Source organism: Cupressus sempervirens, chromosome 6 (assembly GCF_028749045.1).
Source record: "Cupressus sempervirens isolate cs-2001-9-10 chromosome 6, ASM2874904v1, whole genome shotgun sequence".
In the NCBI taxonomy this organism is placed as follows: Eukaryota; Viridiplantae; Streptophyta; class Pinopsida; order Cupressales; family Cupressaceae; genus Cupressus; species Cupressus sempervirens.
This window is the reverse complement of record NC_143123.1, coordinates 311757516-311829604: the sequence shown is the minus strand read 5'-3', so window position 1 is coordinate 311829604 and position 72089 is coordinate 311757516.

Genomic DNA, 72089 nt, shown 5'->3' with positions numbered 1-72089 from the left:
TTGGAAGGAAGAGAAGTCTTGAGGTGAAGGAAGTGATAGTCCATTGAGTGCAAAGTCTCTCTTCTAAGAAGAGATGGAGATGTAATGATTATGGGATCCGTGTTGCTAATTATACATTCAAGGGTCATAAGGGGAGCTTTGGTATGTGGCCATTTGAGGATCATAAGGAGTTTTATAGTTTTTGAGAAAGTATGTGATGAGAAGGGTGTTATAAATAGCTAATACTGAGAAGTAGGAGGATGGGGCGGGGGAGGTGAAATAGTATTCCACAAACTTTTGCCCACAACTAAATATTGTTAATTAATTTATTACCAACAATGCTAAACAATAAATATAACCATACAAATAAAGAACTCATAACACCATAATTTGTTAACACTAGTCATTATTACACATGAATACTAAGTCCTTGTGAATCTCCTCATCACCTATACTCTCAATTTTGTAATGTATATAACTCATATCTTCTACATGTAACAAAACTTGTGAAAATGTGCCTATAGGATCATCTAATATAGAAACAAATGTATGTTTCTTGAAATTGCACCTTGGCTTGTCACTATAATCATGTACCATTTGAGTAGCCATTTCTTTATAATTATAAATACTTCAACAACTAGATACAATACTCTATAAAATACCTCAAATTTATAATTTTAGGGCTTCTACAAGTTTCTTCTTCACAAGCTTGCTTCACACTTCAATTGTTGTTAAATTTCTCTTCAATTCACTCAAGACACTTAGCATGAACAAATGGTACATCAAATATTGTTTGCAATCCTTAAATTAGTTCAAATTGCACTATGCAATAAATGCATAACTACCACAAACTTAGAATACTGTCTCTATTTACCAGTGACCTTGATCTTACAATTCTCACTTACTACGATCACATCAAGACTTGCACACTGAACTATTGCTTTCTCTCTATGTCTTCTACCTTCTATTAATTTCAAAATCTCTAACTTACTCTCTAAAATTAGTTTTGACTATTGATGCCCTACTACTTCTACAATAGCTTAATTCAGACAAGTTTTGTCACAAACAATCTATGACTTCAACTTTCAATTAGGTGCATCAAAGAATAGCTCTTCCAATACTGTACATGAACTCTCTATATTACAAGCCTTCACAAATGCTTCTTTGAATTCCTCAACATGTTCCTTGATTGCTTCTTTCTGACTATTGTTACCTCCATTTTTATTCCTTCTATCATTCCTATTATTGTTCCTTCTATAATCAGGGTTCCTATTAAAATATCCTCTATCCATTCTACAAAATCTTGTCATGTGTCCAAAGTTATTGCATATCTAACATATTGGTGCATTTCTCCTCTGATTTTTTCCATTCTAATTTTTAATTGCTTTGTAATTTCTTGCAATGAGTCTAGGATTTTTATATTTTTAATACACAAACTACTTTCACTCACCATCATATTTCTCTCTATCATTAGATCTTGTTGAGATCTACTTCTTCCATTACCTATAGGGTTAGTATTCCTATACATTCTACTATCCTCATAATTACTATCAAACTTAGGCTTCTTACAATCTATTGCTTTATGCCCATAACCATGACAATTATAACAATAGAAATTAGTAATAGGTTTAAAAGACTTACTAGTGCAATATTTCTTCATATGTCCAACTTCATTACATATATAACATCTACCTTTTAATTCATGTCTTACCTCTTTAGATAAATCATTTTGTTCAGGTTCTTCAACTTGCTCTATTGTTCTAGGTTCATCAAATTTCTCTATAAATTTAACTCTCTCAACTTCATCAGACCACTTGAAATTTTCTTTAGGGATTTCTGCTATAAAATCTGGTTCTATCCTAATCTCATCTTTATTTGCTGACTTCTTTCCAAGAAGATATCCAAGGCCTGTCTTGTCATAGGAAGGTCTTTGATGAAATATATATTCATCAATTTTCTCAAAACTTGTGTAAAGTTTCTCTAACTACTATTTAGCTTGTGTCAACTCTCCTTTCATGATGATGTTATATTTTTCCAACTCTATATGCTCTATCTTAATAGAATCTAATTCATATGTCACTTGACTTAACTAGGATCTAAGGTTTGCATTCTCATATTTTAGATCAGGTTCACTATTATTGCCACTAGCCTTAAGACTCAACTTTAGTTCAACAATTTCCAACTCATGTTTCAAGATTTTATTCTCTTTCTTGAGATTTTTTGTATCATCATTAACACTAATCTACACTTCCTTTCTAGATTTAAGATCATCAATTCATCTTTTAGTTTGCCAATATAAACTTTATCATCTTTCTATCTATCTTTCAAATTATCTCTCTATTTAGTAAGAAGGTTAATCTATTTTAGAGCTTCTTCAAGATTCTTCTTCAATTGTTCCACATTCACTAGGATCTTACTTAAGCTATTAAGCCTCTTCAAAGTACCTATGCTCTGATAAATTGTTAGAAATAGATAATATTGAGAGTGGGGGGGGGGGGGGGGGGAGGGGTGGGTTAGGGGGGTGAATCAGTATTCTATAAGCTTTTTCCCAAAACTAAATATTGTTAATTACTTTATAACTTGCATATGAAAGTAAAATAACAATTCGAAACAATAAATATAAGCATACACATAGAGAACTCATACCACCATTATTGGCTAACTAGGGAAACCTTGGCCAAAGGAAAACCCTAGTGGGGATGATACCCACTAGATGGTTCACTAAAAATAGGATCTAGTTAAGGAAATTGACCCTATTAGAAGTCTATTAAGTACATGAAGTCCTATGAGGAGTTTCTAAAACCTTTTTAGGAGTTGGTAGATCAATTACAATGTATTCAAGAAGAGCCTATTGCCCTAACATGCAATTATATAATTTAGTTACTTCACAAACTAGATATACATACAATACTTTCTTGTTTCTATAACTCTCACTTGCTCTAATCTAACATTAGGTTTCACATCAAATAAGGCTTATATATGGTTCTCACAATAGTTCTCATGTCACATCTAATCATGCAACTTCTACAATATCTGCACATCACATACATTCATTGTGCAATTCAAACTTTATCTACACAATATAAGATCTTTACTTATATCTTGCACATTCACAAATTGTTGCTTAGTTAGCTTCCATGTCTTCACACACTTGACATAATATAGAATACTATCCACATAGTCAACTTAACATGACTTAGTAATTATTTTGAAACCAAAATAATTCTTAAAGCCATACAACTCTATTTTCTACTACGCTCTATTTTGCACTGTTAAATACCAACATAATTAAACTTACTGTAACTTGCACCGTATTGACCATACACATATGCACACTAGTGTACATCATCATGATAATGTCACAAATATTTCTTCAACTTTGCATAAGCAAACTCTTTGCATATTGAAAACTATCTAATACTTGAAAAAAAATTGTCTCTAAATGCATAAATAATATGTTGAGTATGTGTTGTTGTAAATGAAAACCATAAAGATATCTAATTGACCATATTTCCAAAAATATTCCCCTTTGACATTGATGGAAACATTTGGGAAAATTGTCTATATCCCAATATGATGTATACATAACAAAAAGAAATTAACTACACAAAAATTGCCTTCAAAACATAACAATTGTATTCATGTGTAGATGGATCATTACATTCCTTATCACTCCTTTATATTGATACATACATAAGACCACCCTTACATATACATTTACATCTATACAATTTTTTTCTATGTAATAACACAATACTCCCCCTTGAATATCAAGGGAAAAGGTGTCAAAAAAATGAATCACGAAATCTTGTTGCTTGCTATTGATTGGCTCATCATTCTGGATATGCAATCTTTAAAATCAATATTTAGTTTTTCAAAGTCCTTATTCTAGTTTCCTTTCACTATATCTAATATATTGATGAGTGCTCAAAGTGAATAGGATGCCACTTCAATTTTTCTCAAGCCAGTATAGGTGAATTTTTCATAGAAATTCTTTGTTGAAAGACATTCCTCCAATTTCCTTTGCAAAATTACAAATTTAGGTGCTAGATATTATCTAAGAATAGAGAATCTTCATATTACCTTCTCCTTTTCACATTCAATTCTTCTAACAACATTATGTATCTTCTCAATCTCATTCTTAGAATCTTCATTTCTGATCTCAGGTTGTTGCAATCTTATAGTGAGTGACTGAAGCTCACTCATATGGCCTTTGATATTTTCATCAAAATTAGATAAATAAGTGTAAGACATTTCACACTATCCATATAAATTCTTACCTTAAGCAATATACTATCTCAATTCCTTGATTTTTCCATCAAGTTCCTTCAAAATCATTGTGCACATTAGTGCACACTATGTTGAATAGGGCTACATCATGATTATTATCTACTTGTGTTGCTACTACTTAAACTAAGGTTGCAAATTTCCCATCAAAGGTCTTCACCAACTCTTTTGCCTTAGCTTTCAAGTCTAGATTAGCTACAATTGTAGAAACTATCTTATGCATGCACTCCAAGATGCAAGGGTCTTCTCCAAAGACTTTACAAATTTGTTTTTCTCAAACAATTTTCTCAAAGTGCCCATTAGCTCTTTCGGATCTTCATCATCAGATGGAATAGGTACTATTGCTGATGTTCCAACTGCTAATAGTACTGAAGATACAGTAGTCTTTATCTTTTGTTTCACTACATTCTTCTTTTCCTTAGCCTCTTTCTTCTTCTTCTCCTCTTCTTCTATCTTTTTGTTTTCCTCTTCTTCTTTCTTTATTTTCTCTTCTTCTTCTTTCTACTTCTTCTCCTTTTCTCCTTTCTTCTTCTTCTCTTCCTCTTCATCATCAAAATTGGTGTAGGCAAGTAATATTGCCAACAATATTTTCCCCATATGCTCCAAATGGATTCTCCTTTGTATCCATAGTTATGTGCATACTATCCACTTGCATGGATTCAGTACCGATAACAATGTGAGGTGGAGATAGTGCTTTCTTTGTCCCTCTTGCCTCTTCCTCTTCACTAGAATGTGTATTTTCCTATACATATACTGGACTATTAGCATTTTCTTGTGCACTCTCCTTAGGTACTAAGGACATATATTTCACTATAGCCTCCTCTATTTCTTACCTTACCTCCTCATAACTACCTCCCATCAAAAGAATTGATCTTCTTTTGTTCCTCAAAAATGCCTCAATACCCTTCAAAATTTTGTTACATTTTTTCTTTTGATCCAACGTCACATAAGTTATTTATGGATGTGATCCTTATATTCAAATCTTCTTCTACTACTCTTCTCTTCCTATTGATCAACCTATTGTATAGGTCTTCAAGAATTTTATTCTAAATGCTATCAAATCTTTTATTTCTTAGAATCAAGTTTCTTATTATAGAATTCTCTAATTGCCTCCTATTCATACTACTATAAATTCTATAAAATATATTCAACTGAACAAAATTGTCATCATTTATAATATGCATTTTAAGATTATCTACCTTTGGTTTTCATGCCTTCTTGTATGTGGCTATCTTGGCTTCTTGCGCATCTTTCTCAATAAATCTATCTTCATCATCATCATTTGAGCTTGCAAAACTTCTTACTTGCATAGTTTTCCTCCTTTTTCTAGGGCTACTACTAGACTACTTTACTCTTTTCTTCACTTGAGGTGTAGGTTCTTGTTTAACCTTGACCATTCTCCCTAACTTCCTTTGTGTAATAAGTTCTTCCACCTCTAATTTCCTTCATGCTTGCTCATAGCTTTCTCTTATAGGTTGTACTTTTGCAGCTGCTTCATATGGTGCAATAGGAGCTTGCACACATGGTTGTGCCATTGTTACTACTTTTAAAGGTCCTACTACTACAATAGGTGTTGCTGCTAACAATTTAGACTACCCACTAGCCTTAATTTCTAGTACAATTCCCTACAACTCATTGAATTTGTGCCTTGACATGCTAGATTCCTTAAGGATGGAATCTATCTCCTTCTCGAATTTCTTCATTCTCTCCTTGTTGTGGAGCTTAGATTCTAATATGCTTAATTTTTCATCATATGTTCCCCATCTAGGACATTTTGTGTCCTTCTTAGACTTGAGTATGATCTGAGCATACCCTTCAATTAGTTCTGTGCTCATCTCACAGCCTATAGGCTCAATGAACTTCACTCTAGGTATCACTACTTCCATGCAGGTGTTGTTAGTTTCCACCATGAAGAATAAATCATCCTTATATTTCTCTACCATAAAGGGAGGTATCCCATACCTTAATTTCATCTTAGACTTAAATTTATCATCTTGTCAATATCAATGTCTCTAATATTCTCAGGTTTAGATCTATAGCTTTGAGTTACAATCTTCATTGTGCACTCACTGCTATCCCAATTTATCACTCTAGAAAACTTCTTTCTAACATAGAAGAACAAATTAGTCAATAGGGACTCAAATCTAAATATTGCACTCTTTTTTTTCTTTATCTTTGCAACATTATCCAATAGCTACACTCTAATAATGTCACGCAAATTTACTTTCTCCCTTTAACAACCATCACATATGCTATAAGAAGCAATCCAGCCAGTACAGAGTTTACCCTTGATCCATGGTTCAACTTGTACCCTAAGATTTTGATCAACAATTTGATTCCTTTATCTTGAATAGGATCAACAATCATATTCCTTCCATCAAACTTGGTTTTTTGGTTTGTCTCCACTATTTTCTTGATATTTTTCTCATTAATGGGATTACAACCTTCATTTCTAAATCCTATGACCTTACGGATTAGGTTATTATCAATGATAATTTGTGCATCACCTAACCAGAACATATCATCATGTACTCTACTCAATATAATTTGGGTCCACTTGTGATTGTCAAATTCTGTGTAGAAAATATAATTCACTAAATTCAAATCTTCAAGGTGTGCATACTTATACTTTAGGGATAAGTCGTTATTAAACATGACTCCTAAGTCCTTGTGAATTTCCTCATCACTTATTCTCCCAATTTTTCAATGTATATAACTCCTTATATCTTCTACATGTAACACATTTTCCAAAACTTGCAAAAATTCACCTATAGGATCATCTAATAAAGAAAAAAATGGATGTTTCTTTAACTCATAGCTTGGCCTATCAGTAACATCATGCACTCTTTGACTAGCCATTCCTTTATAACTATGTATACTTCAAGAAACAAGATTGAATACTCCATAAAATACCTCAAATTCATAGTTTTAGGGCTTCTACAAATTTCATCTTTACAAGATTGCTTTGCACTTTGATTGTTGTCAAATTGCTCCTCAATTTTCTCAAGACACTTCACATGAACAAATGGTACATAAAATATTTTTTGCGATCCTTGAATCATTTCAAATTGTACTACACAATAAATAGATATCTACCACAAACTTGGAATACTGTCTCTATTTACTAGTGACCTTAATCTTATAATTCCCACTTACAACAATCACATCAAGACTTGTACATTGAACCATAGCTTTCTCTCTATGCCTTCTACCTTCTATTAACTGCACAATCTCTAACTTACTATCTAACATCAATTCTAACCATTGATGCTTAGTTACTTCTATAATAGCTTAATTCAAATAGGCTAGGTCACAAATAATATGTGATTTCAACTTTTCATCAAGTGCATCAAAGAATTTCTCTTCCAATACTATATGTGAACTCTCTAGATTACAAGCCTTTACAAATGCTTCTTTAAATTCCTCAACATGTTCTTAAACTACTTCTTTCTTACTGTTGTTACCTCCATTTTCATTCCTTCTATCATTCTTCTTGTTGTTCCTTTTGTGATTAGGGTTCCAATTAAAGTTCCCTCTATCCATTCTAAAAAATCTTGTTGTGTGTCTAAAGTTATTACATAACTAACATACAAGTGCATTTCTCCTCTGATTGTCTCCATTTTGATTTTCATGTGCTCTGTAATTTCTTGCAATGTGTCTAGGATTGTTACATTTGTAACAACCAAACTAGTTTCTCTCACTATCATGTTTCTCTCCATCATTAGATATACTCTAAGATATACTTCTTCCATTACCTATAGGGTTAGTATTCCTAAACATTCTACTATTCTCATTATTACTATCAAACTTAGGCTTCATACAATCTACTGCTTTATGTCCATAACCATGACAATTATAACAATAGAAACTAGTTATAGGTGTAAAAGACTTACCTATGAAATATTTCTTCATATGTCTAACTTCATTTCATATATAACATCTTCCTCTAAATTCATGTCTTACCTCTTTAGATAAATCATCTTGTTTAGGTACTTCAACTTTCTTTGTTGTTCTAGGTTCATCAAAATTCTCTATCAATTTTACTCTCTCAACATCATCATACCACTTGAACTTTTCTTCAAGGATTTATGCTATAGAATCTAGTTCTATCCTAATCTCATCTTTTTTTTGTGACTTCTATCCAAGAAGATATCCAAGATCTATCTTTTCATAAGAAGGTCTTTGATGAAGTATCCATTCATCAATTTTCTTAGAACTTGAGTAAAGTTTCTCTATCTATTGCTTACTTGTGCCAACTCCTCTTTCATGATGATTTTGTATTTTTCCAACTCTATATGCCCTATCTTAATAGAATCTAATTAAGATGTCACTTGATTTAACTGGGATCTAAGGTTTGCATTATCAAATTTTAGATCAGGTTCACACTTATTGCCACTAGTCTTAAGATTCAATTTTAGTTCAACAATTTTCAACTAATGTTTCAAGATCTCATTCTCTTTCTTGAGATTTTCTATATCATCATTAACACTAATCTATGCAAAAGGTCATTCTATTCAAGAGCTTCTTCAATATTCTTCTTCAACTATTCCTATTCATTGGGATCTTAATTAAGCTATTAAGCCTCTTCAAAGTAACTATGCATGATACCAATTGTTAGAAATAGATAATACTAAAAGCAGGAGGGGAATCAATATTCTACAAAATTTTGTCCACAATTGAATATTGTTAATTACTTTATAACTTGCATATGAAAGTAAACCAACAACACTAAACAATAAATATAAATATACACATAGAGAACTCATAACACCATTATTTGTTAACTAGGGAAACCCTGGCCAAGGGAAACCCCTGTGGGGATGATACCCACTAGATGATTCACTAAACAATAGGATCCAGTTAAGGATATTGACCTTGTTAGAAGTCTATGAAGTACATATAGTGTCTTGAGTCCTTGTTAGAGGAATAGGCCTTGTTAGAAGCCTCAAACTTGTTAAGAGTTGCTACAACCCTATTAGGAGTTGGTAGATGAATTAAAATGTATGCAAGAAGAGCCCACTACCCTAACATGCAATTATATATTTTACTTCCTTTACAAAATAGATATACATATAATACTTGCTTATTGCTGCAACTCACATTTTCTTTGATCTAACATTAGATTTTGCATCACACAAGGCTTGTAGATGGTTCTCACAATAGTTCACATATCATATCTAATCATGTAACTTCCACAATATCTGTGCATCACATACATTCACTACACAACTCACACTTTATCTGCGCAACATAAAAATCTTTACTTATATCTTGCACATTCACAAATTATTTCTTAGTCAGCTTCCATGTCTTCACGTGCTTGACATAATATAAAATAATATAGACATAGTTGGCTTAACATGACTTAGTAATTATTTTGAAACCAAAATAATTCCTAAAGCCGTAGAACTCTATTTTTTGCTATGCTCTGTTCTGCACTATTAAATACTGACACAATTAAAATTATTGTGACTTGTGTTGTAATGATGGTACACATATGTGCATTTGTACACATCATCATGATAATGTCACAAAGATTTCCTCAACTACACATAAAATAACTCTTTGTATGACATCCATACTGTTAAGATCTATTCATTGTATTATTGTAATCTATCTAAAACTTAGATAATTTTATGTCTTTGAATGCATAAATGAGATGTTGAGTATATATTTCCATAAATGACAACCATCAAGACATCTAACTAACCATATTTCCAACAAAGGGTTGTGTAGAAGTATTTTTAATTCATATGTTTTCATATTTATTACAATCTTCTCCTTTTGGAGATGAGGTCCACCTTCACTCAATGAAGGGAATTTTTGGATTGCCCATAGAGTGTAGAGTCTCTCTTTTGGGAAGAGAGGGATACACATAGATTGTGGAGTCCATATGGCTATAATTTGGTTTATGGGGAATATAAGGGAAACATTTGATTGTATCCATTTGGGGGACATAAGGGTTGGTGTTGTGGTCTTGAGATATATGCCTTGAGAAAGAAAGTGTTACTTTGTTAATCAACATTCTCCTCATCAATACTTAGTCCAAATTCACCCCATTATTTGAGTCAGTTATTAACTTTGTGAAAACCTTGGGTTGGGAGCTATTATTGTATGTAATATTATAAATGTTCTTGACTTCTGCATATGGAACCATTATATTTTATGTGGTAGATATCATCTCATAAGACATGCTATTATGATTATATGGCTACTCAACTATGATTCTGATTTTGCAGATAGAGAAGATTCTTGCATCACTTTTATTTTTCTATAAAGTTATTAGCTCTCATATGTCTCATGCATTTAATATATTATTCTGAATGGTGTTGTATAGTGTTTTAGTGTTCTTGTAGCTTTTACTATTTTTTTCTTTTTGATTTCCTATGGGTGTACGAGTGTTACTATAGATGCTAAAAAATGATTCACGTCTACTATTTAATCATATTTTTATACTAACATGTCTCATTTTCTTATTTTACTAATTTTGATATATTTGCCAACTTGATTACCATTCAAGCATATTTTGATAATATTCTTCATCACTCATACCCCCTTTTAAATTAGTTGCAAATCATTTTAGAATTGGTTCCTATTTTATCCAAAATTTATGGAACCGACTCCAAATCATTTCAATATCATCAAAATCCTTTGTAATCAACCCAAAATCATCCCAAATCAATCCAAAACCATCTCAAATCAATCATAATCCACCAAAATCATGTCAAATATCTCAAATTAATAATCACATATCCAACCCTAGGCATTATCATGTCCCTCAGTGCCTTAAAAACATATCAAACCTATCAAATCTTCCCTTAACACTATCATGTCCCTAATCACTATGTAAAAACTATCATTTTCATTATCTAATTGTTGATACAATCGAGCCCCTATGTGTCAAATCATGGTATTATCTGATCAATTTAATAACATTGACAATGTCCATTGATGCTATTATGATCAAAGTTATTTATCAATTCTAATATTGTGGCATTTACAATGTCCATTGAATGTCACACATCCTTAATCCATGCCATGTGTCCTTCGCATATTATCGATCCTAATCACTCAATCAAGTTGATCATGGATTTGATCTACTCACTAGCATCATAATTGATCTACATAATCATCAAATTTCATCAAAATGATAACCTCACATTTATTTCATCAAATTGGCCAATCATTTACTAATTTACCCTCTAGGATTAGATAACCCATAATCTATTCCTACATCATTTTAATTTTTTTTATCCCAAATTATTAATTATTTTGACTAACCAACATTCTCAATTAATTAATAATTATTAATTAATTGATTCACCTCCACAAATTATGGGAATTCTTAATTTCATAAGTCTTGTTTTCCACCTCTAATTTCCTTTCTACTAATTTCCATTTGTGTAGAATTATGAATTTTTAATTCAAATATTCCACCTAGCCTTGACAAATGGACATCATATGTCATATATTATCTCCCTAAACTTGGCTAATTTGTGTCATATTTGACATATATTATTCCTTACACATGACTATAATAAGCCACCTTCATCATAAGATTCTTGTTTACAAGTGGCTTTGGTGTGTCATATGCATGTCATAAATTATCTTCCACGTTTAGCCATGCTGACTTTTATGTGTCATAGAATCCTACATTTGGCATATTGCATCATGTTTATCATATATATTCTAAGGAATATCATGCCAAGTTGCACATTCGAATTAACAATTTTCCATCTCCTCATTCATGTCTCATCTCTTACATTTTGGCTATAAATTGAGCCTTCTTGAACTCATTGAACATTCTTAGAACCCATTAGGATTGAACCACACTTCTAGTATTCTCAATAGCATCATCATATCATTAGTCTTTTTCTTTCAAATGTGTGCACTATAGGCAATTGGAGCTTCATCAAAATGGAGAAGAGAGAAGGACATAAGAGCTACAAATGAAGAGGGGTTTTTACTTATGTTGATTCTCTTTATTTTAATTGGTTTTCCTTGTAGACTAGAAGGGTTTAATATATGTTGATTTATCTTGTGGTTTCTCATAGTGTGCTAGGTTCTCATAGTGTGCTAGGTTCTAACCTATTTTCTACTCCTACAATTGGGAAACTCAACATGAATACCATGCTTATTAGTGTGGGTTTTCTTTGTTTTGTGCTTGTAGGTACAAGGAAGGAGCTTATTTGAAGGAGTATAATGCTTGTCTAATCATTTTTATTACATCTAGTCTAATTAGGAGGCCTAGTAACAAGTTCTTGTCTCTTATTTATGTATTTCTATAGCTCTTTGTCCCAAGTGTGCACTTGGTACTATCAGTGCACACTTGAGGGGCCTTTGAAAGTTATTCTAGGGGCCTAGGATTTAGTATAACCCTTATCTACTATTCTCACATAACCAATTGGACTCCAAGACTACCAACTATGCCTTTCTAGGTCCTAAGTACACCAAGGGCACACTTGGCACTGTCAAAGTGGACTTAGTAGTTTGGATTTCAATTTGCATGTTGTGGGTGCCATTTTGACCCTATTTTATCCTAGTTTACTCCTAGCTTCCCAACTACACTATGAAACTACCAATTACACTCTAACTAGTGCCAACTAAACCATAAGCATAGTTGATACTATCTGATAACATTTGGGAACCTCTTCAGTGTTTCTGGCCTTCTCTGGCATAGTTTGCATTATTAGGGCATAATTGGTTCTTAAAAAGGTCAAACTTTAGCCATAATCTAAACCTAGGGTTTCATTTTGATTCTAGGACCTAGAGAAGAGGTTTTTGTGTTACTAATGATTCTTTTAAAAAATGTGGAATTCATTAGGAGAATACTTATCCATTGAAAACTACTAATCATTTGTATGTAGGACATTGGCAAAGACTTGTGTGTTTTTTCAAACTATGTGCATGGTTTGTCTTAGATACTTAATTTTCTATTTGGCATCTCTACATTGTTTAGAAATCAAACAGTTACATGGACATATCCTCTCCCCTCACCATTCATGGATCTTGGGTGTAAGAGAAATATGTGCAAGTTCTTTTAGAGAGGCCTTCCTTGGAACTAAGAGTCACCACTTGGTGAGTCCCAAGGGTCGACCTTGAAGAGGTAACAAGCTAATGACAAGTCGACACTCTAGCTACTATAACAAACTCAATACTATTAATGCCCTATCAATGGTATTTTTGAATGATAGCTCTACTCTAGTACCATTATGGTGCATCAAACCTCTATTCTTAGGGCCAAGAGACCTTTTGAGGAAGTTTATCATTCACTTGCTGAATGGAGTGCCCAAACTGAACACCATATCTTAATGGCCAAAATCCTTTCTATCCATTAGCTCAAGGGGTCACCCATGCCCTTGAAGACATCCCACATTCTCCCAACCCTTAGTAGAGGCAATAATCCCTTTGGAATCTAATCTTGGTAGCCTCAAGAGGTGAGTGCACTATAAAGGTGAGCCTATGGTGCCAAGATCCTAGGTTTTCCACTCTAGATAGGAACAACTAAACTTTAGTTCCAATGGGAATTCAATAGATATAGTCTTAAATTTTTAGGTTATGATGTGCCTTTTAAGTTTAACAAAAAATATTCTTGTCTATTGTGTCTTGTATGTGTGAATAACCTTAATCAAGATAAATGCCAAATTTACAAGTTCATACCAAACACATTTGAACCTTGGTCACTTTGAAACATTGTCAAAACATTAAAACTCTTCTTAGAATATTGTAAACCTTTTGTCAAACACTTGAAACCATTGAGAACTTTGTAAACATTAGGACTTGTAGCCTTAGGAGTCCTTGGCATGATTTAGACCTCATTTTTACATGGTATACTCTTACATTTGTCATCTTTTTATCCTAATACTCAATTACTTTAGTCCTCATAGAACATCCCTTAGCTTTCATAGTGCATCCCTTAGGCTTCATTTTGCATCTCCTAGTCTTTACCTTTTAGCCCTTAATCTTCATCTTGCATCCCTAAAATTGTAATCTTGCATGACCTAACCCTCATTTTGCACATCTTAGTCCTCATTTCTCATGCACTTACCATCATTTTTCACCCTCATTATAATCATAGAATCATTCACTATCAACTCGCTCTTTGGTATACCAGTCTGAAAGTCACTAAGTCTAGAATCAACAAAATTTTAGCCCACTTTAGCAATTATGATATGAAATTACCAACTACACTCTAATTGGCCCCAAATTAACCCTAGGCACTATTGGCTCTATTAGAACACACTTGGTTGCCAAAATAACCAATTTTGACTTCTAGATAGCATTTTGGGACCCTAGAATTGCCACCAAATGCATGTATATGTCCTCAGTTTGATCGTGTTCTAAACATCATTCTTGTAAGTCCTAACCCTCATTTTTCACATCTTAGGCTCCATTTCTCATTTTCTAACCCTCATTTTACATCTCTATTATGATCATAATATCATCCCTTATCAACTAGCTCTCTGGCTTAATAATCTAAAAGTCACCAAGTCCAGGATCAACAAAATTTTAGCCTACTTTCTCAATTGCACCATGAATCTACCAATTGCACTCTACCAGGCCCCAACTACACCCTAGGCATAGTTGGCTCTATTAGAGAATACTTGGTGCTTTCTGAGTGCACTTGGTTGCCATATTTTGGCTTCTAGACTTCATTTTGAGACCCTAAGCCAAATTTTGGCTTGTAGACTTCATTTTGAGACCCTAGAACTACCTTCAAATTCCTATATAGATCCTCAATCATAACCTTGAACATCATTTTCACCCTAAACATCATTTTTCTTCCTAGGATCATTGCATCTTACATATTCAATTCACATAACCCTCATTTTGATCCCCTCTAAACCTCATTTTTAACCTAAAACATCTTTGAACTTAATAAAAAATCATAACAAAGTACAAGTCCTATAGTATCTCCTTATGTTGATGGATGATGGATCTTGATCTTAGTCTTTGTATCATTTTCTTAGGTCAAATTCTATCTATGTCTTGACGGATTTGACCTTGTCCTTTTTATCAACTTGATCTTTTCATTTTTTTCTCTTTTGGTCAAGATCCAAAGTCCATATTTATAAGGTTAAACTCTTAGATTAGTATTTTCTAAATATTTATGCTAAGTTCAAAACCTTGTATACACTTGTCATAGAATTATCACACCCTTAGTCTCCCTAAATGCCATTTTTCCTAACCCTAGTTACATAATCACCTCACCTTGCATAGTCCCAAACCCTAACATTCTCTCCAAATATCAAAATTCCATGAACATCTCCAACAATCAACTTGTCCAAACCATTTTTCAAACCCAAAACTTTAATTGATCTCAGGTCCCAATCTTGCATTTCCTAAATTTCATTATCAACCCTAGCATAACCCTTTACATAATCAAATCTCAAGCTACATACATCAACCTTTAACATCATTTCCAATTCTAAGATCCAACACAATTTTCATTTTACATACCTTAGAATCATTTTCATATCCTTTAGTCAAATTCTAAAATGTCTATCACATTTTCATTATACTTCATCCCCTTAGGTCATTTTCACCTTGCATACCATAATCCTAGATCATTTTTCACTTCCTTAGGTTTCATAATACACCTACACCCTTAAAAATCTAAAAAATATTCATATCATGCATACCGTCTTCCAAATTATCAAGTTTAACCTATTTTACCAACTAGACACCTCAAGTGCATAGTTGGTAGTTTTAGAGTGCAATTGGTAACTAGGAAGTTCACCTTGGCTTTCAGAACCTTGAACTACATTCTCACAACTTATATTTCATCCCTAAACCCTAAAATAATCCTAAAAACACTTAGATCATTCACACTCTACATTTTGGTCACCCAAACACCTCATTTACCAATTGCACCCTTCTAGATACCAAGTACACACATCAAGGGCACACTTGGTACTATCAAAGCATAGTTGGTAGTTTAGGTACACACTTGGAAGGTAGAGAGTTCATTTCAAACTTTCTCCATTGCATTTGCATCCTTAGGTATTATGCCAACACTCACAAGGACAAAATCAACTCAGAAACCAGAAGAGCTATATCAACCCTTTTTTTTTTAAGTACAAACACAACCAAAATCTCATCCAAGATGAAATAACACTAAGAAACCTTGAAAAACATTTGACATGGATCAAACCACTTTATTAAAATCCTTACTTGTGGACCCACTAAGAATGTATCTACCAAACACTAACCATCAAGAAATGAGACAACCAACCCTCAACAACATCTCTATGATGAGGTCCCCTCTTAACACTTCCCCTATACACATAATCATTCAATGGAGTCCCAATATTTCAAACCCATATTTATATCTATACCACTTGGATGTGGAAGTGTATCTACAAAACCCAACGATGAACAAACCACTAATTTGAATTCAACAAACATAAAAAAAGCATCTTGGATCCTTCAAACATGCAACAAGGTACTTTGCACCTAAGTGATGATTCTAACATAACTTGTCAAGATGATTTTTTTTGAAATAAATTCAAACTCTTGGTGGCCCAAGAGATAGTCAAGTTTAATCCCAATTTAGAAGGACCTAAGTCTAAACATCAAGAAAACCTCATGTTTGAAAATATACAACCTATGATTAACTTAGACTTGGACAAGGGGAAACAACCTTTGGAATTTTCAATACAAAGATAATACCTATGATATCTCATGAAGAATCAACCATTGTGATTCTCCAAGGTAACTTTGAACACATTAATATTTACCCCTTATTTGTTGAACCTCCATTTATCAATGACAATAAGACTCTTCAAAATTATCCCTAAAGGATATCAAGGATTGACCTCAATCAAATAATGTAACAACAAGAAGTGCCTAAGGGGACTTTCACCATAGGGATGCCTAACATACCTCCTTTGGAGGAAAATCAACAAAGTGCACCCTTTCTCCTAACTCTACCAACTACTATGACATCAAATACTACAGAGCCCCCTATAAGTACATCATGTGAAGCATCAACACTTATTGTAAAAACACCTATCGAACCACAAAGGAAATGTTTTATCAAGATTTCACCAATTTCATAAAGGAATATGGCCAATTTCCAAATCAATATGATGTCCCAATGTGAAGCATCAAACCCCCAAACGTATAAAAACAAGGATCCTAACATAATGCTCACCTCTAAAGGACATAGCCAACTTCCAAGACAACAACAACATCGAGTGGTGCAAGGAACCAACATTCCTAATGGACAACCAAAGAAAAATCCACTTAACATGCATGTGACATATCAACATCCACAACACACAACCTAGTATAAATCCACTTGACTTACACAATATATCAACAATAATTCAAACAACAAGAAGAATTTTTTTCTAAGCAACAAGAGAAACTAAAAAATAATTAGAATATAAAAAATGATTAGAGTAACAAATATCCTATCAAAAACAATTGTTGCAACAAAAATATGTGCCACAAAAACTCAACAGATACCTCTACAACAACAGTCACATACATGACCTTACATTCAACCAATAGAGGTAGCTCAAAAAAAACCATAAAAAATGGCACAACAACAACCACAACCTATTGTACAAAAATCACAACCAATTCCACAAAAAGTACCACAACAAGGACCTTTATCCCTTCAAGGTGTCAACATACCTCCACCTCCTAGCGATACATTATTTGACTTCAAATACAAAAATATTAGAACTGAGTAGATTTAGTTCTCACCATAGAAAAAGATCTACTTAGAGACATAAAATATTTGAAGAAAGGACTAACATTCAAAACCCTAATGAGTATTTGCTACACCAGTTCAATCAATTGGCCAAATAAGTTGAGGCATTGGGAGTCCAGAAGAAACAAGTTTTGTACATAGAAAGGGATTTATATCCTAATCCCTTTGACAAAAGTCTATATATGCCTCCATATTTTGAGGCACCAAGATGTGAAAAATATTGAGGAAAAGGCAACCCAATTGACCATATAAGTGAATTTTTCACCTCTTGTACTAAACTTGGTGATGAGCCCACATACCTTTTGAGACTATTCCCTCATTCTCATAGTGGGCCAACACTTAAATGGTACTCAAAACTACTTGGTAATATAAAATATTGGCCAAGATTAGTAGACTAGTTCATATCCCACTTTGCCTTCAACATAAAAATGAGATAACACTGTCTAATTTGTGCTCAACAAAGAAAAAATAGGAGAACTATTCATAACATTCCTATTACATTGAAGAAACCTTGTTAGTCAATGCTCATTGGATATTCTCGAAGAACAATAAGTCAATTTATGCAGTGAAAATATAGTTCTTGATCTAATGTATCAACTTAAGATCAAAAAGTCCAAGCACCATTGTTTGGTCAATAAAAAAGGGAACTAGTATTGAAGATGCCCTCATTCAAATGGCATCCTAAAAAAAAATAAGGAAAATACAATTACAAGCTCATCTAATGACAAGGCAAATTTTTTTTCCAAGAATAAGAATGTAACCAATGATGGTATTGTGGATGCATGAATGATCAATACATGAGAACTTGAGATGAATCTCAAAGGTGAAAAATCCACAAACTCATAAAATCCTAACCAAATTCCACCTCAACCAAAGATAACAGATGCCTCTACATAGGAAAGACTTCGAAGATGCCCCATAACTAAAGATAGAATATTTACACCCCTATGGATACCCCTTGAGACTACACTTCAACAATTACTTGGAATAAACTTCTTGTAGCTAACCCCAGTTAAGGACAAACCAACCACTAAATCCTCTTAGTGGGATGGCAACAAATTTTATGACTACCATCGTACCAAAGGATACAAGACCACCTCATGTTTCCAACTCAAACATGAAATCCAAGATCTTATTGATGACGATGTGATTAGTGTAGATCCTTCACTACTAGCATCCAATTCTAATCATACTATTTTTAAAGATCCTTTGGGAATCCATGACAAAGGGAAAGCCTCTAGTTCAAACCTAAACTTGTAGGCTAATGTAAATTACACATGCAATGGATATGACTAACCCATCAATTTTTTCAATGAGTATGACTCCTACATATCCACCTTGGCCTTAAAGTCCAAAGATCCTCATTTTTTTTTCACCACACATCTTACTAGGATCACCTTACCTAGAGCCCTAGCTAAACCCATAACCTCTACTAGACCTATGACCCCTTGTAGACCTATTGAACCCACCTCTTCTAATTACAACCTTGTTGACCAGCTTAGTAAAATGCCTATGCAAATATCTATCCTAGATTTACTGTGTGCATCCCCCTAGAATTAGAAGATCCTTGGCCAAGCCCTAAAAAAGTTAATAGTGCCTGATAACATTGATGTTTCCTAGTTCTAGGCCATGGTTGGGAACTTATCCACATCACAACATATTACCTTTTCACCTCGAGATGTTCTTAAGGATAGACCTAACCATAATGATACTCTTCACCTTGAGGTCTTTATCCATAATGGTAAGGTTAGATGTGCCTTGATAGATGGTGGAGTAGGACTAAGCATATGTACCCTTAAAGTTCTTAAGGGTCTTGGTTACTTTGAAGAAGATGCAGATGGATCTTGCATAATTGCAATAATGACCTATGATGATGGTGAATGCTTCTCCAAGGGTGTTATCATATTACCTATTAGAGTTGGCAAAACTACTAAGAGTACATTATTCTAGGTCCTAGATATCAAAATGAGTTGTAACATGATATGAGGACATCCTTGGATTCATGCTATGAAGGAAGTTCCTTCTACATATCATCAATATATGAAGTTTTCCTACAACAATGTTGAGGTTACCATCCATGGTGATCTAGATCCTTTCAAATTTTATGCTAATCTAAGAGATTCTACTACATACCAAGTCCTAAAAATATATTAAAGCATGACTCACATATTCCTCTAAATATGTGGACTCTAATATACTCCTTAGTAAGACCAAGGAAAAATTGAAGATTGAAGACAAAGGCTATGAAGAATACTTTATGTCTCAAATACTCCACATTAGGGAGTCACCACCTTCTCCCCAATCTTATGAAAAATCACAACTATTACAAGAAAAACATCCCAAGATCAGTATACAAAAGGCCACTTCTATCAATTTTATTAGCAATAGAGGCATACATGAGGAACATGTCAATTAGAATACATCCATATATATTGAGAAAGAAAAAGTAGAACAAGAATGCACTTTGTTTTCTCCTAACAAGTATGGACTTGGGTTTAATATCATGTAAAAACAAGGATATGGTGGATATAATGGTCTTGGATCTCATAAGAAAGGAATAATTGAATCTATCCCTATAAAAGGATGACCTCCTAGTTTGGGGCTTGAATTCAAACCATTACAAATAGTTCCTCCTAGTACTATGGTACCCACATGAGAGACTATGAGGATACCCAACCCAAAATTGATGGCCTTGATATCCCTTATGCACTTGACAATGTATTTACTAACCCTAATAGCCTAGCTCTAGAGGAAAACATATTACCCTAACTCCACTTATCACTCAAACCAAATCTACACCTTGGATTGAAAAATTATGGGATCCAAGTCCTCTAACTTCTAAACATGACCCCAATGATACCACTAAATCATATATCCATATATATACCTTTGACAAGAGCCAATTCAATATTGATGATGACATACCCTCACCTTATTCTGAATTACTAGATTGGGACTAGCATGGACCACTGATCTTTGACTAATTTGACAATGATGATGCTCCTATATAAGCCTTTGAACTATATGAAGCCATTACAATTGATGACCATAAAGAAGAAATTTATGCCAAATTGAACGCATTGGCATATTTTTGGGAGTCAACTCTATCTTCTAGTTGCAAAAATGGAAACAAAGGAGAAAATAACAAGAATAGGTATTTTGGTGAAAACTAAAAGGCACCCTTAAACCATGAAAACAAAAAATCTAAGTAGCTCCCAAGGATGCAAAATGAACAAGCTAATTCCATAAATACAAGTGTTTCAATTTTGAACATGCCACAAAGTGTTTTTCAGCTCTCTTGATCAGCCTTCATGTGGGAAGTTTTTGGTCTCAATCCTCATAGCTCTTCCTTGTATCCAACTACTTATACCCAAATCCTACTACCTAAGTTGTCTGATAACCAAAATTAAACCTCTATCCACCTAGCCTTTGAGAACATCATCAACAGTAACATCTTATACCATGGAACAGTTAATCCAACTATCCTCAGATGCCTTGATTTGCAAGAAGCAAACGTTATCTTACATATGCTACATGATGGTATATCTTAAGACCATTCTAGTGGTTTGATTTTAGCTATAGATTGGGAACAAGTCATGCGTAGTTATAGTAACTTGTGGGTCCAAAGGATATCAACCAAAAGCATTAATAAAAAATTCATGTTAGCATTTTTTTAGCAACATTCATGATTCTATCTAAAAGTCTCGAAAAAATATCAAAAAAATGGCAAAAAGTCATGAGAAAAGTATTTTTTAAAAAGAAAAAATTCATGAAAAAAGGTCACAAAAAAAATGGACACCTTGATGAAAACCTACCAAACAGGCATCTTGGCATGAAAATTTGAGTCAAGAGAAAAATTATGTCAAAAAGTGAAAACATGGCAAATAGGCACTTTGGGCAAATACCATGGCAAAAAACTGGCAAATAGGTGCCATGTGTAATCAGTTGTTGCTCCTCCATCTAATAGGATTCTATTTGTCCCCCCTCCTTGTCATTCCCTAATCAAATCCTTTATCGAATCCTTTATACCACTAGACATCCTTATCCTTGATCTTGGCCTATGAACTAGTTAATATCTATTGTTATCCTACCCAAGCACTACCAGTCTGTACATACTCTATCCTTGGGTCTTTCTATATAGTTGTGTCTTGTCTAGGAGCATGTTACCTATGCAGTGCACAAGTTTAAAATTAAACCAAGGGCATGCCCCTAAGCACACATTGTCCATTATACTTATCACATATCAAATTGGAGCTAACCCTTGTGAATCCTTTATGATAGTGAAAAAACCCTAAAAATTTAGATATGATCCTTAAAAAATCCTAAAAATTCAAATATGATCTTAAAAAAAGACCCAAGAATCATAAAATGTTATGAAAAAATCCATAAACATCATAAAATATCCTTAAAAAATCCATAAAAATCTTAGAACTATTGGAATTATTCAATACTAAGCTAAGTTACTGATAGGGGAGGGGTGAATCAGTAGCTTCTAAAACTTCAACAATTTCAACCTTTAATCCAACAATTCAATTAGCATTTATCCATCATATAAATTTTGACCTAATTGTATGCATAAGAAACTATAAGCATTCATAACACTAAGACACAAAGATTTGGTGACCTAGAAACCTTCCAAATAGAAAGTAAAACTAGAGTGGAGATGATACCCACAACTTTAGTACTACAGTATAAAATTAGCCTGTTAAAGCTTACATTGAACACTTTTGATGATCTAGCCTATTAGGAGCAATAAGGACTACTAGGTTCGCCTTGTGAAAGGATTTACAAACATACAATCAAGTATGCACTTGGTAAATAGATTTACAAAAGACTACTAGGTCTTCCTTGTGAAAGGATTTGACTAATCCACCTATTAGGATGAAGCAGTAGTAGATATCTGATCTACAACTTAGTTTGTTGAATGAGATTCCTTTGTGTACTGATCACCTTTCTATGATAGATATGTCTCTGATGCTCCTTATGCTATTATGGCCTTTACAATTCACTCCTACTTTTCTCTAATGTAATTCACATTCATATTTCCATATATTACATACATACATCATACATTGGATATGATACAATGCATTATGTATGTATCAATCCAATTATATAAATTACAAAGTTGACCATAATAAAAGTTACCACAAATGTTACAAAGTTGACCCACATGAATACATTTGGTGAGGTTCTAATACTCAACATCCACTGTCAATACTTGGCATCATCATGCACTTGGTAGATGTAGAAGCTTGATCCATACTGACCACTTCTAAGTAGTCCTAAACTCAATCTACACTAGTGACTTAGTAGACATTGTGAAACTCATCATATAAATTGAGTCTCTTGATTTACATTATATGACTTGGTAAACATTCTCACCTCAAGCTCAGTATAAACTGAGTCTCTTGGTTAACATTGGAAAGCTTAGTTAACACTAGACTCTCATCACATACACTGTGAACTTGGTGAACACTACACTACTCGATAACCATTGATAAAATTGAAATAAACTAAAATGCATGGTTTACATTGTTGGTCTTCACATTAACTGAATCTTCTTGGTAGCTATATACTATACGTATGAATTGTGGGCCTTTGAACTTCATAGACACTTCAACATAGTCATTACCTGTAGAATCATCCTGAGATAAACATTGAGTTGTTTACCCAAGTCACCTAACAGTGCAACCCGTTGCCTCCTATCTAAAGGGTTTTTTTCTTATTAAATATCCTCATATTTGAGGTGTAAGCAACCAGACCCTCTAAGAATGAAGGGTTTGATGAATGCAAATTTACTCTAAATAAAATGCAAGCAATTAATCTAAGAAATAAAAGACATTAAGCTAAATGTATGCATTATTAATCTAGATGAGAATCTAAAAATGATAGCAATGTGAAAATTTAGAAAATAAGGTGAGTGCTCAATTCAACAGCAATTCACTACTATGAAAATTCCAACCTCTGTAATGAGGAAATGAGGGTGTCTTAAATAGACTTTCCTAGAATTCATCAACAGTTGAGATCAACTCGGATCAATGGTCAAGACTGAAAATGAAGTTTAGTCATAAACAAAGATTCCCAAATCAAAGGGAGTTAACTGGCTCAGATCTGAGTGTAAGAGTCAGTCAAGTCAGATAGACTTCAGTGTAAGAGCAAGTGATCTGGGTCACTTCTAACTTGATCAGCAGTGAACTGGGAATATTTTTTTTGAATTGAAGAGAGATTTTGGAGAGATATTTAATTTAATAAAATGAGATATGACCTCATAAATACCTTTTCCTATTTAATTAAATAATTTCATTCAATTAATTAGAATAGGCATATTTATTAAATTAAATAAATTTAATTCCATAGTACATTAGCCTTAGGATATAATTTAATTTAATTAAAATATAAATACTTAATAATTAAATTAAATATTAATCAATAGGTTTAATGTGACTAATATGAGTAAATACTATAGGAATTAAATAATAAGCATGATGAATGCAGATTAGGGTTTTCTACATCTAACAATTAAGTCAAGTAGCGAGTAGCAGAATAAGAATTTGCCTAGTGAAATAGGACTTAGAATTGATCAGAATAGATCAGAATTGGTGGTCATGGCAATGAGCCAATTTTGGGGTATTAAATTTTGCCCCTCTTTGAATTAATGTGCAAATAGCATGTTCAATTCAAAGAAAAATTAGAAAGCGTGATGCAAAGATGAGATTGGTTCTGAAGGTGATGACACAGAGACCAATTGATAAGCTTTTAAGGACTATCTCTAGAATAGAGCTTAGTCCAAAAGAATCCAAGTAGAGTACTTAGATACCTAAGATTGATAGCATTTAAAAGACTATCTCCAAAACTGAGTGTAATCTTTAAGGATCTAGACAGAATGTCTAGATACCTAAAATTGATAAGCATTTAAAAGGTTTCTTCAAATCAAAGTTTGACCTTTAAGGATCCAGATAGAACACCTAGATACTTGAGATTGAAAGCATTTAGAAGATTATCTCTAGAATGGAGTGTAACCTTCAAGGATCTAGATAGAACACCTAAATACCCAAGAGATTGAAAAAAAGATAACAAGGTCCAATCATGAGTCATAGAATCATCCCCAGAATGAGGCTTGATCCTCAGGAGTCAGGGTTTAGACTATCATAATACCTGTCCATCAAACTTTGAGAAGATTTGTTATAAGGTTGATCAATTGATGAATTGATAAGATAGATAGCAAAGATGCCAGATAGAAGGGAACAAGGTGCCCCGAGTGATGAGATGCCCCAAGTGACAAGGACATAAGATGGGAACAAGATGCCCCGAGCAATAAGTATTCAATGATGTAATCATCCTACCCCCTCAAGAGCGAAATTGAAAGATGACACACCAGAAATATGATGTGAAGTAGTATATCAAATTTGAGATTCAACAGACTATAGAAGAGATCAGAATGATCTAAAGAAAAGATGAAGAGATTAGAATGATCAGAAGAAATTGAAGAGATCAGAATGATCTAAGGAAATATAAAGAGATCAAAATGATCTGAAGAAATATAAAGGGATCAGAACAATCTGAGGAAATATGAAGAGATCAGAAATGATTTGAAGAAATCTGGAAGTTGATCCAAACTAATTTTGAGGTCCAAAAGTCCAAGTTTGAGTTGAAAAGATTCCAAGAATCGCAAAGTATCAAAAGAATTTGGATTGCACAAAAATTTTTAAATGCCATTTTGAGCCACTTAATTGTGTCAGATTTTGAATTTGATCTCAAAAAATGGGTTCTGAACAGCCAAAGTAGCCAAGAGGGTGATTAATCAATCATTTATCCAGTTCATGAAAGAACATGATTCTTTGAAGAGATTAGCAATCCCTCATCAGAGAAGGTGAAAGTAGATTTGTAGTTGAATTGCATGCTTATGCAAGTGAAGTATGTAATGCAAGATTATGTTAAATGCAACCCTAGGTCTAGTTACCAAGCCTCGACAACTTATCACCACTGGACATAGAACAAAGCCCGTATATTATACAATTCCCACTAACATTGCAATCATGGGAATATGAATAGAACATATGTTATAGGTTTTTCAAGATTAAATGTAAGCATTTGAGGCACAAGAAGCCAAAATGAATAGAACATTTGTCCCTTTTAATATAGCAAGTTAACATAAGCATCAAAGAATAAATGATAGGATGACCAAAATGTTGCTTGCATGATAGACACACCAAACACATGGGAGATCTCTCTTATGCTAAGTATTCAGTATTGATTATGTCTGCAACAACCCTTGCATTCTTAACCTAAGACAGTAGTGTGTTAGATATACTCGTAGTGACCCATATGCTCACTTAGCAAGATGAGTATCAGTATTTACTATAGCATGAAGATTTCACTCCAACAAAGAAGGATAAGAACCAACGATATCGATGTATTCGTATAAAAAGATTCAAGGTACACATGGCCATCCAATATGAGATGGAGGCTCTTATAGTGGACACCCCTTTTATAGGAATATACCAACTTATTGGAACCAAACCACAGACAGAAAGAAAAGAAAAGATCATGCCCCCAGTCATTACTTCTCTAATCAGAAATGACATCATCAAGTTGCTCAAAGGGACATGATAAAGCAAAACAAAGAAAAAAAAAGAAAAAGCTCAGCATATCTAAACAAGTATATCATTTTTGAGTTCAATTTTTTGGGATTGATGTCAAGTGTCAATGTCCAGAATATATTTGAAATAAATCTCTTCAGTAAGGTGACAATAGTAGGCAGACGCAATTAGAATGACTAGTGACTAAGGTCAAAGAGGAATATTCATGATGAAGAACCTAAGAAGGACTAAGTGATAGTAGACAGACATGGCCAAGATGACTAGTGACCGATGCAAGAGAGATTTTCCATAAAGGAATCTGGAGACATGACCATAGCAACAGTAGGTAGAAATAGCTGAAACAACTGGTGACTATTGCGAAAGAGATTCTATGAGGAGAATCTTGAAAAGAGTGACACTATGATAGTAGGAAGATGTAGTGAGGACCAGTGGTGACTATCGTGAAGGAGATTCTATGAGGAGAATAAAAAATGGTGACACTAGCGACAGTAGGCAGACGAAGTGAGGACCACTAGTGACTATCGCGAAGGAGATTCTATGAGGAGAATCTTGAAAAGAGTAACAGTAAAGGGGGAATGCCCCTGAGCTATGAGAAGACTCAATCCATCGATACATGAGTAGAAAGCAAGAAAAGCAAGAAAGCGAAAGCATGAAAGCAACTGTACAGAAAGCTAGAAGATGAGCTACAAGATGGAGCATTGGGAACAAGACATTCCTGTTTACCAAGTTTTCACCTTCTCAGCAAGATTCTCTTTTTTGCTACCATGATGCCTATTTCCAAGTTTTCACTAATGACACTTTTCTTATTTTTCAATTTTTTTGTATTTTTCTTTTCTTTTGAATTTTTTTTGTATTTCTGAAATTTTTCACTTTTTTTGGTGTTACCAAGGCACCTATTGCTAGGTTTTCACCAGGGTAACAAGTTTTTTAGGACTTTTTCTGATTTTTATGATTTTTTTTAGGACATTTAGATATGTACAAAGAGCTTGCTAAGATTAAATCAACTGTAAAACTGCTTTAGATGGAGAGTGTTGATAGGTTCTTTAAGAATGTCTCCTTCAGTTGTGGAAAGCTGATAGGTGCTAGATCCATATACTGTAGTAATGATGTATGGAGCAAGCCAGTTTGGTTCAAACTTTCCTTTTTGTACTCATTGTTGTTGATTCTTAGGGTTCTCTCTCAGGACGAGATCACCCAGCTAGAAGTCACATGGCCTAACCCTCTGATTGTAGCTTCTTTCCATTCGTTGTTGATATGCTCATAGATGATCACATGCCACTTGTCATCATTCATCCAGTAACACAAGATCTTGAAGCTAAACTATCCTATAGTCATAATAAGTGATAAGGCCTTTCATAGAGATTCTCAAGGTAGGAATCTCGACCTCTATTGGAAGCACAACATTTGCCCCATACACCAACACAAAGGGAGTTGTGCCCATTGGAGTTCTAATGCTTGTCCTATATGCCCACAGAGCTAGATTGATCTGAAGATGCCAATCTCTACTTGATTTTCTGACTATGTGATGAAGAATTTTGAGGATCACCTTATTAGATGCCTCAGCTTGGCCATTACCCTGGGGGTAATAAATGGAAGACCAATGTTGTGTGATCTTGAATTTCTTGCATAGTTCCTTGAGGTCTTTATTCTTGAATTGTCCTCCATTGTTAGTAATGATTGATGATGGTACACCATATCTACAAATGATGTAGTTTGTGATGAAAAGTGCTACAATTTTGCCATCAGCAACTGTGAGAGGTACGGCCTCTACCCATTTTATGAAATAATCTATAGCCGTGATAATGAACTTATGTCCATTAGAGGAGGTTGGGTGAATCTGCCCCACCAAGTCAAAGGCCCATTGTTGAAATGGCCATGTTGTAGTAGAGGGAATCAGCTTTCTGGCTAGAGCATGAATGAGATCCCATGTAGCTGACACTACTTGCAGGACCTAGCATACTTGATAACTTCTTGCTCCATTTTGGGCCAGTAGTAACCAACACGAAGGAGTTTGTGAGCTAGTGTCAGGCCATTGGAATGAGATCTGCAAATGCCTTCATGAAAGTTGACTAGTGCACGTTTGGACTCGTCAAGTTTTAAACACCTAAGGAGTGTCCCGTTGAGACATATCCTATACAGATCATCAGCAATAATGACATAATGTGAAGCATTACGAATTAGGTAATGTTTCTCATTCTGGGTCAGACCTTCCAGAATGGTTTGATTACAAAGGTAGGAATAGATGTGATGGTAGCAGGATGATTCTTGTCCTATAATAGAATAGATCATCCTAGAATTAGGTGTGTCATAGGCTGGGTAGTGTAACGCTTCCACCAAGAACTCATGTCAGAGATCATTTTTTGGCATTTGTAGCAGGGAGGCTAGAGTGGCCATGGCATCAGGCACTTTATTATCTACTCATGGAAATTGCTGGAAGGTGATGTGTGCAAAATATTTCTTCAAGTCATCAACCATGTGCTTGTAAGTAATTAGTTTCTCATCCTTTGTTTGATACACATCATTTACCTGGTTGATAACAAGCTGAGAGTCACCAAAGATGTCTAACTGATCCACTCTCCATTCAGCTGCAATTTTCATGCCATTGATCAAAGCCTCATATTTAGCAATGTTATTTGTACAAGGAAACATAATCTTGTATGCTTTGGGCAATGAGTACCTCTATGGTGTAATAAAGAATAATCTAATACCTGATCCTTGTTGTGTGAAGGACCCATCGAAGAACATAACCCATGTATGGTGCGTGAGTGTTAGAATTGACTCATCTAGGAAATCAATGTTCATTGGTAGAAGACTCTGTATGGGTGCCTTGGCTAGCTGGTTTGCAATTTCCTATCTCTTTATAGCCTTCCGTTCAACATATATTAGATGTCAAACTCACTGAGTATCATGACCCATTTAGCCAATCTTCCTATGAGAGTTGCCTTACTGAGAAAGTACTTTAATGTATCTATTTTAGCCACAAGTCATGTAGTGTGGGCAAGCATGTAGTGTCTCAACTTCTAGGAAGCAAAGACAACTACCAAGCAAGCTTTCTCAATAATGTTGTAGTTCTTCTCATAAGAGACCAATGTTCAGCTCAAGTAATAAATAGCTCTTTCTTTGTTGTCATTGTCTTCCTGAGCTAACAGGATTCCCAGAGATGTTTTAGTGGCTGAAATGTATAAAAGAAAAGGCTTCCCATGCATAGGAGGCATCAAGATTGGTGGATTGAGAAGATATTGTTTGATCTATGTTAAGCTTTGCTCATAATCCTGGCTCCAATTGAATTTCACACCCTTATGTAAGTTCTTTTTGAAGGGTTGTGATCTATCCGCGAATTGTGAGATAAACTTGTGAATAGATTGAAGCCTTCCCTCTAGTCCTCTCATCTGACTGATGTTCTGAGGTGGTGGCATGTCCATTATCACTTGTACTTTCTTTGAATCTACTTTAATTTCTTTTGCAAAGATGATGTATCCTAACAACTTCCCTGATGTGACACCAAATGCACATTTCTTAGGATTGAGTCAAAAATTGAACTTTTCCATATGATCTAGGATGGGACCCAAATCTTGTAGATGAGTATTGCGTTTTGCACTTTTGACCAAGGTATCATCAATGTAGTCCTTCATGGTTCTATGCATCATGTCATGGAAAATTGTAGTAATAGCCCACTGATATGTAGCACCAGCATTCTTCAAATCAAATGACATCACATTGCAACAAAAGGTTCCCCATGCACATGTGAAAGTCATTTTCTCCTGTCCTCTGGCACAATTTTTATCTGATTGTATCCAGAAAAACCATCCATAAGTGAGTACATCTCATAGCTAGCCATCATGTCCATGATCATATCAATATTAGGAAGCGGAAAGTCATCTTTAGGACATGCCAAGTTAAGATCACAGAAGTCTGTACAAACCCTGATAGATTTATTGTGCTTGGAAACAGGAACGATATTGGATATTTTTGAACTAAAGAGAGATTTTGGAGAGATATTTAATTTAATAAAATGAGATATGACCTCATACATATTTTTTCCTATTTAATTAAATAATTTCATTCAATTAATTAGAATAGGCATATTTATTAAATTAAATAAATTTAATTCCATAGTACATTAGCCTTAGGATATATTTAATTTAATTAAAGTATAAATACTTAATAATTAAATTAAATATTAATCAATAGGTTTAATGTGATTAATATGAGTAAATACTATAGGAATTAAATAATAAGCATGATGAATGCAGATTAGGGTTTTTTGCATCTGACAATTAAGTCAAGTAGCGAGTAGCAGAATAAGAATTTGCCTAGTGAAATAGGACTTAGAATTGATCAAAATAGACCAGAATTGGTGATCATGGCAATGAGCCAATTTTGGGGTATTACATATACAATCTAAATAAGTATGTGTCACTAATAAAAAACCTGACTGATATGTCAACAATCTCCCCCTTTGGCATTAGTGATAAAAACACTTATCAGCCAAAACGGAATACCTTATATCCATCATCATATGATATTGGCTCCATAGAGTATATTATTTTTGGGATTTTTCAAAATTGATTTTGTAAGGTATATACAATATACTATGCATCTTCCTACTCTATACAACATGTCTTACTTATTGCAAGTTCTCCCCTGTAGCATATTTCTCCTCATACTATATGTCTCTCTATGTACATGTCTTACTCCCCCATAACATATGGTTTTCTCCAATATAACTTTTCTCCCCATTTTTTATAGTAATGCCAAAGCTCTATTCTATTTATTTACATAGAAAAACCAAAAAGAGACAAAATTTTAGAATGTACCTTAAGAATGATTGCCAAAGTTTTGTCCCAATTTTTTTATAGGACCTTACATGTATGAACTGCAATTTGTACTTCTATTGACAATTCTATCATATGGTCTACAATAGAGAAGTTATTGTCATGGATTAGAGTTTTTCAATATGTAATATATTTTTGTAGTGCATCCATGTTCGGAAGGATCATTTTCTATATATCAATCAATGTAGATTTGATCCTTGCTTCTTTCCTTAGGAATTCTACTTGCATTTTTGACAAGAAAATTATTTTCTTGAAGTGTGCAAAGCTTAAACTAGGGTCAAGTTGTAGCTATTGAGAACTAGCCTTTAGATCTTCATCTATTTTGGACAATTTGTCCTTTATTTCCTTTGTAAAACTAGAACATCACATAGCTTCCCAAAAAGTGATGACACATTTGAACATGATGTTTCTAAATTACCTAAAATTGTAGAGAGCTCTACTTGATTAATTGAAATCTATTGAGAAATGTGCTCTAGCATTTTATTGTTAAACTTCTTTTTAGGCTTGTCCACTAGCTTATTTCATCCATTAGTGTCTTCATTAAATTTATGGACTGCTTCTGCTAGCTGATACAAAATAGGTTGAGAAGAATTAATCTCAATTTCTATGGCCTCTACCAAAATTTTTTTAGCATCTTCAATTATTTTATACTCTTTGTCTCTCTCCTCTCTTAGCCCTTGTTGTTTAGCCTTCTTTTGGAGGAGTTCACCAAATTTCTACATTTGATCTGGAGTAAGCATGTAAATATCCCAATTGGGGATTACTATTTCCTCATCTAAATCAATGTCTTCCTCTGTCTCCTTGCCCTTTCCCAAAAATTTTGTTATCAATTGAACCTTGGGCTCAATTGTCCTTGCACTTATTAATTTTGTATCCAAAATAGAAACAATAATAGAGATGCTTAGGCTTTTTGTAAAAATTGATGTTGTACTAACTAAAGGAATACTTATAGAAATGCCTAAGGAACAAAAAATTGATGTGCTCAAAATTGTAGAACCCAAAAATGGTGTACTTGCAACTAAAGAAGTCAAAATTGAAGTACTTAACTTGATAGATGGAAGAAGAATCTACAGCTCGATGGATGAAGTGGAAGTCACTTCTACTAGTGATTTTCTAAGCTAAGTGGGAACAAAGAGTGATTGGACATTTGATATATCACTAGTGGTCACAATTAAACTTGTTGATGCTATCTCCACACTTGATGTTGACACTAGCTTGCTTGGAGAGTGAGAAAGTGAGGCAATGACTACTATAGCTATCTTGACTGGGTTAGTCTCCTCGTCATCTTGCTTTTCTTCCTCAATAGCCTCTTGTCCTTGATCCTCTTCATCTTCTTTATTGTCAAAGTGAGTTGCTTCTTCAACATTCTCTTCTTCATCTTTCTCCTTATCTTCTTCCTCATCATCATCTTTGACATTGACTGGAAAATCACTTGGTTTATATAGAAAATATATATTCTTCCAAGTGTTTGTTGCATTCCTAACAACATGCTCGATAGCCTTGATAAAAACTAGACAAGTGTTAAACTTTAGAGTCAATTTTTCTTCATTTTTCTTCAATGACTCTTTCACCTCAGCATTTGATATGCTCGGTGACAACTACCTTATGGTTTGTCCATATATGTCCTTAAGAATTTTCATAGTAAAATCTCATCTTGGTTTTATCTTTTCTAGTAATTCACTAGGAACTTGACAAGTGAGTTGATTTGGTGAGTACTTCCACTTACCCATTTTATTCAACACTAGGTCTTCAACTCATTTTTGCTCATCTATTGTCCTAATCTCATATTTCAATGATTTAAAAAAATTATGCCTACTCCTTCTTCCAATTGTTTTAATCTATCTTGGAACGTGGGTGGAGGTTTTCTAAATATGATGTCTCCTCCTTCTTTTTCAGCTTTCTTTCTTGACCTCCTAGTGAATACTATAGTGGATGGTTTTACTGGCTTGGTGATGATCACCTTGCCTTTCTTCTTTAGTGGCTTTTCTTCCTTAGACTCTTCCTTATCCTCTACATCCTCACCTTTTCCCTTAGTTAGCAAAAGGGGTGAACTTTATTTCAGTTTTGTAATCCTTCTCTTCCCTGTGTTGATCGCCTAAGGGAGCTTTATTTCAAGTTCAATCCTGGCCTTGTCTTCATCATACATTCCAAAGTATGTATCCTTAGGATCAACAGGTTCATTGATAAGAACTTCAATGATATCCTTTTCTTCATCAATGTTGACCTCATAGCAAGGAGGTTTTACCCACACTATTCTAGGCTTAGCTGCCTAAATATACACCTTGTCACTATCCACCATGAAACATATATCATCTTTGTAGTCTTCAACTATCTTCTCAAGGATTTTGAACCTTTTTTTTTTTTTCTCCTTAAACACATCAAAATAATTATCCATAATAATATTGTAATTTTCACCCATCTCTATAATATACTCATTGATTTGATAGAGCACAAACACATCTTTTCTCTATACTATAGTGCCTTCAGAATGAAAGAATTTCTGTACATAAAAGAATAGGCAAGTCAACAAGGAATCAAACTTACATGGATTTTTCTTCAAAGTTCTTATACTTTCCATGTTCTTGTTGAACTATCTTAGCAATAGCTCGGCAAGGTCATATGATAAATTGTTCTTGACCACCTTGTAAGCTAAGTCTACAGCTTCACATGACACACTATTTAGTCTACTCAAACTATATATCTTGTGTACAATGACATGAATACAAAAATTCAGTTCTACATTAGTGACACTACTGATTTTCATTCCTTTGCCATCCTATTCAACTAGGGTTTTCTTTTCTAGTTCTACCCAACCTAGGGTTTTTGTCATTTTGGCTTTGGCTAGCATAGGGAGGTCAGTGATTTGATGAATCATCTTCTTGGTTATCAGAATTGGTCGTTCTAGCCATAGCTACCCATTATGCACCTATCTAAGGATAATCCTAATCCATTTGATTTGAAATTCTTGGGGTATGTGAGGGATGTGTGTCAACCCTTTAGTTTCTAGATGTTGATGCTTGAGTTTTAGGACTCCATTTACACATAACTGACCTAGGGCATCATCCATTTCTAGTGTACCAATTTCTTGAATAACACATTTTAAATGGGTATGAATATCATTGATAATAAGTACCTTAGGAGGAATTTGGCATTGTACACCACTTGGATCCAGGGTTTTAGCAATCACAGGAGTAAGCTTGAAATCTGACACCTTCCACTCAACTCCATGAACCAACATGTTAGATCCTCACTTAACCTTTTTGCTACTGGATGTCATTTTCACTTAGTAGGGTTTGAGAGAATTCAAAAAACATTTTCTAGAATTTTTCTCAAATCACTTTGATTGCACTAAAAATCGCTCTTCACAATAGCACTCAAAATTTCATGGTAAGAAATGATTTCAATTCCATGTCTTTTGATGAAATTTTTCCATTAATGCTTAGTACAAAAGTAGACATGTTGAAAAATTGTCATCCACTACTTGGCATTGAACACTTGGTGATGTATTTATGACTTGGTAACCATATGAATCTTCACTACTCCTGTCCTTCCTCAGTAGATTCTGTGACCTAACCTTACTCAGTAGAGAAGTAACTCGGTAGTAACTAATATGGATCTCACTTAGTGATCCCTTTGTATCCTAAATACATATTTGGATCTTCGCCACCTTTCAATTTGAAACTATTTTGGATGTCATCTTTGATAACCTAGTTCTAGTTCTACCTTGAGAACTTAATTAGAAATGGTAGAGTTTCCCAATTCTTGATTGATTTGACCATCATTGCTCAGACTTGTATCCTCAGTATTTTTGGATGTTATCAACTTTTGCCTTCTTTTCATCTTCAATGCTACCAGTATTCATGCAGTTCTTGGCAAGATGACCAAGTTCTGTACAAATGAAACATCTTTTAGTAGTATTTCTTTTCCTCATATGATGTTTAACACAATTCATACTAATCTATCCAAATTCTCCATAGTAATGACATCTACACTGGATGTCGTAGTCCCACCAAATATTGCTTTCACAATTTTCTCTACTAGATTCAATACCTTGGTTTTGCATTCTAATGACTTGTGTCCATGTTTCTTACATTTTTGACATTTTCCTTCAAATCTTAGTTTCTCTTTGCATTCATTAGCTCTATGGAAAAGTTGATTACAATTGTAGCATTTTTCATTGATTTTTGCTTTTCCATTACTCTAGCACTTGTCTAATGTATGACCTATCTTACCATAGTGATTGCAAGTAGGTCTTTGGTTCTTTTAAGCTCCTTGCTTGGATGATTCTCCTTCTTCTATATATCCAATTCCTATTTTCCCTTTTTTCCTATAGAGGTTTTTCTCATTCAATTGATTCATGTATGCTTGAGATTTCATCATTCTTTCATTGATTTGCTTCTTAGAGTTTAGATCATTCCTCATTCTTTTATTGGTTTTTCTTTCAGATTTTAGATCATTTTTCATTCTTTAATTAATTTTCCTTTTATAATTTAGATCATTCCTCATTCTTTCATTTTCAAATCTTAGGTTCATGATTTCTTCATTTACATTTGAGAGCTAATTAATAAGATCTACTTGCTAAAGGGATTGGTTCTAGATTTTATTGTTCCTGCCATTTATTTCTTCTTTTATCTTGTTTCTTTCTTGCAAGACTTCACATAACCTTACTAACTAAATCTCTTTTTCTCTTCTTAGCTTTCTTACTTCTTCTTTTAGGGAACCATTCTTTTTTAGGAGTTCTTTGATTGCTTTATTGGCTTCATCTAAATTTCTTGAATGAAGGTCTTCAATTCTTTCTTCAATGTAGAGTTGATCATTCATTCGAATTGCATGTTCTTTTCTTCTTTTCAAGGATTGAGAGGGTTTCTCCTTTTCTTTCTTGATTTGGGCAATGACCATTTCTAAATCCAACTTTTCATTGTTAATGGCTTTTTCAAGTCTAAATATCTCAATGGCCTTGATCTTTGTTCAAGTTGTTAAGCTTTCTCCTGAGAACCAAAAAGATCTTATACCAATTGTTGGAAATATTCAAGACTAAGCTAAGTTACTGAGAGGGGAGGAATAAATTAGTAACTTCTAAAACTTCAACAATTTCAACCTTTAATCCAACCATTCAATTAGCATTTATCCATCATATAAATTTTTATCTAATTGCATCCATAAGAAATTGTAAACATTCATAACACTGAGACACAAAGATTTGGTGACCCAAAAACCTTCCAAATAGAAAGTAAAATTGGGGTGAGGATGATACCCACAACTTTAGTACTGTAGTATAAAGTTAGCTTATTAAACCTTACATTTAGTACTGTAGTATGAAGTTAGCTTGTTAAAGCTTACATTGACCACTTTTGATAATATGCCCTATTAGTAGCAATAAGGACTGCTAGGTCCACCTTGTGAAAGGATTTACAAACATATAATCAAGTATGCACTTGGTAAAGAGATTTAAAAAAGACTATTAGGTCTACTTTGTGAAAGGATTTGGTTGATCCACCTATTAGGATGAAGTAGTATTAGATCTCTAATCTGTAACTTAGTTTGTTGAATGAGATTCCTTTGTATACTGATCACCTTTCTATGATAGATACATCTCTGTTGCTCATTATGATATTATGGCCTTTACAATTTTCTCCTTCTACTTTTCTCTTATGTAATTCACATTCATATTTCCATACATTACATACATACATCATACATTGGATATGATAAATTGTATTACATATGTATCAATCCAATTATATAAATTACAAAGTTGGCCATCATACAAGTTACCACAAATGTTACAAATTTGGCCCACACAAAGACATCCAGGTTCTAAAGACTAACTCAGTGAGGTTCTGATACTCAGCATCCACTGTCAATACTCAACATTGCAATGCACTTGGTAGAAATAGAAGCTTGGTCCATGCTGATCACTTCTAAGTAGTCCTAAACTCAATCTGCACTGGTGACTCAGTAGACATTGTGAAACTCATCATATAAACCGAGTCTCTTGATTTACATTATATGACTTGGTAAAAATTCTCACCTTGAGATCAATATAAATTGAGTCTCTTGGTTAACACTAGAAAGCTTGATTAAGACTAGACTCTCATCACATACACTGTGAACTCGGTGAACACTACACTACTCAGTAACGACTGATAAACTCAGCATCAACTGAAATGCACAGTTTACATTGTTGGTCTTTACATTAAATGAATCTACTTGGTAGCTATATACAATCCAAATAAGTGTGTGTCACTAATAACCTACTTGACTGATATGTCAATAAGAACATCCTAAGCGAATCCATAAAAATCATAAAATTTCTTGAACAAATTGATCAAAACTATTTAATGTCCTAAAAAAATCACTAAAAATCATAAAATGTTCTAAAGAAATAAGCAAAAAAAAAAACATTTAATATCCTCAAAAACCCTAAAAATCACAAAACCCACTAAAAAATTTGCAATAAACCTTGTAAAATTCACCCATTTTTCTTAAACACTTGTACTTTTGTAGACTAAAACTCAAAGCACTGTGCATTCATGAAAATCACAAATTGACCTACCCTTTGAGCAATGTGAACCAACAATCAATCCAAATTATCACTATGACCCTATCAAACCAACCAACACACAAACCTATCACATAATAAATCTATCAAACACTCTCTCAAAACCAAAGAAACTTAAAAATAGGTAATAATGGATGAGAATCACTATTGGCTCATGGCATTTAGTGAGTGTTTATTTCTTCTTTTTTCTTTGATCATGTTCCTATGCCACTTGATGATATAAACTAATCTATGAGAGTGGTTGAGATGGTTCCTAATCATCTTTTGTTTTTCTATCTATTGAATGTCCCTTTGAGAGTCTAGGGCATATGTATATGCCTCAGGTAGTATAAGATCATTCTCTATTTGCATAGTACTTTCTTACACAAAAGGCTTTCATTTACACTCTAGCCCTTTATGCCATCATGCGTTGCATTCTATTTTCCATATCAAAATAAAGTTCCTTTGACATATAGTGTACTTTATGAAAGCAAAAGTCCTTACCTCATATTAATTGGTCCTCATCTTGTCTCTGCTATCTTTTGACATCCATCTCATTCACCACCACCATAGTCATACACTCTAATACACCAAAAGCATCTCCATCCTACATTCTTACATTCCTACATAATCATACACTGTATGTCAACCTTCTGTGGCTTTCTACCAAGTCTGGCCTAAGTTTGACCAAATTTTACAACATTTGACCATGTTTTAGTGATTTGACCCATGCTTTGACTTATTTCTATGGTTTTGGGCATGCACACAATTTTTTGGGCCATTCCATGTCTAGTTAGACTGATTTAGGCCCTAAGAGCATCCTAGGGCATAGTTGGGCTTCCCAACTATGCCTAGGGTACACTTGAGCATCCTAGGGTGCAACATGTGCACTTAGTCATTCTAGGTTGTACTTGATCATGCCAAGTGTTCCCTATACATACTTGGTTGCAGTTTGGGTAGTTTGATGCTTGAAACTGCCCCTAGGGCCCCGATTGATCCTTGTTTTGCACTCTAAACCCCATAATTTTTTCAATTGAGCTCTAATTTTTGATCCATCATTTGCCATGGATTTGTCTTGTCATTTTAAACAAATTTACCTATAATTTTCATTATTTAGCTAATTTATTAAAGGGGAACCCATATTTAACCCCTACTTGGTCATGCTTTTATGGCTTTTTCATCAATATTTTTTGAACAACGTTCTAAATCACATTGTAGAAAAGAGGTGCAAAATATAGACACTAAAAAATGGTTTGCATCTACTATTTAATCACATTTTCATACTAACATGTCCCATTTTCTCATTTCACTAGTTTTGATCTTTTCCTATTCTTGTTTTATCCAAACTTTTCAGAATCAACTCCAAATCATTCAATATCACTAGAATCCTTTCTAATCAACCCAAAATCATCCCAAATCAACCCAAAACCATCTCAAATCAACCCTAATAAATGTAAAACATTTCAAATATCTCAAATTGATCATCACATATCTAATCTTAGTCATTTTTGTGTCCCTCAGTTCCTTAGAAACCTATCAAACCTATCAAATATGACCTTAGAACTGTCATGTCCCTAAGTGTTAGGTCAAAAATATCATTTTCATCATCTAATGGTCAATAATATTGAGTCCCTCAGTGTCAGATCATGGTATTATTTGATCAATTTAATAAAATTTATAATTTCCATCGATGTTATTATGAGCAATCTTATCAATCAATTCTGATCTTGTGGCATTTAAAATGTCCATTAAATGTCACATGTCCTTAATCCATGTCATGTTTCCTTGGCATATTATCAATCCTAATCACTCAATCAAGTTTATCATGGCTTTGATCTACACACCATTATTCTAACCAATTTGTATAATCATCACATTTCATCAAAAGGACAATCTCACATTTGTTTCATCAAATTGGCCAATTATTTACTAATTTACCCTATATGATTAGATAACCCATAATCTATTCCTACATCATTTCAATTTTTCTCATCCTAAATTACTAATTATTTTTACTAACCAGCATTCTTAATTACTTAATAATTATTAAGTAATTGATTCATCTTCACAAACTATGAGAATTCTCAATTTTGTAAGTCCTATTTTTCACTCTAATTTGTATTTTACAAATTTTCATTTGTGTAGAATTATGAATTTTTAATTCAAATATTCCATGTAGCCTTGACACATGGACATCATACGTCATAGATTATCTCCCTACACTTGGTTAATATGTGTCATATTTGACATATGTTAATCCTTACACATGACTATAATAAGCCACCTTCATCATAAGATGCTTGTCTACAAGTGGCTTTTATGTGTGATATGGACGTTATAGATTCTCTTCTACATTTGGCCATGTTAACTTTTATGTGACATAGAATCCTAGATTTTTCATATTGCATCATGTATGTCATAGATATTCTAAGGAATATCATGCCAAGTTGCACTTTTGAATTAATGATTGTCCATCTCCTCATTCATGTCTCACCTCTTGCATTTTGGCTATAAATTGAGCCATCTTGCACTCATTTTGGATCCTTATAACATCCTTACAACCCATTAGGCTTGAAACATGCTTCTATTCTTCTCAATATCATCATCATATCAATAGTCTTTTTCTTTCAATTATGTGCACTATAGGTAATTAAAGCTACATCAAAATATAGAAGAAAGAAGGACATGGGAACTACAATTGAAGTAAGGGTTTTAATTATGTTGATTCTCTTTATTTAAATTGGTTTTCATTGTAGATTAGAAGGTTTTAGTATATGTTGATTGTGTTTGTGGTCTCTCATAGTATGCTAGCTTCTAACCCATTTTCTATTCTTACAATTACAAGATGAGCCTCACCCTTGGGAGGGAAGATAACCTTTTTGGGTGAAGGGTGTATGGGGAATGCATTGGTTGGAGAGTCTTTCCTTATGAAGGAGAGGGATGTCATATGGGTGTTAGGGGTCCCATATGCCACATTTTCTTGGGGGCCATTAGGATTTTCTTCACTTGGGGGCCATAAGGGTTGTGAATGATAACCTTGCAAAGGTATGTGATAGGTTATGCATAGCCTTGACAAGGAATGTGTATTATATTGAAATGTGGTTTTCTCCCTAATGTTAATTTCCATCTTCACCCTTTGGATCGATCAATAGTGATCCTAAGTGCAAGCCTTGGTTGCAAGTATTATTTTAAAATGTGACATTGTGTATGTGTTTTAAAATATGTTGTGTAATTATATAGGTTGTATAATAATTATTGTGATGTTCAAGCAAGATACTACAACATAGCTATGAAGCATGAATTAACATAAAGTGACACATATTAAGCATATTAACTATAAATGATACACAAATGAAATTAGGAATTTATTTTGGTTAACAATATCATGAGTAATGTTGGAAAATAATTGGATAATTAAGTTTGGAACCAAGTTACACTAACATTTTCCTAAATTTCAAATATTCACATTTTGGATGATAAAATTGTTAGAAACAATAGTCCACCAAGATAACTAAGAGGGGGAAGGGTGGGTGAGTAAATTATCCAAAAATTAAAAAAATTATCAACCTTAAACAACCATATCCATTCAACCAAAGTAAATAACAATCATAACAAGATGCACATAGATAGTTACACCAGATATGTTAACTAGGGAAACCCTTAATCAAAGGGCAAACCCTGGTGGAATGATGCCCACAAGATGATGCACTAATATAAATATTCCTTGTAAGAGGATGGACCTTGTTAGGAGTCTATTACAAAATTTATTAAATAGAGTCCATATTAGGAGACATTGAATCCATGTTAGGAGTTGTGGTACAATGTATGCAAGAAGAGCTCACTGCCCAAACATGTAATTTCAATTACAAGAAGAGCTCACTACAAAAACAAGTAATTTACTATTAAGTTTCTCTTTCCTTTGTTCTATAAATTGAACTGATCACTGTTAGATATTGCAGACCAAGTCATGAACCTCAGATCCAAATATCAAACCTTACATCACACAATAAAACCTTAGCAATGAAGTTTTCTTCACTTTCATTTTCCATTCTCTGTGTTTCTTACAATCACTTCAATTTGATACTTATGATAAAGGAAAATGTCCTTCCTTTATATTGAATCCATAAAATAATCCCCCAAGTCAGTTATTACACCTTCTCAATTAATTATTATAAGACCACATTAGAAACATGTTACACTTAGTGATAACATTAATCTTCTGCCTTGCAACTTGAATATCTTTTTGTACACATAACATTATGATGATAGAACTTAGCTACATCATCATCAACATGTCTTCTTCACATCTTCAACCTCAATTCTTAGAGTAAAAATTCTACTAAGAGATATAACAAGTTTAGCATAACATGCCTCTGTAAACTCTATCTCAGAAGATACATCACCAAAACTTACATAACTTCTTCTAGACTTAGCTTTTCTTCACCTAAAATTGATTACGTATAATAAATACTCAAAATTATCTCCCATAACCTTGGATAGTAAGAATAGTCAACTAGCTCTCCATATCAACTTGATATTTCCACTGTTCTTTTGTCAGATACCATAGAAGATTTCTATGTTGACATCAATGAAAAACTCTATCATGAATGTAACATATCACCATGATAACATATCTACAATAATCCCCCATAGGAATATCATCAACATTCATGCTTCCAACAAGAACCAAGCATAATTACATTTAAAATTATGGAATTGTGTGAATAATCAATATGGTATAAATTAGAGCTACATTATTCCACCCTAAGATATTTTATTCCTAAACTCTTGAAGTACTTAGTCTAAGGAAAGTATGATTTTATTTTATTCCTAAATTCTTGAAGTACTTTGTCTAAGGAGAATATGATTTTAACATGTGTTATAGTGTGAGTTCTATAATGCCTAACATTGGTGAAAGTAAGTATATATGCCTAATATATCTATGCATGTTCATGAAATTATTAGTCAAAAAAGTTTAAAATTTTACTAATATAACAAAGATTATGGATGAGAATAATGTTCATAAATCTTGGTGACTTCTAGGAGGAAGTCAGAGACAAGGGAAGGGAGATGTAAGACCTTCCCACCTCACTAAGGACTTCTATGACCATTATTCCTAGGAGTTTAATGAAGTCACAATTTGATTTAATTAGATTATTGGCCAGTCAGCTAAAAACCTCAATAATAAAGGATTGGACATCCTTTCACATTGACTCCATGATTAGATAAAATCATGTGTTTTTTTAAGAATAACATAGTGACTTCATTTTATTTTGTCAACCTGAGAGTCTAAGCTTGAGAGGGTGGCTACAAAGTATATGCTTTGATTCCTCTTTAAGTCATTACAACTAAAATAGAAAAGGAATGCAGAAGGAAACTAAGCTAGGAACTGAAATGACATCTTATCTTAAAGCTTAGAGTACTACTATAAATATCAAATCTATCTATGCACCTATGCTACATGAAAAATTTAATGATTCTATTATCACTGGCTATAGAAATACAAGAAGTCTACTATATTCTAACACAGAAATTCACTCACCAAGTGGCCCCCCTTAGATGAGTGAATAGAAAAGATAATCAAGAGAGAAGATGGAAACTTGAACTTTGTATTCTATTTATTCATAGTAAGAGATTATATCTAATTAAAAAATATTACACACTATTGATATGAACAAACAATCTATTCTATCTTTCTCCTAGAAAACCATTCTTTCAAAGATACAATGAGCATTATTTAAAGGAAATCTACAATAAGTTCCTACTTCTACAATCACTACATCAACAAGGATCAATTATAGATTCATAAAGTTTACAATAGAAATATAATTAATTGTGATTTAACTCCTCCAAGAATATAGCAAGTTGAGGAAGCTATATTTGGGTGTTTCCATAACAAAAATCACACAATAATCTACTTATTGTGGTGATTCATGAATCTGGTTAGCTTTGACTTAGCATTGAAATGTTGACTTTGAATATTCACAACAATTACCTACAAAATATTGAATGAAACAACTTCCACATACATATATATTCATTTCATCATCAATGTTAGAAAAGGTATAATGTTCAAACTATCACTCTTTGCAAATCCTATGACTATAGGAAGGAATTGATTTGAATTATGAATTTAGGTCACAATACCTAGTGTAGAGCTTGTGATATTGTGACTAAATTGAAAATAGTTAAAATGCAACAATAGATGTTCTGCAAGTCAAAAAGTGATCTATTCATTTTGAAAAATAGCATTTATACAAGTTTGATGGATCCCAAGGGTCACCATCATTCCTTGGATATGAAAAAAAAAAAGTCCACAAGCTAATTAATTTTAAAATAAACTCTAACAACTATAAAAACTATAAAAATATATATTAAAATTTACATCTACTCATAGAAGTCATAACTTTCTACTCCTAGCTCAAAATCACAAACTGTCAAAATTTTTGGAAAGATATTCTAGAGTTCTACATTTATTGTCTATAGTCTTACACACAACATTAAGACTTCTTGGCCCTATTGAAGCCAAAAAATGCCTTGGATACTAAAACATAGAAAATACAAAAAAAATGGATTTCGATATTTTCCCATTTTTTCTTGTGCCAACTTCCTCTACATCTTCTTGGACTATGTTTTGATCAAAAATCTACCCAAACATAGCATGTATGAGGAAACATTTATCATGATGTAATATTCCTTCATTATACCATAGAAGTCCATAGATTCAAGAAAACACAACATATCTAAACTATCTATACTTCAATCTTCATTTCTTAACATATAGATAATATATTCATAAAAACATAAGTTCCTTTTCTTAAACCACAGAGTCATAAAATGTTTCTACAACATAATTGTCTAAAAACAAGATAAAAAGTTCTCAAAATATTGGCCTTTTAGAGGCTCATCAATTATTAAAGCTTAATTAATTAGTTGAGTATAGTGTAATTCATGATGAAAATACTCATAATATCATTATATATATATATATATATATATATATATATCTTCTTTCAATGGATAGTTCCTTTTTGAGATTTTTAGATCTAGTTATCTAAATTACCTCCTAGATGCATTAATATAGATTCAACTCATTGTTGTAAGTCCCTTGTTACCATTTGAAGATCCTTTGTATTATGTAGAAGTGTGTATGCAGCACTTGTGATAGATATAATGTGGTTGGAATCATTAAAATAACAAAGTATTCATTATAACATCTTTTGCAAATAAAGCTTTATTATCATGCAGGTTCACATGTTATTAAATACCTATTTATGGATTTAATTATGATCAACTAGAAGTACAATTCATAATTGAGGGGATAGGAATATATTTATACACATATATCCATAGGAACTTGAGTTAAAGAATAAAATAGGCATATGGTTATTGATATAAGTCTAAGTGAGCTTCTCCACCTAATGATATGATGATGCATATGTAATAGTGATATATTGTGTCAAAATAACTGATAACATCAGATCTAATTCATGTTATAATGGATGACCTAATTTATGTTGACATATGTAATAATACATATATCTTGATTAGCTAATGCAATTGACCGTAAGGATAAGCACCTTATATTATTCCACTTTATCTCATGATGATAATTATATATTTTTAATAATTGAATAATGGCTGAATGAATTAAATAGATATTGTGTTCTAATGAAATCTCTCTACATAAGGTGACTATCAAAATATAAATTTATTTTGGGTTATGTGATTATGATCCTAATGTGAATTATGTTGTCATACCCAAAATTTGGGGCAAAAACACACCAATTTTTTTTTTTTGGAAGTTAAATAACCACTACATTTAAAACATGATACCTCAAAAGTTATAGAAGGTTGACCAAGGGTTTTAAGGGAGTTTGATTTCATTTCATTTAGATGCAGGGTTGACCCTTCAACCAAACTACACAGATTCAAAACACTCAAGCCAAGATACTATAGATACATCTTGTTTAGACATAATCTTGAAGGTTACACCCTTTACCAGGGTACATTTGGGTTCAAACCCTATTTAAGGACTGAGTCAACCTTACTTTGACCATTTTGTATATCATATTATTAATTTTATATAATTTCATAAGTTATGTTAGTTTATCAAGCTATCTCATATTCATTCGGTGTGTAGGTTCAATCTCCTAGGTGAGCTAGTTTTACACCTTCAAGAAGTTGACCTATCACCTTAACACTTGATTCTGGTTATAAGAATAACTTACTAGAATTCATTAGAACATTAAAAATTCCTCAAAAAAATTGTTTATGTCAAACAATTTATCTTTGAACATAAATCCTGAACAACTATCAAGTCATCAAGCAATCTAACCTATAAAACCTTTGCACAATAAGATAACACTTACTAACCCTAAGATGCCTTCATTGCAATTACAATAATAATATAAACAAATAAACTTTAATTGATCCTTCAAAGATAAAATATATCTATAACTAAAGTAAATTAATCTTAAACCAATACTAAAATCTATTTCAAGAACAATAACTATCTAATCTTAACATCTCATAAAATCACTAAACTTTATTAACAGTACTTACCAATTATAATTCTAACACTCTAAACATATCAATTAAAATAATTTAATACAAATGAAATAAAACTAACATTTAATAACATGCAATATTTAGCGAATTGATTAAATTACAACTAACTTCATCCTCTACTAATCGAATCCTAACTTAACATTTAACGAGTAACTAAAACTAACTAACATCAATAATAATATTAATTCTATTAATAAAATATCTTAACTTAACTAAAATTAACTATCTACAAATACTACTTAAACACATACTTAAATTAATATTAATACCATTTAATAATTTAACTAACTTAAATTTAACAACTAAAGAAAAACATACTTAAAAACTAATGCTAAACTAACATCTAGCAATTATCTACTAAACTAACATTAACTACTAACTAATACTATTTGAACTAATGCTAATACTATATATTAATATCTAAAAATATAATACTAACAATAAAAAAAAAACACACTAACCTTCTACCCACATACCACCTAACTATCCTACGCCTTAACCATTAGGCCACTTGGCCCCAAGTCACATCTCACCCTTCCCAAAGCCATAGGTTCTCCCCACTCAAACCAAGGCTGCCCAATGTAGAAAATAGGACTACCAAGGATAAGTACACAGGGCCAAGGAGAATGGCAAGGAAGGATTAAGGAAAAAAAGGACTAACTTTTTAAAAACAACCCTCCATACCATTTTTAAATTTGCTCCTTTAATCTCATTTACTAGCACAACTATCAAAATTAACATGGGAACACGTGCTACACTTTTAAACTAGCCATGGAAGCTTTTCAAATCGCCTAGGTTGGAGAAGGGAGATGGGTTAAATTTAAAAGTTTTCTAGGTGGGTAAGATAGGGTTAGGAAGTTATGCTATAAAGAAATGTAGATGGGATATTACAATATTTAGGATATTTGTTTATATATATATAGTTTTATTTTTCCTTTTATTTTAAGCAAATAATATTAAATAAGTTCAAATAAAGGATAATTGAGGAATCTTTTAGATTCTCTGTTGTAGGGATACAATTAATTTTGTTCCCATACAAAATCCAAAACTATTTACCTCAAGGGAACACTTTTTTTTTTTTAAGGTCATTTTTTTGCCTAAGTATGAAATTTTCAAATTTATTTATTTGTCAAGGGGGGCTATTTTTTTTTTCTAAGTTGATTTATAATGTAGATGTTAAATATAATGCTTGAACATTTGAAAAGGACCATTGTGCTTCCTAATACACATGAAAATTATGGAGTGAAATAAAAATCATATCATCAAAGCCTCTTTAACATAGTTTGAACATAAAATTGCAAGATTATATTTCGTCATTTTATCAAATTAAACTAAATCAAATGAATATAATTACAAAACATAAGAATGCTAGAGTAAGGTAAAGATCATCACAATTATTTATAAGTACATATGTAAAAATTGAAATGAACTAGAAATATCATAAGCAAGGATATTACTCAATCTTTTTTTTTATTGAACCACCTAATTCAAAAGCTCCACCGAGAAAGGACTAGGAAGAAAACCTGACATCGTTGCCATTTCCACAATAAGTTAACAATAATTTTTTTACATAGGATTTCAATCTTGAGGAGAAATCTCCCAACATAACTAAAATCCATTAATCATTTTGAATTTCCTTCTTGGACCTTAACAAGGGATCCATCATGAATTCTACAATACATCATGGTGATCATGGAGAGAACAAAAATTGACCGGGAGACAACCAATCATAACATGAAGACAAAATCAGACATTCACTCCCATCCCAGGTTTACACAATAGGTTTGACATTGAACCAGACTAGGGAGAAGGTGGATTTTTCCAATAGGAGAAGTCGGCCACAACACCATAACATATGCCCTTTTGAGGCTAAAATCTCAAGAACTTTCATTCTTCCACAGATGCCCTTTTGAGGTTGATATCACAAAGACTTTCAATCTTTCACTTCTCAAATTCCAAAACTCAAAACACATGGTTTGTGCTTATGAGTAGGGGGCCATAACACCCTACCTTCTCTCCCTCTTCTCATCTTGAGAAGAGACTTTGCACTATTGGAGTCCAACTAAAGACCTCCTCCCGTACATGGCCACTTCTACCCTATTTGAGGGTGGGTAATGCCAAGACACCCATACAATCCCTTCAAAATTAAAAACAAAACACAAAGGAAAGACATTTAAGAAAACCTATTTCAATCCCTCCCAAACATACTCAACACACATATGAACATACAACTGCAAACACAATAACTTAAGCATGAACAAAACATAAACAACATGAGCTGAGGGATTCCTACCTTAGAAATTGGGTTATGGAAAACAAACAGTTTTGAGATGAGCATTCCCTTCCTTCTCCTTCTCCTTCAATCTTGAATTCCACTCTAAACTAGAGGTTGGGTGAACACTCAAAACCCTCTCAAAATTGCCTCTAAATAAGATCCTAAACTCAACCACTCCAAAAAGAAATAACTCCCCCACTTGCCTAAAGTTCTAGAGGCTTCTAACTCAATTAGACCTAAGGCTAACCTCAAGGTGGAGTTAAATTTTTCCAACTCATTATGGAAACAATCAATTTTCGCAATAAAGAAAAATTAGGGTTTTTTAGTGACCATAAAAGTCAACAAAAGGGGCTAGAGGGGTGAAAAATGCCCCCAACCCATACCCATACCCCTTGGGTACTTAGATTTCATGATTTTAGGCCTTTATGATTAATTAGGGACCTATCAAAAGCTTAGGAATGTTTAGGACTTTCTAACAACCTTCATAAATGTAGATTAATCACTAATCCTGATTAGGGTACTTAATCTCAGTTACTAGCTAATTAGCAAAAAGGTCACTAACCTAGTCTAACTCAGATCTTTAGGGTACTCAATTAATCCTAACTATCATGTTGGAATACATATACAATTCACGAGTGTCAAGAGACACTATAAAATCACTGTTACAAACATTAACATTTACTGATTACAGAATGATACATTCATTCATCTGATGATACAAATAAAACATGAACAACAAGGTTGCATCTTTTGTTAGATTCAACCTTGGTTTCCACAATTAGTACATAGGGTTTAGTTTCATTTCTTTGCCAGGCCTTCTGGCTAAAATACCCTACACACTCATTGTACACATTAGTAGCTCAAGAAAATCTCATGCATATATATATATATATAACTTATCAGGGAAATCACATAACCCAAAGCATAATCTTTCAATCAATCAACTATTTATCTCAAATCTTCTCATATACTTAACCACCAAATTTGCATAATCAAAGTTTTAATTCTACATTCACTTTCTACTCGCATTTAATCATCAGAAATGACATAATAAATATAACATATAGCTTATTCATTAATTCAAATTAAGTACTAGTATAATCATCATTAGGCATGCATATACCTAAACATTATAACATCACCAATTAAAGAATATTGAACTATCTGAAGCATAAAACTTAATCATCGAGGTATCAAAATCAACACCCTTATCAATAGGTGAAAATGCCTCATATTATTATTAGTGAAATTTTAATGTTTAATAGTCGAGACAATGTAGTTCTCGAATCACTAATTATTAAAATATGGATGTATCAACTACTCTCAATTTCATTAGGACATTTACAACATAAAAAATTTCTTCATATCCATTCAAATCTCCTACAATAGATTTAACAAAGAAAATCATATTTAATAAGTACATGTGAGGAGGGACATTACATATGCATATTTAAACATTCAATATTTAGGGAATAATAAATTGATTTTGTAGATGTAATTTATTTATACTATTTATGTACATGATTTTTTGGGTCACTAATTTTTGAATTGAATTGTGTAGGATAATCTCCATGGAAATAATTCAAAAAGCTAGGACAATCCTATGGATGAAAAATGGGTCTACAATGCCTCATTTCCATGTGATTATTTGTAAATGGGGTAACTTGAAAGTTGCTCAAACATGAATAAGTAGATTTCTAATTATGTAATTCCATGGATATGCAAAATTTATGGTGTGATGTGGAAAATGATATGTAAATTTGAGGATGAGTGTGTCTCAACCTAAGCCTAGGCTAGTGTTGTAAAACCCATGGATAAAGAGTTTGGAATTAGACAAAAAAAATTGTAAAATTCGTATGCAAACTTTATATGGATTTTAGGAGGGTTTATATGACTCATAGGGTTGTATTAGGACCCTTTTAGAAGGCCCACATGGTAGACCTAGGGGCTAGGGGCATTTTTAACTAATAAAACCTTCACTATGGACCTAGGAAACCACCCAAAAGTTGATTTTCCCAAGATGGCAAAATTTAAAGGATATTTATAGTAGAATGTGGAGATTGGGAAGACAAATAATTTCTTGTAGGATGTGTAAGTTGGAAGCCAAACAAAATAAATTCTCTTATAGATTGTGTATGTGGGGAAGAAACACAATGCCACTAACATCCTTACCAAGAGTGCTAGGAGATGAGGAAGGAAGGATAGGATTTTAAGAAGAAGGTGGGGAGAACATTCTTCTTATACAACTACTCTTCACATTGAAGAAAAGTTGTGGAGTTCATAGAATTTTAGGAGGATGGGAAGGAGAGATGGAAAATCTAGTATTTGGAGATGGAGAACAAGAGGGGACTTAAGGGAGATGAGTATTTTTAACCCTTTTATTTTATGGTATTTCTCTTTGAGTAGGGTTTATGTAAATTTGAAATGTGTAGAAAAATGATGTAATTTAAAGAAGTGTTAAGGAAATGGTTTTGTGTAAAAATAAAACTCATATGATATCATCTATGATCCTTTGATGCATTAGGTTCTTTAGCTTAGGGGTGTGGCTAGGATCCATGAGATCTCATGATGCCATAATGGTTGGGTGGAAAAGAGAAAGGTTTATTTGTGTTCTAACTATTTTCTTTTATGATTATTAAATTGGTATATTGAATGTGCTAGAAAGTTCAATCTAAGAGTTGTAGAAGGAAGAGGGATGTGTGAGGAAGCTATGTGTGAGAGGATAAGTTCCCAAGATAATATTTTCTAAGAATTTCATTAGACCCTAGTAGGTGTTGTTAGAAAATTCTTGAAACCCTTACTTGTAGGCATAAATATAGTAAAGTGATGTAGAGACAAGTTAAGAACCAGAGACATTCAAAATCTTGAAGCACTTCCAAAAGTGTATCCAAATTGGTAACTAGGTTGCCATCTTTTTAAGACAAATTTGGAGTTATACTCCAAAAAACAAGTTTAGAGGACTAATTAGGATAGTTTTTCCAAATTTGAAGGAATCAATAGTGAAACCTATGGATTTTGAGACTAGGAGGATAGGGGAAGTCCAAAATCCCTCAAGTTGCATCCATAACTCCAATTTGATGGTATAATGACTATGTTTGATGAAATTGAGAGATGGAGGCAAGTTGTAAAAAAATTGGTGTAACCGGATAGTGAAGTGTGGAGGATAAGATAACAATCCTCTTGAGGTTAGGGTGAAAAAATGGGAACCCTAGTAGGCTAGGAGAGAAGCCTAGGTGTGTCCTTAGTGAAGAAAAGGGCTATGAGGCAATCTAGTTTACATCACACATTCTGTTGGGTAGACCTTGAAAAAATGATAGAGATGTTGTGTATGATTGAAGATTGAATCAATTACTATTTGGACAAATGGATTTATGGATACATTGATGCCTTTCATTGAGTCTCCTAATGATATAAATTGTACTATGAAAATTTTCATGGTTAGTGGAAAGTAATTTGGGAAGGAGAGTAAAAAGAACAAAGTTTGTTTTTCTATAATTCCTAGAGAGAAAATTTGTGCTAGTAATGGCTAAGTGAAAAATACAAGTTGAATGACAAAAGAAACTGATAGTTTCATTTGAGTGCCAGTAGAGATTGAAAACTTGTTGAAAGAATACAAGGAAATTATTGCATATATTCCCGATGGTTTACCACTAGTAAGAAGTATAAGTCATTGTATGGATTTGATTCCTAGAGATAGTTTTCCAAATGAAGAACCATATAGATTGACACCTACTAAGAATGAACAACTTAATGGATAAGTACATGAGTTGTTCCCAAAAGAATTTATTAGAGAAATCTTGAGTCCATGTATTGTACCTATTGTATTGGCACCTAAGAAAAAGGGAGAATTGATAATGTGTACTCAAAAGGTTTCACAACTGGGCATGTATGCTGATTTAATGAATCAATAAAGTATATTTTACTTCCTTGTCTTCTTGGTGTTGTTCTTTGTGTTGTTTTCTTCAATTGTGTTTACTTAGCAATGTGATCGAATATTTAGGTGTTCCTCTAGTCCTAACTATTTAGTTTCTCCCTATGTCAAATTTAATCATTTCAAAAGAAGGTGCCTTATCAACTATGTATTTCTTACCACATCATAAATCACTCTAATCACCTCAATAAAAAAAACCTTGGTTTCATAGAAAGAGTACAAGGATATAAGAATCTTTGACACAATCTCATTTTTCTTAATATTTTTTCAATAGATGTAACTCTACAAATAATTATTTTTATCTTCTACATATATATACTAAGTATATCATCTTCACTCATACTCATAGATTCCAAATTTATTTTTAGGCACTGCATGTTGGCAATCTGTCTAGGTAAATAGTTTTGAGTTTTCATTTATGGAAACATATATTCTATATTAAGTGAGTAGATCATGAAGTTTTGTTTGGAAGAAGTTATCTCTAAAAATTGTCCAAGTATCATAGATTTTATTTGACACTACAGATATAGTTTTGGTTAGGCACAGTTTACACATATAGAATTAACATGTACATAGTTACCTAGTGATACTATAGAGTGTTAGGATATTCTACCTAAGTGCATGAGTCATTATGATCAATATGGATAGAGTAATTGATAAATTTTTGGTATAGGAGAAAAATTACTTAGAAGTAGCCTAACAAATTGAGTAAGATCACTATAGATATGGACCATTTACAAAATAACCTCTAAGATGAAGCTCTTGAAAAACTTGATGTAATTACAAAGAAAAGAGAAACAAGTATGTAAATGCAAAAGACTACCTTCATAAGCTAAAATATAAGATTGAATATATTAGATTTAAGAAAGATTATAATGATTAGATCAAGGATGGTGATGAAGTATCAAGACCTCAGATAGAAAATGAGATCCTAGAGCATGAGCTAGAGACTAAAAATCTAAAATTGAGTTTGAAGGATGATGACAAGAAGATTGAATCAGATTTGAGATCTGAGAATGCAGATCTAAAATCCAAACTTACAAAACTGACATCTAAACTTGAGACTAAAGATATGAAATATTCAAAGCTTAAAAGTGTTCTAGAAAGAAAGTAGATAGTACAAGGAAAAATATTATCCATGAATCAAAAATGTGTTTGCAATAATTTTAAGTAGTTAAAAAGACAATATTTGGTATGAGGAAAATTGGAAAAGGAGATTTTTTTTTCTCAACCTTTATCAGTTGAAGGTCCAAGCTCGATACCAACACATGCATCCCAATATATTTCATCACCTAAAATAGTCATGGATCAGTACATAGAAGAAGAAGATGTTAGTATAGCTGAAGTTGAAGTTGATCCTTCAAGACTTGAAAGTACAAGAAGGTCTACAAGGTTGATAGAAGTAAAAAAAGAACCAACATAAGCCTCCAAACCCAAGAGAGTAAAGGAAATGACAACTACACTAGGTAAAAGATAGAAAGTAGTTGTTTCTTATGAAGTCAAGAGGAATATATGAGGACATATTTCTACTTATTAAATTTTAGGGATCACTGGCAATGTAATAGCATTGGCATGTTTTGTGGTATGTGTGTTCCAAAGGTAGCTCTCCTTATATAAATAAGAGTAAGCCATGAATAGACACATCCCAAGAAATATCTATTTGTTAATTAATAATTAATATTAGAATAAATATAAACCATTTTTATTTATTATTATAATATTAATTTATAATTAATATATAACCATATTATTATTGTATTATTTTATCTCATATAATAATAAACACATATATAACTATATCTCATAGGTTTATCCAACGCAAGCTACCACACATCAACACTTTCTCTTAGCTAGGGAGGATACACATATGATCATATAGCACCACAATATAATAATATCTTTGATTAGAAGATATTCAATATTTTGATATCATGAGTTTTGAGCTCCTAGAATATTGACATTTGATATCCACCAAGTACTCAAAAATTTTGATATCACATATGATATCATGAGTATTAGCCTCCTAGAATATCAATGATATTCACCAAATACTCAATAAGATTTGATATCACATTTGATATCAAGAGTATTGGCCTCCTAGAATTTGACATTCAATATTCACCAATTACTTTAAAAATGTTTTATATCACATCTGATATCAAGAGTATTGGCCTCCTAGAATATCAATGGTATTTACCAAGTACTCAAAATAAGGTTTGATATCACATTTGGTTTCAAGATTATTGGTCTCCCACAATGTCAATGATATTCAATAAGTACTCTTTGAGTAATGGTCTCCCAGAATGTTGAGATGCAAGACATTCGCCATATACTCAATTGTTTGATCTTGTGATGATCATTTGAAGTCATCACTTTCTCATGATATATAGAGGGATTAGGCCCATTAAAATTACATAGTTACAACATATGAATCATGGTCCTCTTGACTACAAAAATTTATAAAACACTAGAGAAACCACCTCAACATGGTTTCCTCCCTCTTAAACAATAAGAGTGAGTTCACTAAAGGTTAACTAAATAAAATCCTTAATCTTCTTCCTCTCATTCAAGGTTTCCTCTAATAACATGTGAGGCTCCCTCTAAAGTTCAATCTTTAGAGCTCTTTTACCTTTGAAAAAGTGTTAGACTTCATCTGAATCTAATATTAATCCTCCTTTTCCTACAAGAACATTCTTGAAAAAGATCAAAGCACATAATTGTTATAATAAAAAAAAAATACTTTTAATAATTAATCTCAAAAGTTATAAGAAGACATTAAAAATTTTAATTGATTTTACAAGATATCAATTAATGTTTATTGAACATTCATATTTGAAACTTTTATAAATACTTTTTTTTTAATAGAAAATATTATATTCATCTCATAAAATATGAATAATTTCTCTAATAAATATTTACAAATTAAAAATAATATATACAAATGTATAATATTAAACATAGAAATGAATATTCATAAAAATGAACAAGAAATATTTAAATAGATAGTATACCGTCTATGAACCTTTATTCACGAGGCTTGATGCTTAATGTCATGTCACCCTAATTTTCCAACCCGTCATGCTCCATTCTATTATTTCATGTTATCAAGACCCTTGTATGTGTTCAAACACCACTTGCAATTATGAAGAATGGAAATTTATAAAGAAACACTTTGTATAGATCCACAAAAATATCTTTTACAAATTTGTATAACCTTATCATGTATGCATCCCTTTCTCATCATGTAGCCTTCTCATATCGTCAATTATTGTGTAGAATTCACACTTGCAATTTCCTATTATAATCTATTTTGTGGACCTTGCATAATTTTGGGATCACAAATGCATACATCCATTAATTTGGAAGTCAATAATAATGTTGTACACCTATTTTATATCCTCTTCATTTGTCTTAAGGCTAGAGTATGAGGTTGCATATAAAGTGTTTAGTTGAATATTGAAGCTTGAAAAAAAGAAGTCATCACAAGTTACAAAGATGATCATAACAAACTATATACTTTTTTTTAATAAAGAGAAGTAGAATGGGGAGCATAACTCAAGTTCCAACCTCAAAAAATTTCACAACTTACATACATATCTATACAACAAATCAAAGAATTTTAGAATTTCCTTACCCACTAGTCCCTTGGTTTCTTCACAAGCTTGCACTATTGTCAAGGACATGATAACTATTAGACACAATGTCACAACCCTGTGCCATCTCAAGGATTGTGAGTACACACAAGATAACCTCAAGAAAATGTAATTTATTGGAAAAATTCCAAATGTGGAAACCTTTCTCTTATCCCATCGACATGTTGAAAATGTTATGAATATCTATCAATGCAAAATATACATAGGAGTTTCACTAAATGTTGTGGTCTAATAGCACTAATACACATGCTTGCAAAATGTTGAATCAATGGGAATGCATTCATCCTCTCATTCCTCAGTGGACCCTATCTAAGCACCAATAATTTCATTTAGAAATCTCCAAAGACACCAAAGTAAACTTGTGAGTCACTAGTGAAGACTACTAGACATTGCACCAATTAGGTTGACTTGAGAAAACCCCAAGCTTCCTTGTCAATCCAACTCTTTTAATATTCAAATATTGGTATGAGAAGAGAGTTTTTAGATCCATCTAATCTGGGTTCATTTCCATTGATCATCATGGAGAAAAATAGTGGTATAGTAGCTTGTAGTGATCACATCAAGAACCATTTGTGTTGACTCCATCAACATTAAACATATATTCAATGCAATTTTTAATCCCCAGTTAAAATTTTCATTTTGTCAAACCTAATTGTTAAGATACTCTATCTCATCTTCCATTCTCTATCTTAAAGTATTTATGTCCATTCATTAATTTTAATGCCATGGTATATCTCATCACAATGATTACATATGTCTCTTCAAACAATCGACCCTACCACGTGATTGGATGAGGATATCACATCGAAATCTAGAATGAGAAATCTCTCTTATCCACCAATTTGAGACTATCAACTAATCACAAGAGGTATTAAAGGCTCCATATTTGATTTGGAGCGTGAAAAACCCTATTGCCCAAGACCAACAACCTACTAGCTCATAAGTTACCATTGTCTTGGACATATTATCATCTTTGATGGAGAAAATTACCGATGAATTTTTAATAAATATGTTGATGGAGGTAATTTTTCTATTTGTATATCAAATCTCATTAAAACTCTTCTTTGATACCATATTAAATTTTAGGGATTGATGCTAATGTAATAGCACTACCATGTTTCGTGGTATGTGTGTTCCAAAGGAACCTCTCCTTATATAAATAAGAGTAAGCCATGAATAGACATGTCTTGAGACATGTCTATTTGTTAATTAATAACTAATATTACCATAAATATAACCATAGATATTTATTATTATAATATTAATTTATAATTAATATATAACCATATTATTATTATATTAATTTATCTCATATAATAATAAATACATATATAACTATATCTCATAGTTTTATCCAACTTAAGCTACCACACATCAATAATTTCTCTTAGCTAGGGATGATAAACATATGATCATATATTACCATAATATAAGAATATCTTTGATCAGAAGATATTTAATATTTTGATATCACGAGTCTTGGTCTCCCAAAATATTGACATTCAATATCCACCAAGTAAAAGTTTGATATCACATATGATATCATAAGTATTGGCCTCCCAAAATATCAACAATATTCACCAAATAATCAATAAGGTTTGATATCAAGAGTATTGGCCTACCAGAATATTCACATTCAATGTTCACCAATTACTTTAAAAATGTTTGATATCACATCTAAGATCAAGAGTATTGGCCTCCTAGAATATTAATGATATTCACCAAGTACTCACAATAAGGTTAGATATCACATATTATATCAAGCATATTGGTATCCCAAATATCAATGATATTCACCAAGCACTCTTTGAGTAATGGTCATCTAGAATGTTGAGATGTAGGACATTCACCATATACTCAATTATGTGATCTCATAATACAAGTTATTATAAGATTTCCACCTTACAACAACTTCTCCAAATACAAGTGATGATATTTTAGAAGTCATTACTTCCTAATAATGTACATAGGGGTTAGGGAATCATGATCCTCTTGATTGTGAAAATTTATAAAACACTAGAGAAACCATCTCAACATGGTTTTCTCCCTCTTAATCAATATGAGTGAGTTCACTAAAGGTTAACCAAATAACATCCTCAATATTCTCCCTTTCATTCAAGGTTTCCTCTAATAACATGTGAGGCTCCCTCTGAACATCAATCTTCAAAGCTCTTTTAGCTTTGAAGAAGTGTCAGATTCCTTCTATATCTGATATTAATCCTCCTTTTCCTACAAGAACATTCTTGAAAAAGATCAAGGCACATAATTATTATAATAATAATAAAATACCTTTAATAATTAATCTCAAAGTTATAAGAACATTAAAAAAATAAAATAATTTCACAAGATTTTAGTTATTATTTACTAAACTTTCATATTTGTAACTTTCATAAATACTTTCTTTTATAGAAAATGTTATATGAATTATCTCATAAAATATGAGTAATTTCTCTAATAGATATTTATACATTCACAATATTATATACAAATATATAATATTGAACATAGAAATGAATAATCATAAAACTAAACAAAAAAATATTTAAATACATAGTATACCCTTCATGAAAATTTATTCATGAGGCTCGATGCTTGATGTCATGTCACACTAATTTTCCAACCTATCATGCTCCATTCCATGATTTCATGTTATCAAGACCCTTGTATGTGTTCAGATGCAACTTGCAATTATCAAGAATGCAAAGTTATAAAGAAATACTTTGTATAGATCCACAAAAATATCTTTTATAATTTTGCATAACCTTATAATGTATGCATCCCTTTCTCATTATGTAGCCTTCTCATATCATTAATTATTGTGTGGAGTTCACACTTCTAATTTCCTACTATAATCTATTTTGTGGACCTTGCATCATTTTGGGTTTGCAAATGCATACATCCATGAATTTAGAAGTCAATAATAATGTTTTATACCTATTCTATATCATCTTCATTTGTGTTAAGGTTGGAGCATGAGGTTGTGTATAAAGCATTTGGTTGAATGTTTAAGCTTGAGAAAAAGAAGTCATCACCAACTGCAAAGATGATCCTAACACAATATATACTTTTTTAATTTATAAAGAGAAGTAGAATGGGGAGCATAGATTAGGTACCAACCTCCAATATTTTTACAGCTTGCATACATATCTATATGACAACCTAAAGAATTTTGAAATTTTCTTACCCACAAATCCCTTAGTTTTCTCACAAGCTTACACTGTAGTCAAGGACATGATAACTATTAGACACAATGTCACATACCCTTTCCATCTTAGGGAGTTCAAGTATGCACAAGATAACCTCAAGAAAATACAATTTATGGAAAAATTCCAAATGTGGAAACCTTTCTCTTATCCTATCGACATGATGAAAAGGTTATGAACATATATCAATGTAAAATATACATAGGAGTTTCACTAATGTTATGGTCCAATAGCACTAATACACATGCTTGAAAATGTGGAATCAATGGAGATGCATTCATCCCCTAATTCCTCAATGGATGCTATGTAAACACCAATAATTTCATTTAGAAATCTCTAAAGACACCAAAGTAAACTTGTGAGTCATTGGTGAAGACTGTTGGACATTGCACCATTGAGGTTGATGTGAGAAAACCCCAAGCTTCCTTGTCAATCCAACTCTTTTGATATTCAAATCCTAGTATGAGTGTAAAGATTTGAGATCCATCTGATCTGGGTTCATTTCCATTGATCATCATGAAGAAAAATAGTGGTATAGTAGCTTGTAGTGATCACATAAAGAACCATTTGTGTTGACTCCATCAACATTAAACATATATTCGATGCAATTTTTAATCCCCACTTAAAATTTTCATTTTGTCAAACCTAATGGTTAATATACTCTATCTCATCTTCCATTCTCTATCTTAAAGTATTTATGTCCATTCATTAATTTTAATGCCATGGTATATCTCATCATGATGATTACATATGTCTCTTCAAATGATCGACTCTACCACGTGATTGGATGAGGATATCACATTAAAATCCAGAATGAGAAAGCTCTCTTATCCACCAATCTTATACTATCAACTAATCACAAGAGGCAGTAAAGGCTCCATATTTTATTTGGAGCGTGAAAAACCCTATTGCCCAAGACCACAACCTACTAGCTCCTAGGTTACCATTGTCTTGGGCATACCATTGTCTTTGATGGAGAATATCACCGGTGACTTTTTAATAAATATGTAGATGAAGGTAATTTTTCTATTTGTATATAAAATCTCATTAAAACTCTTCTTTGATACCATATTAAATTTTAGGGATTGTTGTTGATGTAATAGTACTACCATGTTTTGTGGTATGTTTGTTCCAAAGGAAACTCTCCTTATATAAATAAGAGTAATTCATGAATAGACATGTCCTGAGACATGTCTATTTGTTAATTAATAATTAATATTATGATAAATATAATCATAGTTATTTATTATTATAATATTAATTTATAATTAATATATAACTATATTATTATATTAATTTATCTCATATAATAATAAACACATATATAACTATATCTTATAGGTTTATCCAACTCAAGCTACCACACATCAACACTACTATAGAGACTTAGCCACTATGGAAAGAAGAAGAAAGTAGTAAAAATAAAGCTTCTTGTAAGTCCAGATTTGAGAATCTCAACAATTTCATAATAAATAAAGGAAACCTTAAGAAGTTGAAGAAATTTTATAATGATTATCCCATATATGAGCAGAGAAATTTGGATGCAACAATGCTTTAGTATATATGATAAAGTTTAAGAAACTACTAATTACTCTTCATGGTGAGCTACCCAAGGACCAATATGATAGATTGAATGAAGAAATATTAAGGTTGAAGGGACATGAAGAAAACTTGAGAGTAGTAATAAGAATATATTTCACTGTGAGGAATAATGCACAAATGAAAAGGATAATGAATATTCTAAATCCACATGTGTGAGATAAAATGACAATAATATGAATTATGGGAGGATAGAAAAATGGAGTCATTAGAGATAATGAGATATTTATGGATCAAATTCTAGATGATCCTATTTGTAGAGCCTCCATAGAAGAGGCTAAGAATGAAATTATAGAACCCTGAAGGATAATAGAGGCGTATATTCTTGAACCCAAAAAAGAGAAAGAGAAGATGATGTTAGGGGGAGAAAATCCTACTACCACTACTACTTCAAATGTAATAAAGAATATTATGATGAAAGATTCATATGAAACCACATCATAGACATTTTAGACTATAATTGGTATAAATACAATGAATCTTGATAACACAAACATTATTGTAGATGCATCATAGCATTATTTTAAAGGTTATGGCTCCATTGTTAACAATTTGGTTGCATATACTACTTTTGATGATGAAGAAAAGGAATAAAAAGACAAGAAAGGAAAATATGTTGAAAGGGAAGGAAAAGAAGAAGAGAAGAAGGATGAAGATCTAGCTACCTTAGTAGACAAACTTAAGAGAGTGGACAAAAATTTTCAAATTAACTAGAAGGTAATCACACAAGAGACTTCTCATTTCTCACCCTAGTTAAGGAACATAGACAAAGAGTGTTGATCTCTACACCTAAGTTTCCTATTGGTGTCCAAACACTTCATCACTTACTAGGAAAGGATGCAAGGTCATCACTATGACTGAGTCCTCTAGTAAAGGTTGAGGACTTTATTATTTTGTATTACATGCCAAGCAAGTCAAAGATTGCTAAACACCCCAGTTGAGACATGTAGGACTAGAAAATGGGTTACAACTAGCATACTATGAGAATACACTAAACCCTTCTAATCTACCATGAAAACCAATTGAAATAAAGAAAGTAAACATAATCAAAACTTCCTCTTCAATTGTACTTCCCATGTCCTTCTTTCTTCTCCATTTGATGTAGCTCTAATTGCCTATAGTGCTTATACAATTAAAAGTAAATGACTAGGATACAATAATGCTATTAGGACTACTAGAAGTTTTGCTTTAGCATAATGGGTTCTAAGAGATATGGCTCTTAAGGATTCTATGGATTGAAAATGAGAGCAAGATGGCTCAATTTATAGCCAAAATGCAAGAGGGGAGAATTGAATGAGAAGATGGACACTTGTCAAATTGAATGTGCAACTTGGTATGATATTCCTTAGAATCTCTATGAAAAGCTGACACAATATGCCAAATGTAGGATTCTATGATGCATGAAATTCAACATGGCTAAAAGTGGAGGAGAATCTATGACGTGCATATGACATTGCAAAGCTACTTGTAACCTAGAATCTATGATGATGGAGGCTTATTATAGACATGTGTAAGGAATACAATATATCAAATATGACATATTTTAGCCAAGTGTAGAGGGAATATCTATGATGCATAATGTCCATGTGTCAAGAATAGGTGGAATATTTGAGTTAAAAATTCATATATCCACACAAATGGAAATTAGAAGTGGAAAATGGAACTTAAGAAATTGAGAATTCCCATAGTTTGTGAAGATGAATCAATTAATTAATAAATATCAATTAATTAAGAAACTTGGTCAGTAGAAAGAATAATTAATAATGTGAGATGAACAAGATTGATTGACATAGGATTAGATTATGAGTTATCTAAATCCTATAGGGAAAATTAGTAAATTATTAGCCAATTTGATGAAATAAATGTGATAACATACTTTGACAAAACATGGTGATTATGTAGATTGACTAGGATGATAATGTTGTGATGTGGAGCCTAATCAGACTCAAAGGTTTATTCAGTGTGATTTTCCTCCAGATTATTTCTATAGGGTTTTGGGGGCAATGCCCTTGCAAGGTCTTGGGGTAAACAACTTGTATAAAAAGACTTAGTGTTAGGGATTTTCATAATGTGTGATGCAAAAATTGGTTCTTGTTGTGGTATTGAGCTATAAGGGATTACAGATTGTAATCAAGTTGTAATCACTGGATAATAATAATATTGGACTTGCTATTGGTGACATAGCCTAGCGATTGGGTGAACAACATTAAATCTTGGTGTCTTGTGTTCTCTTTTATGTGATCTACTATTTTCTAGTATTGGTTATATTTGTATGTAACTGTTATTTATATACAAGATTAATCCTAACAAGTGGTATCAGAGCTAGGTGGTTGTCATTTTTTTTGGCCAAACTGTCATATTTTTTTTAGTGATCCTTAGTAGGAAGGTCTCATGGTTGAGTGAGAGTCCCATGGTTGAGTGGGAACGATGATAGACAAGGGTAATCTAAGGGTTGTCAAGTTTAATGGGCACAACTTTTAGTTATGGAAAATGCAAATTGAGGACTATCTTTATCAGAAGGATTTATGAAAGTCATTGGAAGGAAAAAAAACTAAGAATCAGGGATCTATGAAAAATGAGGACTAGGATCTTTTAGATATAAAGGCACTTGGAAGCATTTGATTATGCTTGGCACCATCAGTGGAATTTAATATTATGAAAGAAAAGATGATGGAAGAGTTGATGGAAACCATAAAGGAATTGTATGAAAAGCCCTCCACTTCAAACAAGGTATTTCTCATGAAGTGTTTATTTAATATGAAAATGATAGAAAATGGATCTACTGTGGATCATTTCAATTAGTTTAATACTATTACTAGTCAGTTGTCTTCTATGGGTATTGATTTTGATGAAGAAATTAGGGCTCTCTTGATTTTGTGTTCTTTGCCTGAAAGCTAGAATGACTTGTTAATGGCTATGAGTAATTTTTTTTTTGGATCTAGCACCCTAAAATAATATAATGATGTGATCAGAGTTATTTTGAGTGAGGAAACTTGTAGGAAAACCTCAAGTGGATCTACATCATGAAGTGCTTTGAACGTAAAAAGAAAAGTTAGAATGATTGAGAGAGGAAATAATTTTAGAAATCTTGAGAAATCAAGATGAAAGTCAAAGGGAAAGAGGTCTCAACCTAGAGGACATAGAGATTGCTGGTACTATGGGAAATCATGGCATAAGAAGAAAGATTGCCAAACTTGAAAGAACAATGAAGGAGATAAACTAGAAGGGCACAAGGAAGCAAATGTGGTAAGTAACAAATCCAAAGAGGATGTTTTTCTTTTATCTTTAGAAAGTGTTGATGTTTCATGGGTTTTAGATTCTAGTGTTTCATTTTATGCTACACCTCATAGAGATTATTTCATGGATTATGTCCAAGGAGATTTTGGGCTTGTTTATTTGGGGGATAATGAACCCTATCAGATTTTTGGAGAGGGAAAAGTTAAGATTAGTTGCAGAATGGGAATCATTGGCTGCTACATGAGGTAAGCCATGTTCCAAGGCTAAGTAGGAATTTAATTTCAGCAAGGCAACTTGGTGATGAGGGTTTTGTAATTTCTTTTAATGATAAAAATTGGAAGGTTTCAAAATTTTCCTTGTGATAGAAAAAGGTGTGAAAGTAGGCACCATATATCTGTGTACATGTCATATTGTTTCTTCTACTTTGATTATTTCAGAGAAAAATAAATGTTCAAGAATAGTTATTATAGTTTAGTAGGAAGAACAAATAGCTACTATAGATTTTGATATAGCACTAGGGAACTATAGACTTGGATGAGTGAGAAAGGTATGAAAGTACTTCATTCTAAGAATGTTTTACTAGGTCTAAAATGTGTTAATATTGACTTCTATGAAAGTTGTGTGTATGGAAAATAAAAGAGTTCATTTTGTAAAGACTGGGAAGGAAAATAAAAGTGAGAGATTAGAGCTTGTGCATAAAGATGTATGGGGACTAGCTCAGGTATCTTCCTTGGTGGATCTCATTATTATGTTACATTTATTGATGATGTAACTAGAAAAGTATGAGTTTATTTCCTTAGATAGAAATCTGATGTATTTCAAACTTTTAAGAAATGGAAATGCTTGGTTGAAAATGAGACAAGAAAGAAATTAAAATGTCCCAAATCAGATAATGGTGGTGAGTATTGAAGTAATGAATTTGAAAATGATTGCTCCACTAATGATATTTGTAGATAGAAAACTATTCCAAGGACTCCATAGGTAAATGGAGTAGCTGAATGCATGAACATGACTATAATAGAGTGTACACAAAGCATGAGGTTGCATGCATGGTTGCCCTTAAACATGTGGGTAGAGGCTATCAATACTATTGTATATTTTATTAATAGAGGTCACTCTACTCCTTTGGGTTGTGGTATTCCAAAGGAAGCATGGATTGGTAAGAAGGTAAGTTATTCTTTTCTCAAAACCTTTGGTTGTGAAGCATTTGCTAATATAGATTTTGAAAATAGAACCAAGCTAAAAGCTAAGTCAAAGAGATGTGTATTTTTTGGATATGGCATTAATGAATTTGGTTATAAGGTTTGGGATTTTGAAAATTGTAAAATTATAAGAAGTAAGAATGTCACATTTTGTGAGAAAGTATTGTACAAAGATCTGTTGTAGCAACATGAGAAGAAAGAAAATGATTATGTAGTGCTAGATGATATTCCAAAAGTTGATGTTCTAACAATTCCTCATGATGTGCAAAAACTACAATAACAAATACTACACACCCTAGTGAATGTTAAACTATCAACAAGGATGAGTAGACCTCTTACAAGATTTTCTCCTTCCTTGTATTGTATTTTACTTACTAATGCTAGTGAACCCAAATGTTATTATGAAGACATACAGGTGGATACAAAGATTCAATGGGAGTTTGCAATGAAAGAAGAAATGGACTCTTTGTTAAAAAATAAGACATGGGATTTATGTAAGTTTCCTATAGCTAAAAAGGCTTTATAGCATAAGTGGATTTATAAGTTTAAAGAAGAGGATGGAGGTAAGAAAATATGTAAACCCAAGTTAGTTGTAAAAGGATTTGCATAGAAAAAGGCATCAATTTTGAGTAGATATTCTCTCCTATTGCTAAAATGACTTCTATTTGCACTATTTTAAGTATTATGGCTATTGAAGATTTGCATTTGGAGTAGCTTGATGTTAAAACAACCTTCATTCATGGTGATTTGGATGAAGAGATATATATGGCTTAGCCATAGAGATTTGAGGTCAAAGGTAAGGAGAACTTAGTGTGCAGATTGAAGAAAAGTTCATATGGCTTGAAGCAAGCACCTCATCAAAGGTATCTAAAATTTGATAGGTTTATGCATGAGCATGGATACAATAGGTGTCATTAAAATCATTGTATTTACTTAAAGAGGTTGGATGATGACATCTATATTATTTTATGTTTATATGTTGATGATATGCTTGTAGCTAGGTCTAACATGGATCATATTAAGGGGATGAAATGCCAGTTAGCATATACATTTTCTATGAATGATTTGGGGGTAGAAAAAAATATCCTTGGTATAAAGATTTGTAGAGATAGGAAGAACACGAAATTGATATTATCTCAAGCTAATTATATTGAGAAGGTAATGCACCATTTCTTTATGGAGAATGCTAAAGTTGTTAGCACACCTTTACCTGGTCATTTGAAGTCAACTAAGGAGATGTGTCCCATGACACAAGAAGACAAGGACAAGATGTCTAAGGTACCTTATGTTGTAGCTATAGGAATTTTGGTGTATGCTATGGTATGTGTTAGCCAAGATATTGCACATGTAGTGGGATTTGTTAGAAGGTATATGAGTCATCCAAGGCTTGAGCATTGGAATGTAGTTAAATAGATTCTCAAATATTTGAGAGGAACATCCACTAAGTGTTTACACTTTGGGGGCTCTAATACTAATTTACAAAGTTGTGTTGACTCAGATTTGGTAGGGGCTATTGATACCAAGTAGAGTACTACAAGTTATGTATTTACTATTGGTGGAGAAGCCATGAGCTAGGTTTCTAGGTTACATTAGGTTAATGTTTTATCCACTATAGAGGTAGATTATGTTGCTGCTATGAAGGTAGCTAAGGAGATGATATGGCTTTAGTTCTTCTTAGAAGAATTTGGACACCCTCTGAAGGATAATTATTTGTTTATAGATAGTCAAAGTGTCATTCATCTTGCAAAAAATTCAGCTTTGCATTCATAGACAAAACACATATAGTTACAGTACCATTTCATTTAGTTAGTATTTTATGATGGACAGTTAAAGCTGGAGAAGATACATATAAATGATAATCTAGCATATATGTTTACAAAGGTTGTGACAAGGGAGAAGTTGAATTCCTCTTCAGCTTTGGTTGGTCTTCTAGACTAAACAAAATAAAAGAACAACAAAGTCTAGGATGGTTTGATATTCCAGTGGAAGCTATAGGTTTAGCAGTGCTATGATCAATCTCCAAGTGGAATTTTATTATTGTGGAGTCTAATTAGTCTCCAAGTGGGAGATTATTATGATGTGGAGCCTAACTGGACTTAGAGGTTTATTTAGCATGATTTTCATCTAGATTATTTCTATGGGGGGGCCCAAGATGGGGTCAAGGGGCAACGACCATGTGGGGTCTTGCAGCAATATTCGAGGTGTGCTCCCTATCATAGTACAGGGTGGGGTTGATGGGTAATGCCCCTGTGAGGGTTTTCATGGCCAATGCTTTCAAAGCTAAAAATGACCTTATATTGTAAAAGGTGTTGACTATTATTTTTTTATTATTCTAGCCCTAATTTTGTAAGCAACAATAAGCTTGTATAAAAGGGTTAGGGTTAGGGATTTTCATAATGTGTGATGCAAAAATTGATTCTTGTGGTAGTATTGAGTTGTAAGGGATTATAGATTGTAATCACTACATCATAATAATATTGGACTTGTTATTAGTGGATGTAGCCTAGGGATTGGGTGAACCACATTAAATCTTGAGATCAAAGCCATAATCAAATTGATGAATGATTAGGATTGATAACATGCCAATGACACATGACATGGATTAAGAACATGTGACATTTAAGAGACATTATAAGTGCCACAAGATTGAAATTGAATAATAAGGTTGATCCTAATAGCATAGAGGAACATTATCAATGTTATTAAATTGATTGGATAGTGCCATGATCTGACACTAAGGGACTCAATAATGTCAAAGATTAGATGATGAAAATGATAGACTTTACCTAGTGCTAAAGGATATGGTAGTACTAAGGCTAGATTTGATGGGTTTGATAAGATTTGATAGGTTTTCAAGGCATTGAGGGATATGAAAATGCCAAGGGTTTGATAGATGATGATTGATTTGAGATGTTTGACATGTTTTAGGTTGATTAGGGTTGATTTGGGATGATTCCAAGTTGATTTGGGATGATTTTGAGTTGATTAAATTTGACTCTAGGTTGATTAGAAAGTATTTTGATGATGTTGAAATGGTTTCAGGTTAATTCTAGAAAGTTTGGATAAAATGGGAACTGCTTTTGAAATGATCTACAATTGATTTTAACAGGGATACAAATGATGAAGGATATTATCAAAATATAATCAAGTTAGCCAAAAGATCAGAATTAGAGAAATGAGAAAATGGTATAAGTTAGTATGAAAAGGTGATTAAATAGTAGACATGAACCTTTTTTGAGTGTCTACAAGATTGAGTACAATATAAGATGAGCTATTACAGTTTAGACTAAGTAAATTAGAAGATAGTTTTTGCCAAGTTAACAGAAAATTTCAATCATGTACAAGCCAAGTGCTAGCATGAATGTTAGTAATGACCGAGCATCAAAACATTCAAATGCCAAGAAAACCACTTTTGTTATATGAGTTTTTAATCACACACACATTTATGTAAACAATTTTTGGTCAACTTCTATATACATTTAATTATTGTAGAGACAATTAAGATGGATTTTACACATCTTTACATAAGGTAATGATCCTGAGGAAAGAAAATCAACCAATCAAAAAATTATATGGGAAATAGAAAAAGAGTTGAATTATGAACCATTTTTTATGATCCAAAACTTTCAAAGATTGTCTATTTAAAGAGGGTTCTAACCCTAAGACTAGAGAGTGAGTCAAAAAAGATTGTGCATGTGTGAGTAAGGAGTGTATGAATGTGTAAGTGAAGGAGTCAATAAGGATAAGACATAAAAAGAAAGGCTAAGTTTGAAAGGAGATCAATTAGAGAAATCCAAGTAGTGAAGGACATAACATAGATATAAGATTAAGATATTAGATTGAGACATTGAATGGAGGAGATCAAATATTAGCTTTCATAGATAACTAAGGATTAGGTATTGAGTCAATTTTAATAGATTGAGTAAAGTCATATCTCTTAACCAAGTGATCCTTAAAAATATATGTAAATATCCTAATAGATTCCTTAGTTATATGTGTAAAATCCTTTAATAGGGTAAGAACTAACAAACTTAAATCTTTTAATAGGGTAGACACCTCATAGGATAGATCATATATTATGATCAAACATTATAACCCTAACAGGTTAACATTATTGTTACAACAATGAATATTTGTGGGTTTCATCCCCACCCCATTTTTACCTTCACATTGAAGTGTTTTTGGGTAACCAAATCATTAATGTTATGTGTTGAATCTTCTCATGAATGTGATGTTTTCATTTACAATTTAGCATTATAATTTTGATGTTAGATCTAAAATATGAGATGAATTAAGTGTGAAATCAATAGTTTGGTTTTGTAAGAAAAAGTTTAACATCTTTATTCACCTCCCTCTCAAGATCGTGTTTCCCATTAAATCCTTCCAAAAATTGGTATCAAAGTTTAGTTCTCTTGGAGGAAGCCTAACAACTTGAGAGGATCAAATATTGATGATGGAGGAATGCTTAATTGGAAAATTTATTGATAACCAAATGATTGAAATCCAAATCATATTGCAACAACTTCAAAGAGAAAGAGAAGAGTTCAGAAAATACTTGACAAAAAGGAACAAGTTGGAAATTCAAAAAAATGACACATAATACTAGGAAGCTAACATTGGAGGATTATTTTGATAGTGGAAACACCGATAATAGAAATGCAACAATAGAAAAATTACCAAAGAAGAACAAAATGTTGAGCAAAGAGGTAAAATAACTCAAGGAAGAACAAGAAATCCAATTAGTTTGACTATGTGAAGAAATAGAGAAAAAGAAGAAAGAAGATGAAGACAAAATCATGGTTGAAGAAGATAAAAGACATATGTCAACCAGACTTGAAGAAAGATCTTCTAAAGTACATAAAACCACAAAAAATTAGTTGGATATTATGAATTAGTTGATAATTTATACTCAGGAAAAAAATAGGAAGGACTTGGAGATCACAAGTCTGAAGTCACAAAATGAACAACTGAGAAATGAGTTAAGGACTGAAAAGAAACTTCTAGAAAGAATGAACAAACCAAGTGAGGCTATCAAATACTTTGAAGAACTGATGAGATCACCTAGATCAACAAGAGATACTGATGGAATAAGATACAACAAGAAATTTTCATCTACTGAAGAAGGAGAATAATCAAAGAGTGGAGAACAAATAAATGAAAAATCCAAAGGCAAACCTATATGTCATCATTATGGTAAACTTGGACACTCGACTAACATATACAAAAGCAAGAATAGTATGCAAACTTCTAAACCTAGGTCTATTGGTAATTTCTTTAATTGTAAAAAGGTAGGACATCAAGCACATGAATATAGATCAAGGAAAAGTGATTAACCCACTACATCTATATTTGAAGGACATTGCTCTAATTATTAGAAATATGGACATAGAGCTCATGAGTATAGATCCAAGACAAAATCTAACTCAACATCTAAAAAAAAGTACCAAGAAAAGATAACTCTCACCCTTGGCATTACATTACATGGTATAATTTTCATTATTGTGGAGAATATGGACATATTCTAGAGAATTGTATTAAGACACATTTTAGAGGAAATTATAAGAAATGGTTGAATGGAGAACTAGTCTATTTTAGTTGTCTCAAAGTTTGAGATGTTAGCATAAACTACAGAATCAAAGAACTAGCACCAAAAAATGGAAATGAAAAAGTTAAAGAAAAGGTTAAGGTAAAGAAAACATGAAAAGAAATAATGGAAGCTGGAAGTAGTGGAACAAGCTAAGCTAAGATCACCCAATCCAATGGATCAGGTGATCACACCACAACTAACTATGAGAAGAAGGTACTTAGGAACCGTATATTCAATGATCTATCTTATATCAATTCCTAACATAGATGTGCTAAAAGTTCATATCTGCATAGGAAAATATGCATCAAGAACAAATCTATAGAAAGGAAATCATTTACTACATGGAGTATCGAGCATAAGTGATCAAGTTTGTTTCAATCAAGCATTGTAGTATAGACCAAGTGATCGACTGTGTTGATGTGTTGATCAAATGAATTAGTGTTGGTTGAGTAAGGTAATGCCAACCAAGAGTTTATAAGTAAGCATGGAGACTGAGCTAGCTATCACACACCTTCCAAGCATTAAGACATTTATTGTAGACCTAAAATGGAAAATTAGAGGTATTTATCAAATTTGGGCATACATTTCTATTTACCAAGCAATTTTAGAGTTCACAAGTGATTCAAAGGCAAACAACATGAGTTTAGCAATGAAGAAAGTGAATCATAGTGAAGCATTCAAAATTTTGATAAAGTGAGTAAGTGTTACTTTCAGTGCTGAGTTAATTATTTTCTAAAGATTATTTATTTTCAAGAATCCTAGATTGAAATAGAATCAAAAATTGATATGTTAAAAGTGATTAATTCTTAAATCATGAGGAATGGCTAGTGTCCCCCACTGAATTTTAGTAAAAGTGTACATTC